Source organism: Cibotium barometz, chromosome 17 (assembly GCF_041138505.1).
Source record: "Cibotium barometz isolate CiBa-2024 chromosome 17, ASM4113850v1, whole genome shotgun sequence".
Classification (NCBI taxonomy): domain Eukaryota; kingdom Viridiplantae; phylum Streptophyta; class Polypodiopsida; order Cyatheales; family Cibotiaceae; genus Cibotium; species Cibotium barometz.
The window spans coordinates 39,037,199-39,109,287 of NC_141062.1; the positions used below are offsets into that span (position 1 = coordinate 39,037,199).

The window sequence follows — 72,089 nt, forward strand, 5'->3', positions numbered from 1 at the left end:
ACTTACCCATTGGCAATTAAGCTCAAGGTAAGGCCTCTTTATATATCACAGTTCCATCTTACAGAAAATAAGCATAAGATTACAAAAGAATGGCATGAGTGTCTTACACGACAACACATCGGGGACACAATTCAATGTTTTTTAGCAACATTTCTATAGCATTTTTGAAAGAAAAATGTTGAGGATTTTATGCTACTGCGCAACAAAAAAACATTGCTACACTGTTAAAAAACCGTTGCTCATGCCGCGTGGCCTGCAAAAAGTAATCCTACTTCTTTTGCCACCACATCAATTTTATCTTTTGAATGTCCAACTTGATACTTTGGGTTTATTACAAGTTTATGTCTAATCACTTCTACCTCTCCTACCCTATCCTCCTTAGGATCAAGCAAGGTATGTCTTCTCTTTTCCTTCATCTCTTATGCAAACAAGCTTTCTTGTGAATATTTCCCTTCTCTTTCCTCTCTTTTAAGTTTTCCTTTTCTTCTTTTTTCCTTCTCATTGAAGCTTAACCCTAACCCTAGATTCTACATAGAAACCCTAATAAAGAGTTTTTACGAAGAGCTCTGTATCAAAGCTCTTTATTAGGGTTTTTATGTAGAATCTAGGGTTAGGGTTAAGCTTCAATGAGAAGGGAAAAAAAGATTCAATAATTTTTCTATGTTATGCAAAAGCTTTCATTAAGATTTCTATTAAGATTAGGGTTTTGTATGTACTTTTTTGTAATAGGACTAGGATTAGGGTTACTAGTACTTTTTTCCCTTTATTTGGTTTTATTTTGTAGGTTATTGACACATACAAGCCTCATAAGGTAAGATATCTCTTTCTTTTATGTTTCCTCTTATGCTTTTACATGTTATAGTGTTTGTAAGTTTTAGGGCTTTCTCACAGTGATAATGCTCCTCAATGTGCTTCATTCTAGCATGATATACTGGGTTACTGGCCAAATGTACGCTGCTCATGTTGTCACAATATATGACAATTTCCCTATCCATGGGCTCTCCCATGTGACCAAGTAGCTTCTAAAACTAAACATTGCCCCATAGCAGTACCCCTGTACTCTGCCTTTGTACTAAAACAAGGCAACTATTAATAACGACCCTCTTTTATTTGGCTATAAACCCTCAAGCCAAGTGAAAGGCTTGTTTAAATAAAAAACATGTTAATCACTATAAGTGGCATTTTGTTTTCTTGTTATGTGTTAGTATTGTTTTATACTAACTAGTTAATATGGAAGAACACTCAACATGAATGTTTTCATGATGTCGTGAAACTACAATGCGTGTCAAAAGTACATGCGCTATATGTGCTATGTTTCAATAATAAGGCACTACAATCAAGAATATGTATTTGCTTGCATGTGAAGGACTAATGATACTCCATATGTATGTGATGGAGGAGTATATACGTCCACATTGATTTTAGAACTAGGAAGGGGTGTGTCTGTTAGTGAAAAAACCATCCTTCAATGTAAATTTCACATCTAAATTTAATAAAATCTGGTTGTATTTTTGTATAGCCTTGAATTCAAAGATTCAAAATTTTGTTGTAAAACTGATTAACCTATGCATTTTTTCAATAAAAACGGTTTAACTTGAAGCTAGTCATCCTTTTTTTCATTGGTTAAAAAAAATGTTTATTTTTGACATTGATGTGTGTGTGTGTGTGTGTGTGTGTGTGTGTGTGTGTGAGAGAGAGAGAGAGAGAGAGAGAAAGTGAGTGTGAGAGTGTGTGAAAGATAGAGAGAGAGAGAGAGAGAGAGAGACAATGTGAAAAACAGAGAAAGTGAGTGTGAGAGTGTGTGAAAGATAGGGAACGAGTGTGACATAGAGAGAGTGTGTGTGAGGAAAACACATGAGAGCTACCGTGTAATCCCAGTAACTTCATGGAATGATGGCACCATTAAGTCGCTCATATTGTGAATGGTTGGAAGTGGTGGCAATGTCTAAACCGTGCTAGTACTTGGGATGAGAATCACCAATGAGATTTCAATGAAGGCCAAAAAAAAAGTCCTCGAGAAGAGCTCCGTGAGGTGGCGGAATCACGTGAGCGAAGGTGGTGACGGTGAGGAGAAGGCCACATGATCTCACGTGGGCGATTGTCCGGCCGGCCACCAAACCACGCTAAGTGTGAGAATTAAAAAAGAATCGTACTTGGCTGATTTCCTTGTTACATGCATTTTGCAGGGACAGGATTTTGGTTGGCGGAGCTGCAGGCGAGAGGCGCAAGGGGCGAACTACCTGAGAAACCATAGCTGCTCCAGGCGCAGAAAACAATGGCCGAGCTTTCAGGTTGGCGAGCGAATTGGTGCAACTCGATTTGATTGCAAACGTTACGACGTAAGAATACTGTCCTCAGCTTTAGCAAGAAATGTTTTCTATTCCAATATCTGCCTGCACTCTCAAAATATATATATATATATTTTTCCGTGATTTTGTTAATTCATTTCACCCTCCCTCCTGTAGCCATTTTTATCTATTTTTAATGACTCTTTGTTGGCCGTTTTGCAACACAACATATATTTCTTCTCTTCACAAGATCTGATCTGCTCCCCCCCCCTTGGTCAACGTGTTGTTAGTTGAGCATGCAGCTGCACATAAGAGTTACAAATGGAGTAGTCTTATCACTCGCATGTGGACGACACACGTGCAACATGTATTCGTATACACACTCAAAGAAAATATGGCTCTCTTGGTGTGTCCTCCCCAACATTAAATTCACGGTTGACAATAGTAAAATGTGATGTGTATTTAATACTATCATGAACAAGCATGTGACCACTAACCTCCACCTACTCCTCAGTCCTACCTAGTTATGCTTACCTCTCACTAGCATCAACATAGCACTGCTCGCATCCTCCCACATTCATACACACCAGTCACACTGCTCTACAGTTGCATGCGAGAGACATCAATGACACTAATTACATTGGGTAAGGCCAAGAAAAATTCAAAGTCTGCATGAGAGAGAGACAAAGACAGAGAGATCAATTTTCAGGGTTTGGTGCCTCCCTGTGCAATTACCACAAATGTCAATTTTATCAACAAAGAGAACATAAAGAGAGAGAGAGAGAGAGAAACAAATTTTACATGAGGAGATGGGATGAGTCTTTTGACGTCATAGCTAAGCCAACATACACACACACCATGTGATCCATATATAACGGCACGGCACCAAAGAACAAGGAATGGGACTTGCACCTGGGATATCGCAGCCTATGTAAACTATTATGTCAATATGTGAGAGAGAGAGAGATGTGAGGAGATGCGATTTTTAATATCATAGCTAAGCCAACAAACCAACATGATACATATAATAGCACCAAAGTGCAAGGAATGGGACTTGAACCTATGATTTCTTACTCAACTTCCTATGCAAACCATTACAACTTAGAGAGAGAGAGAGAGAGAGAGAGAGAGAGAGAGAGAGAGAGAGAGAAGGGAAGGGAAGGGAAGGGAAGGGAAGGGGGGGCTGTAAGGAAGATACACATTAACCAAACTTGAATAATACTTAAATAAGTCCCTTGAACCACCTACACATGGTGTTCCATTCTCCAAGAAATGCATCTAATAGCATATACATGCATGATTAAAGTAAAATAAAAATAAATAGTGGGTCTTGGTGTTCCATGCTTCAAGAAACCCATCTAATAGCATATTCATTCACGCTTAAAGTAAAATCAAAATCAATAGTAAATCAAGAAATGTTTTAGTGAGATGATGTAGCTATGACCATTCTCCTTGATTTTTAGCACAAATTGGTGTCAAATGCCTAATGTAACTCACTTTCAAAGCTCCCATTTCAAAGCTCCCATTTTTAAGGAAAAAAGAATTGAAGCTTTTGATGATTGGTATGATGCACTGAAGTACTATGACAACTTTAGGCAAAACTGCCTTTCATAGAAAAAAGAAGTTTTATAATGTTTCAAGCATGAATTTTAATGATTTGAAAGTGGATTTCAAGGCCAAACTTGTAATAATATCCTCTTGATTATTTGTGTAAGAATATCCCCACGATTTTAGTTTAAACTTAAGGGTTGTTTGTGTAATATATCCTCTTGATTTTATTGATGGTTTATTAGGCCTATTGAATAAATTTGGGGGTATATTTTAATTCTTTAGCTTAAAGAAGATGATTTAAACTCTAACAATCTCATATTCTTGATTCAATTGGATGCATGTTTGTGTAATAATATCCTCTTGACTTATCCTCTTGAGTTTATTGATAGTGTAATATTAGGCATCTTGAATGCTTTAAGTTATCATTGCAAGTACACAATGGTGGACACCACATCTTTGTAGTTGTAGCACTTGGTGGTGAAATACAGACACTGTGATGTGTTACTTAAACGACATTATTATGATGGGATTCAAAATGTGTAATTTGTAGTGGTTTCTCTTGAACCCATTTACTATGTAAAATTTTAAGCCATCTTGAAATTCAATAATTTTATAAAAGGTCTTACTGTTCTTAGCTTGTTTGTTTTGAGGATGCATGCAAAATATTTATAAATAACATTAAGGCCCCCTATTGTACCAATGAAAACAAGACATATGCTTATTTGCTTTGAGGAACAAAGTTGAACTTGAAGGACTTCATAAGTTTGTGACATGTGTTTGACCTACATGTAAAAGTAAGTAGATATGGTTAGCTTTTATGACTTGCTTGGAGAAAAACCCACTTAAAAGACTTAATTATAGGTATAAAAATATACTTATACTCATAAGTTAGCAAAGTTCGTACAATATTAGTCATCTATACATCTAAAAAAATTGTATACTTTGGTATGTCACCAAAAACATGGTTTGGCGTTAAAATTACTATGTGGTAGTAGTGAACCCTAGGCAACCAGCTATCATTTTGTTAGAAATTTAGAGGCTAACCAAGATTAAACATCATGAAGCAATCCATGGATTGAAGAATTATCCAATAATTAAAAAGGAGATTATGTTAATTACTCGCTTAGTATATCAATTAGTATATCAAAAGGACATGTGCAAGTGCCAACAAAAGAGATAGTGCTCATTATGGTAGGGAAAACCCCTTTATTTACAAAGATCAAGACATAATTGGCTAAGTCATGCAAAAATTATAACTCTAATTTTTCCTTGCCTTGAGTGTCAAACTATTGTAACTATAACTTATTCTTTTTTTGTATACCCTATCCTAATGCCTCAAGCTTTGAACCTAACCTCTATAATATCCAGCAAACCTCCCCTCAAATCAAAGAGGTGCTACAAATATTTTCCTCCTACTTTGGTAGGGAATTACAACATGACTATCACTATCCAAGACACCATCATTACACTTGAGCAAAAAGAGGATATTTAGTTTTATTACAAAAGAAAGATGTTATTATCCAAGCCACCATCGTTACATTGGAGCAAAAAAATGATATTACCAAGTAAGTTACAAAAACTTTATGGTGCCGCTCATATGACATAGTTGGTGTCAATGACATAGTTGGTGTCAATGCCATTAATATATTTGGAGTAAATACATGATCCCACAAATAATCCTCCCATGAAACATCACTCTCATAAGTGAGTGGCGCTGGTGCTAATTAATTTCCAAGCTCCCATTTAAGTGATGCATGTAAAATAGTCACAAAATAATCCTCCCATGAAACATCACTCTCATAAGTGGCTGGCGGTGGTGCTGATTAATTTCCAAGCCCCCATTGAAGTGATGCATGTAAAATAGCCACAAAATAAAAGCTCTACATATGACCTGCCTCAAGTTTTTAAAATAATGTTAAAGCTCCCGAAAGCCCAACCTTTGTTTCTCCATATGACTCACCCCTTAACAAAGTATATGTTTGAAAGGGCTTTCAGTATAAACCTTAGATTCAAGGCCCTAGGGTAACGAATATCTTCAAATGATGTTGTGGAAGGAAGCTAAAAAAGTACAAAATCTATGGGCATGCGAAAGACCTTTGAAGCCAAATCTGAGCAAAAAAGTTGTATCGACAATTAAAATGGATGTCACCTTATGCACTAACGAATAGATTTGTTTTAAATCCCTTGTTAGTACAAGTTTTAAGCATAAAATGATCAGTATACTTACAATGTGGATCCATTATAAAAACCCCTTATGTAAGTACTACATTTTTTTAAATTCATCCAAAAATAAAATTAGTAAGTTTTAAGTATAAAATGACCCCATATACCATACAAATTGGTATACTTACAATGTCAATCCATTATAAAAACCCTTATGTCAGTACTACATTCCTGTAAATTCATCCAAAAATAAAATTTTAAAAAACCATTAGTTTGAACTCACATGATACTTCAAGTAAACCCCTCCAGCTTTTATGCAACTTTTTTGTGTCAAGAAAAATGTCCTTCTTGTGTGCTATTTTCAACAATCACATATAGAACCCTAAGGGTGGAGACATAAACCTTCTTATCCTCTTTGACAAACTGGCATTCAATGCTTGATGCAAATCACTTCCAAAGCTCTCATTTCTTTTGAGAGAAAATTAATTTAAGCTTTTGATGATTGGTACATTTTAGTGAAAAAAGGCAAACTTTAGGCAAAAATGCCCCTCATAGAAAGTAGAAGTTTCAAGCATGAGTTTTAATGATTTGTAAGTGCATTTATTTCAAGGCCAAACTTGTAAAGGGTTGTTGTTAGTTTCAAATAGTAGCAAGTGATACCTCTATTACTACGATGTAGAACATGAAAAATTGTGTGAAATCAAGATACGACGGTTGAGGTGTGTCTAGAAGTTCTAGTACACATTAACCAAAGTGAGTAAGACTTTAATAAGTACCTTACACTACCTACACATGGGTCTTGGTGTTTCATGCTCTAAGAAACCCTATAAATTAGTAAATACATTCATGATTCAAGTAAAATCAAAATAAATCAAGAGATGTTTTAAGTGAGTTAATGTAAATATCAACATTCTCCTCTAGAGATGTTTACCACAAATTGATTTTAAATGTATAATGCATTCTAAAGCTCCCATTTTTTGATACTATTTGATGATTGGTATGATTCATTGAAAAATACTATAGGTAAACTTGCCTAAAGAAGTTTCATTGTGTTCCAAGCATGAATTTGAATGATTTGAAAGTGTGATTTCAAGGTCAAATTTGTAAAGGGTTGTATTAAGCTTTGAACTTAGCAAATGATACCTTTGTTAATGGACGTAGAGGAGTTATGTTGTGTAAAAGCACATAATGAGGGGGTTGAGACCTCAAATATTTCTTTATTACAATTAATGTGTATAGCTAGAACCTATATGACATTGGTGTTTATAGATGTGCACATTAATGAAAGATGAATAAGGCATCAATAGACCTTGCACTACTTGCACATGGGCACTTGCAGTACTTGCAAATGGGCACTTGGTGTTGCATGCTCAAGTGAGTTAATTTTCCTTGTAAATATCACCATTCTCTTTTATTTTTATTATCACGGGACCCTTTAATCTTCTTGAAGAAAATAATTAAAAACTCATGAATTATATCAAAATTAAAACAAAGACTTTGAATTGAATGGAAAATCAAATCACATAGAATAACATAAGGTAAAAGATAAAGAATAACATCACCATCAACACAAGATTGGGTGCAATCTCCCCCCGATGTGTGTGGCTCCACTCCCACACACGCGGTACTTAAATCATATTCATAAATTTAGCCCTTGGAGCCATTAATAGCATAGCTTTTCCAAAATTGGGCTTTTTACAAAATTAAACCTTAGTCCAATGCTTTTATAACATCTCATAAAAAATAAACCTTGCCCAAATGAAATGGCTAGTGGGCCTTATTACATGAAATGACTATGTGCAAATTTACACCTATACATTAATCTCGTGCCCATTCGCATATTCCATTAAATTGAATCCTGCATAAATTCAATTAAACATATTTTGCATAATTATTAATTCATCATATATTTTATCAAGAATCAAGAAGATCCTTTTAATCTTCTTGAAGAAAATAATTAAAAAATCATGAATTATATCAAAATTAAAACAAAGACTTTGAATTGAATGGAAAATCAAATCACATAGAATAACATAAGGAAAAAGATAAAGAATAACATCACCATCAATACAATATTGGGTGTAATCCCCCCCCACCACCCCCACCCCCCCGACGTGTGTGGCTCCACTCCCACACAAGCGATATTTAAATCATATTCATAAATTGAGCCCTTGGAGCCATTAATAGCATAGCTTTTCCAAAATTGGGCTTTTTACAAAATTGAACCGTAGTCCAATGCTTTTATAGCATCTCATAAAAAATAAACCTTGCCCAAATGAAAGGGCTAGTGGGCCTTATTACATGAAATGACTATGTGCGAATTTACACCTATACATTAATATCGTGCCCATTTGCATATTCCATTAAATTGAATCCTGCATAAATTAAATTAAACATATTTTGCATAATTATTAATTCATCAAAAATATGATAAAATATATACCTGTAACATTTATCTTACTAAATTAATGTCTTTAAAATTTTTTTAATAATAAACTTTATCTCATAAGAACAAATTTAGGGTGCATATTTTATCACAAGAACAAATTTGGGGGCATATTTCAATCCTTTAACTTAAAGAACATAACTCTAGCAATATCATATTCTTGATTTAATTAGATGCATGTTTGCATAATAATATCATCTTGATTTTATTGATAGTGTAATATTAGGCAAGTCATGTAAGTAGCCAATATAGTACACCACATCTTTGTAGCTCTTAGTGGCGAAGAATAGAAATTATGATGTGTTATATCTTAACTTAAAATTATTGTCATGGGATTCCAAATGTGTGATTTGTAGTGGTGTGTTAGAACCCATTTACTAAGTGAAATTATAAGGCATTTTGAAATTCAATAATTTCAAGACGTTTTGAAATTCAATAATTTTAAGACCTCTTGAAATCCAACAATTTTTGTAAAAGTTTCTATGGTTCCTAGAGATGCATGCAAAATATTTATAAATAACATTAAGGCCCATGAATAACATTAAGGTTCACTGTTGTACCAAGAAAAAGAAGAAATACTTTTCTACTTTGTGGGGAATGTACAAGTTTAGCTTGTAACTCTTAGTGGTGAAAGATAGACATCATGATCTGTTATCTCTTAGCTTAAATTATTATGACGGTATTCAAAATGTGTAATTTTGTTGTCATTTTTCTAGAACACATTTACTAAGTGAAATTTTAAGAAGTTTTAACACGCCTTGAAATTAAATATTTTATAAAAGTTTTTATGGTTCTTAGAGATGCATGAAAAATATTAATGAACAACAATAAGGTCCATGAATAACATTAAGGTTCACTACTGTACCAAGGAAAAGAAGGCATGCTTATCTACTTTGAGGAATGCAAGTTCAACTTAAAGGACTTCATAAGGTCAGTCTCTAATTTCAATTTCTAATTTCAATCTAAAGTGGACTTGGACCAAAAGTTGCCTTTGTAGAATCAATCTCACATTCCATGTTTAAATCTAGCTACAATTAAATTTGAGAAGACTATTTTGAGAAACTAGAACTGAGTCTATATGCTGGCATTGATGTTCATTTAAAATCTATCCTTTTTTAAAGTCTAAATATGTGGATGATTGGTATAAGATTCCCTTTCTTTATACTATATCATAATATCATAGCTAGTCCCAATCGTCCACATGAAGTAGGCACTTAAACTCCTACCGTTGGTGACCCACCCTCAAATGTGATAACATAAATATGAAAGCCTCCCAAACAGATAGAGCAACTCCCCATTAAATAAAGCTCCCCGCCCTCTCTCTCTCTCTCTCTCTCTCTCTCTCTCTCTCTCTCTCTCTCTCTCTCTATAATGAAGAGAGTGCAAAAGCAACCACATTTCTAGCCTTAAGCCTTATATAAATAGATAAGTGTTTATCACATGGATCTAGAAACAAAATAATATTTAATATAAAATTCAAGACAAAAATATACAAAAACATTTACATAACAAATATCCTCATACATGTCGGGAAGTGAAAATTCACCCTAAGGGTTGCATTTATTTAAACTACAAGCCAAATTATGGACTATTGGGCTCAAACAACCCATAGGATGTTGCATGATTTTTTGTGAAGCAATAAATGAGGTGCAAAATAATGTAATCAAAATGTGTGCTATATGCTAAATCGTGATAAGTATGAAAATTTACGACCTTTAGTATGAGCCATACAAAGAAGCTCTAAAAGTTTTTAATGAAAGATATTAAAATAGGAATTTACAATGTTTAAAATTCATGTAATTTTTTATCTTCTACGTTCTAAGTAGGATTGGTAATTTTTTTTTCATCTTGGCCATGGACCAAGACATTGCATTGTTCTAACTAAAAAATGCAAGAGATAAGATGAGACCACACTAAGAGATTACATAATTCCAAGAGGTCATTTTTAAAGAAAAGTAAAACCCACACACACCAATATCACCCTTCATAGTACATGCTAGTTAAGGTGGCATGTGAACTCTTAACCTTGCACATGCCAAAAGAAACATGGATTTCCCCCCCCCCCCAAAAAAATATTGTAATTGAGGATTAGCGACAACGTCCTTTTCTTCTTCAAAAAATATATTGCATTGACGTCTAACTTAGACTTTGAAGTGGTATTGTAATCATGCAGAGGTGTCATGTTTTCTCACATATGTGAGCTCCATTGTAAGTGACACTACATGTTTATGATACTTTAGTCACCTTGAGTAACACAAAAGGCTATAAAACATACACAATTTATGTAGGATTGGGAGTGTTGATACACTACTTCATTGCCCACTAAATGGTGAAAAAGGGGGAAAAACAAAGTCTTTGTTTGTCCAACTGAATTAAATTTTGTCATTTCCAAATAAGTAGTCGAACAAGTCCTATGGTGGCCAAAGAGTCTACATATAACATGGCTCTTGATAGTAAGGATCTTCCAAGTCCACATTGTGCCATGTTAAGCACAACTTTGCAATTCTCCTACTTGAAATGTCTATCATAGGAAAATATTAATTTTGTTCTTGTTTTTGACATGAATTGAATAAGGTTTTTTCACTCATGTAATGCGTATGTAGTACATTACATGTAATTGAATAAGGTTTTTTCACTCATGTAATGCGTATGTAGTACATTACATGTAATTGAATAAGGTTTTTTCACTCATGTAATGTGTATGTAGCACATGGGTGTAAAATATGCACTTTTGGAGCTCTAACAAAAGGTATATATACAATTGGTATAAAGGTATTTACATGTGAAAACTTGTGCATATATGCAATAAATAAGGGTAGGTCTGTTTCACATAAGAAGGTAAAGTTACTCCACAATTCTTGTGCATGTATGTGTATTTTTAAATGGGTCATACACAACTTTTTTATCACCTCGTATAAGAATGTTGTCAACTTGGTTCTCCATTTTTTCAAGTCCAGGACATTGTATAACAAACACAAAAAGTAAATAGCTTTTGTGACTTTATAGGAAAAAACCATCAAAGAGAAAATCATAATACCATATATCATTTTTTTAAGTGATTTGGAGGCTAACTAAGATTAAACATTAGGAAGGAAGCTATGGATTGAAAAAGCACGCAATAACAAAAAACAAGATTAGGTTAATTACTAGCTTAGTATACCAACAGGACTCACACAAGTATCAAGAAAAGAGAGAGTGCTCGTTATGATAGGGAAGACCCCTTTGTTTACAAAAATCAAGCTAAAATTAGCTAATCCATACACAAATGTCTAGCATTATGACCGGATCAAAGATCCCTTTGTTTACAAAAATCAAGCCAAAATTGTCTAAGACATGCTTAATTCTCTAGCTCTCATTTTGCCTTGCCTTATGTATCAACAAAGTGCTTTATCTATAACTCATCTATAACTATTATTTTTTATATCTTTGTTCTACCCTATCCTTACCCCTTGACCTTTGCACCTAACCTCTACAATATCCAACAAACCCCCCTGAGGTGATTCAAGAACTACAAAGTGATCAATGGTTGCACTGCTCCTAGTTTGTCACCAAGTTTGCTAGGGCTTACAAAATGACTTAGTCTACCACTACCCAAGCCACCATCAGTATCGTGGGGGAAACAAAATGGTGCCTTTCAAGGCTCATATGATATGGTTGGTGTCGATGTTGTTGACAAATTTGGAGTACTTATGATCCCACAAAAAATCCTTGCATCACGAAACATTGTGATCAATGTCCAAGCTCACGTTGAAGTGTTGTGCATAAAATTTCTTGAAAATAGCAAGAACATATAAGCTTTACATATGCCCTTCCTCAAGTGTTTGAAACAATGTAAAAGGTCTCAAAAGCCAAATCATTGTTCATGCATGTGACTCACCACTTTGCAAATGATATATCTAGAAGGTCTTTGAGTATAAACCTTATAGTCGAGTTACTAATTTCTTTAAATAACATCATGGAAGAAATCTACAAAAGATAAAAAAATCCGTAAGCATGCCGGAGAAAAACTTTCAAACCCAATATGAGTAGAAAAATATTTAAAATGGATGTTACCTTACACACTACTAAGGGAAAACCTATATAAAAATAAAACAGACTATTCAAATACCATACAAACGGACCATACTTCAATGTTCTTTTCAACATCCATTTAAAAAACCCCTTACGTAAGTACATTTTTGTAAATTCATCTAAAAAGGAGATTAAAAAACTCCTTTTTGGTGGACTCAAATTATACTTCAAGACTTAGTGAACCCCTTGAACTTTTATGCTACATTTTTGTGTCAAGAAAAAGGTCCTTCTTATGTGTTATCTTAACAAGTCATATATGGACCCCCAAGCGAGGACAGATTAACCTTCTTGCCCTCATGCCTAATGCACTTCACTTCCAAAGCTCTTAGTTTTTTTGAGGCAAAAGGAATTTAAGCTTTTGATGATTGGTATTATTTAGTGAAAAAGCAAAACTTTAAGCAAAAAATTACCTCCCATAGAAAGTAGAAAGTAGAAGATTAAAGCATGGCATTCAATGATTTGAAATTGGAAGATTAAAGCATGACTTTCAATGATTTGAAAGTTGATTTCAATGCCAAACTTGTAAAGGGTCATATTTAGCTTTGAGCCTTACAAAATGATACATTTTTTACTATAGTGTAGGATATGAAGAATTCATGTTGTGCGAAATCAAGATAATTATTTATAAAGGGGGTGTTAAGGTGTGTCTATACAAGTTCTAGTACACATCAACCAAATATGAACAAAATACCCTTGCACCACCTACACATGGGTCTTGGTGTTCCAAGAAACCTTGTGTATTACCATATGCATGCATGATTAATTTAAAGTTAAAATAAATTAAGGAATTTTTACGAGGGAGTTGATGTAAATATCATCATTGTCCTAGATTTTTATCTCAAATTGATGTCAAATGCCTTCAATTTTCTTCCAAATATTTCTTTTTTTTTTTGAAATAAAAATAATTGAAGATTTTAATGATTGCTATGATTCACTAAAAAGGCCAACTTAAGATAAAATTGACTCTCATAGAAAGAAGAAGTTGCATAATGTTCCAAGCATGAACTTTTATGATTTGAACGTGGATTTCAAGGCCAAACTTGTGAAGAGGTTGAGACAGGGTTGAGACCTGAACCCCCTCTTTACAACTAATGTGTGCACCTAGAACCTACATACACACTTGTACACACTAACCAATGATGAACAAGACAACAGAGCCTTGCACCACCTACACATGGGTCTTAGTGTTGCATGCTCAAGAAAATTAATGCACCTTGTAAATACCACCATTATCTTTGATTTTTATCATGATCAATGTCTTGGTATTTCTTATACAATAAAATTTATCTCACAAGAACAAATTTAGGGTCATATTTCAATCCTTTAACTTTAAGAAGATGATTCAATAATTTTCTAAAAGTTTTTATGGTTCTTAGTGATGCACACAAAATATTTTTGAATAACATTAAGGCCAATGAATACCATTAAGGCTCACTACTGCACCAAGGAAAACAAGGCATGCTTATCTACTTTAAGGAATTTAAGTTCAACATAGAGGATGATAAGGTAAATGTATAATTTCAATCTAGCATGGACTTGAACCAAGAGGTGCCTTTGTAGAATGAATCTCAAATTCAATGTCTCTAGTTATAAACCTCTTAAATTTGAGAAGACTATTTTAACAAAACTAGAACTAAGTCTCTATAGTGGCACTACGAATGGTGTTCACTTAAATTTCAAGTCTCTTTTTTTTAAGTCTAACTATGTGGATGAACTATGTTGTTTTCTATAATCTACTATATTATAAACTCATGGTCCATGTGAATCTGTGATGTAGGCACTTTAAAGGGTAATTCAACTCCTACCCTTAACTACCCACCCTCAAATGTCATAAAATAAATATCAAAGTCTCCGAAAAATCGTATCCCCACCAAATATCATCTCCTCACCAAAATAAATATCAAAGCCTCCAAAGATAACTTCCCTGCCAACAAATAGGTAGAGCAAGAGGTCATCTCACCACCAAATGGAGTCCCCCCGTCCTCTATCTTGGAAAATGGAATCCCAACTCATGATTAGTTACAACACAATTTTCTACTTTATAAAAAAGAGTTGCATTGATATCTATCTTGGACTTTAAGTGGCCTTATATATTTCATGCAAAGGTGTCATGTTTCCTCACATATGTGCTCCAATATAAGTGACACTACATTTTTATGATACTTTATTCACTTGTTGTAAGCACACAAAGATTATTAATCTTGCATAGACAATTCATATAGGATTGGGGGTGTTGATACACTATTGAATGGTGAAAAATATGGAAGAAACAAAGGTGTTTCTTGGTCAAAACAATCAAATTTTATCATTTACAAATAAGTAGGCAAGCAATATGGTGTCCAAAGAGTCTACAATTAACATGTCTATTGATAGTAAGCATCTTGCTATGCAAGTCAAGTTTTGCTTTGATGTGCCATGTTAAGCACAACTTTGCAATTCTCTTACTTTTGAAATGTCTATCATAAGGTAAGATTATTATTTTTCTTGTTTCTAACATGAATTGAATAAGGGTTTTTCACTCATATAATGTGTATGTTACATATGGGTGTAAAATATGGGTTTTTTGGGGCTCTAACAAAAGATGTTTATACAATTGGTATAAAGGTATTTGCATGTGAAAACTTGTGCATGTATGGAATAATTAGGGTAGGTTTCTTCCACATAAGAAAGTAAAGTTACTTCACAATTCTTGTGTATATGTGTATTTTTAAAGGGATTATGTAGAATGTTTTTTTTATCACCCTGTAGAAAAATGATAGCCTCCATTTTTTGAGGCCTAAGACGTCGTATAACAAACACAAAATGTAAATAGCTTTGCTTAGCTTTGGTGACTTTCTTGGAGAGAGAGAGATACTCATAATTCTTAATTAGGGGTATAAAAATATACTTTACTCATACATTAGTAATTTTTATACACTATTTAGTCATCCTTATTCCTAGAAAAATGTATTCTTTGATATGCCCCCCCAAAAACAAGATTTGGTGACCCATATGGTTAAAATTACTATATGATAGAGACCCTAGGTGACTAGATACTAGTTTGTGAAATTTGGGAGATTTTGAGGGTAACCAAAAAAAAAAATCATGAAGCAAGCCATGCGTTGAAAAATTATGTAATAATTAAAAAGGATATTATGTTAATTACTAGCTTACATGAAAGTACCAAGAAAAGAGAGAGTGCTTCATTATGGTAGGGAAGACCCCTTTATTTACCAAGATTAAGCCAAAATTGACTGATGCATGCACATCTCTCTAATTCTATTTTTACCTTACCTTAGGTATCAAACTACCCTTTTTATTTCCTTTTTTTATTCTAGCCTATCCTTATGCCTCAAGATTTTTACCTAACCTCTATAATACCCAACAAACCCCCCCAAAGCGAAGAGGTGCTTCAAGAATTACAAATGAGCAATGGTTGCACTACCTCCTAGTTTGCTAGGGGCTTACAAAATGACTTGGCCTATCACTATCCAAGCCACCATCATTACACTTGAGCAATAAAAACAAGATACAACTAATAAATAAGTTACAAAAGATGTATGTTACCTTTCTAGGCTCATATGGTATAGTTGGTGTCGATGTCAGTGTATCCATAATTGATCAAAAAATGGCGTTTTGTTGTGTAGAGAGACATTGTGAACATAAAGTTGGGAAAAAAAATAATTGGACCCCTAGGGGCACTTTATAATTGAGGTATAACCTTAAAAAACCACACTCTAAGTAGTCAAGGCACTTCATAATTAGAAATACCCTTAAAATCAACACTCCAGGTCGTCAAGGCACTTCATAATTGAGGTATACCCTTTTAAAAAACACTCTAAGGAGTCAAGGTGCTTATGGTCTATAGTCTTGGGTAGGTCCAAATTGAAACCCTAGCATTTATAGTTTGTAGGCCATACATTGGCATGAAACATGGACCCTTAGTGTACCTAATCGATCAAACACCAATTTATAACAAATTAACATTTCCCATATAGTAATCAAAAGGTGGTGATTACACACTTTTAAAATCCTCCCTTACACTTGTAGGGATCTTTTCAAAAGCTAATTGGAGGGTGGGTTTTTGTAAACATTGTCATACATGCTACATGCTAGGGTACCTCTTTCTAAATGAAAGACAAATGGATATGCATGTGCATACATGTGACACATAAGGGTAGATTTTTATCACATAAAGAGGTGAAGTTACTCCATAATTCTTATGCATATATGGGTGATTTTCAACATGTCATACACGCAAAGGGTCTTGTGAGAAATTGAAAAAGACCTCTTTTTGGGGAAAGCATTTAGTATCACAAAGAGTTATAAAGAACAAGACCACAATTGGAAAGGCTTTATAGTGATATATTACTTGGCCTCTTAGCTCCGTGCTTCATAATTGAGGTTTCGTGCATTGAAGCAGAGCCTAAAAATTAACACTCCAAGTAGTAATTTTCCTCTCCTACTATTATGTCAATCTCAAAGATTGGACAATCACAAAGTGTTCGTGGGCCAGAATCTTGTCTTGATATGTTTGACCTTAAAAGCCTAGCATTTACACTTTTTATGCCATATGTAGCTAGGCATGAACTCTAAGCCTGTAGTGTACTTGATCAAACTACATAACAAATCATCATTTACCATGTAAACAGGGGTTGTTCAATATAATTTATGAATCCCCCCTTACCCTAAGGCTTGTCAGGCTCTTTTCAAAAGCTTGGAGGGTGGGTTCTTATGAACATACATGCCACATGCTAGGAGACCTCTTTCTTGTAAAAAGGCAAATGACAATGTTTGACTTTGTTCAGCAAGTACTAACACATGGTCCATAAAGGCCAACAAAGGTTCTTACTAGCCTTTGGTTGCTTTTGTCATGGCAAGACTGATTCTCCATTTTCTAGGCCCTCAATTCTCACACAAATGGCTTGATGAGATATAAGATGATTTGAACAACTAGATTTTTTTAAAGAAAAGAAGGTAGACAACATTTCATCTAATGATTTTTAATTATCATTCTTGTATGCACTCCCTTACCTTATCATATCTACTTTCTAGGAGAAATCAAGGCATAAAACATTTCATCAATGAATTTTTAGGATTTTTAATTATGAGTCTTGTATACTCCCTTAGTGTAGGGTTTGTTTTCTCTAGGCTAGATGTTTTTTGAAATTAGGTCCTAGACAAGTCCTTTAAAAAATCATTATTTTATACGAGGTGAAATTAAGATAATCCTCATATATTCTAGATTATTATTAATGAAAAAGAAAGCAAAAAGAAATTAAGACAATCCCATATATTCTAGATTATTATTAATAAAATTAAGACAATCCTCATATATTCTAGATTATTATTAATGAAAAAGTGAGTAAAAAGCTATTATGGAATTAGAAATAAATCTATCCTTACAAAAGAAGAGGTAAAAGTTAAGGCAATCCTCATATATTCTAGATTTTTATGTTTGCAAAACAAGTAAAAACACTTGGGTTATAACTAAATCTATAAAGAAGTTGGCATGCAGTATGGTCATGCCAAGTTTCTATTGAAGTAACATGATGCTTTAAAATGGTGTACCCTTTAAAAGTAATGTAAGCCCAAAATAAACCACGAGACTTTATTTATTTATGAAGTCTATGGTGCATTAATTAATTGTCTGTTTAATGTGAGTGATTAATTTTTCCAAGACTCGTAAGGTTACTAAACCCATGCCTAAGTTTACTAAACTCATGCGCAAGGTTACTAAACTCATGCCCCATCTCCTTACTGCAAACCCTCCCTCCCTCTAGTCACTACAAGTATAAGGGCCCTAGTTATGCTCATATGTAAAGAGTACGCCAACAACTTGCCAAGGCACCCCTCTCTCTCTTTCTCTCTCTCTCTCTCTCTCTCTCACACACACACACACACACACACACACACAACACACACACACATGCACATGCACATGCACATGCGCACACATACACATAGACACTCATGCATGCATGTACACACGTGCGCGTGCACACACACACACACACGTGTACATGCACACATCAAATCTAAAGACACACGAAACGAAAGATAGACATGCATCAACACCCTTACACACATAATCATAAACATAGTTAGGGCGGCCCATGCCATTCGGAATAGAGACACACTTATAAACTCTCATAAGATCAAAACATTGAAGAATAGTGGGCATGAGGGACAAATACACATAGCATGCATGCACCAATGATTTACATGGGTGATGGGTGCAACAAACTAGAGTTGTCACCTTGGCATAAAAAACAACCAGCTTGAGAACCGCCCTTAATGTCTTGCCTCATTCAACGGCTTCCCAATTCACATATGCTGGAGTTCTCCTTGAGTATGTCCTCCATGAGCCACATGCATCTCCTCTTGGTTAATACCGAACTTGTTGTTTGCATGCATGTAAGAAACACACATCAATAAAGTATCATCATGGCTATGTTTTCTTGAACACACCCTTTGTTGAGTGTGACAAAAGTGTTTGGCCTTGCGAGTTTAACAAGGAACATAGTGCCAAGTTGACCTGGGCAAAACAAAAAAACCAAAAAACCTGGCTGACTATTGACAAATTTCTTCTGGCTATTGATGAAGATCTTGAAACTGTTGAACAAACCCACCACCAAGGTAATTGGAGGGCCATTGTTACCTGTCTGGATTGTCCTATTATGTTTGCGATGATGAGGGTTTAAGCTCCTCGATCGACCACTACTTTGTGGTTTGCAAGCCATGGTGCTCCTAGGATAACATCTGATGTTGCCAAGTTGAGGACTTCTTGGCCATATCAACAAGGTGCATCTCGACATTTGAGACCATCTTGGTGATAATTAGAGACATAGAGAGCATCAACACGGATGTGTTTCCAAAATCCTCAATACAAGGATCTCTTCTTGCAACACCCGAGCTTTGTAAGAGCTTTAATCACTTGATAGAAAGATCCTCCACGAAAGTAGACTAGGAACTCAATAGTGCTCGTCGACATCCTCAATATGAGGATCTCTTGCAACAGCTGTAATCACTTGATAGAAGATGGCAAGATCTGCATCAAGAATGTAGACTAGGAACTCAATAGTGCTCATCGACATCCTCAATATGAGGATCTCTTGCAACAGCTGTAATCACTTGATAGAAGATGGCAAGATCTGCATCAAGAATGTAGACTAGGAACTCAATAGTGCTTGTCGACATCCTCAATATGAGGATCTCTTGCAACATCTGTAATCACTTGATAGAAGATGGCAAGATCTGCATCAAGAATGTAGACTAGGGACTCTGGCAATGCTTGCCGAGATCTTCATTGCATGATTCACTTCTAGATTTTAGAAGAATCTGCCCATTGAATGAAATGCATGGGTCCACACATTTGACATTCATACACCAGCAACATAATCCAAAAACTCCATAATATTAACCCTTCAAAGGTGTAAAAATAAAATTGACACATTGAACAATTGGGGTGTGACCACCAAAAAGCCCTTAAGGACCGATATATTTTAATTTTAATAGGGAAGAATACACTAGTTATCTAGACTAGATAGACATGCAAGGATTGAACCATGTACTTTATGGAGTCAAATACCAATTTATATCTAATTGGGCGGTCGTGTCCGACGCGATGTTCTTACCCTTCTTTTGAAAAGGTGGTGGTATGGGCATGCATACTTCGAGATGCGAATGGCGATGTCACAGGTGTGAAGTTTTTGTGAACTTTGTTGAAGTGGAACTGGGTTAGAAAGGGACAGTGGGCATGTGGCCATGTGAGACTTGACGAAGTCGAAGAGGCGGGCGCCGAGAGGGCAGGGGCGGTTGTCACAATGTCACATCCGCGGACGGCCGGGAGGTGCAGCGCGCAGCTGCGGTGTTGTGCGAGAAGGCCTGGCGGGGCCAGGCGCGTCAGGGCCCAGGACCGGCCGGGCAGGGCAGGGCCGGGCAGGGAGGAGGCTCTAGTCGGGTAGCCTGCTCCGCATTGTAGGCCAGGTTGGGCGCGTCAGGTTGGCGGCGGGCCGTGGCGGACGGAAAACTCAGAGCTCTCTGACTAGCTGGGACCACATACGAGGGGGACCGCCCAGCGCCCACGCCTTCCGGGCGGCGCCCAAGTGGGGACATGAGGCGGGCATTTGGGGGACCCCTAAAAATGGCTTGCATGTCGGCCGGGGGGGGACCCGGTTCTTTGACCGTCCGCCCGGGATACATGGCAAAAGGATGTAGTGCTAATACCCTACGAACGTACGCAGTACATAATACGGTTGGGCAGGGTAGACTACGACTAGTGTGGACTGTGTGTACTCGTGACCGAGTCTTTATAATTGCATTCTGGCAGCCGGCTTTCCCGAGGTATAAGTTTATAACCCGGATTAAGAGTCGTACGGCACGCGGACTTGAGGCATTAATTTTGAGCTTAACCGCGCACTTAATTTGCCAATGTGGCCGCTAGATTTTGCTGGCTGTCCCGTGTCGCTGTCGCACGGATTATTCAATTTTACCATGATCGTTAGTAAATAGCGCTTTGTGTATTTCGACAAGCAAAAAAATAAAAATAAATAAATCAATTAAGTTGAAAGTGCGCCCGCGGTTGTGTGCGCACTGCGCATTAGCGGCGGAAAAGACCAACTTTTCTTCTCCCCAGCTTTTTCGTTTTTTTAATATCTTTTATTTTTCATCTTTAAAAAACAGCTTCAAATATATTATATCTATCTTTATTAAATGATTTTCTCCCCCAAAATCAAAATACATATTTACATACATACATTCCTTCATATTTTAAATCCTCCTTTAATCAATTAAAGAGAGATATATATATAGAAGAACTAATTAAAATCTGCCAACAAGTTTGGGGATTATTTTAAGAGCTAATTCCTTTTTGCATGTTTTAAATATACATTAGCTTAAAATTTAAAAAGCTATTTTTCTATTTTGTCCTTTAACTTGTAAAAACTTTATTATATGTTGTATACGTTTTTTCTGGAAAAAGTCTCTTAAAGAAATTTATTTTCGAAACAAAAAAGCTGAAATTGCAGTGCGACAGAGGTCTTTTTTTTCTCGCACACTTCTTCTCTTTAACAGTGCGCTGCCTTCTTTTCAAAGCTTTCTTTTCCTTGTGTCGAAGAGTCAATCAAGGGCCCTTTCAATACAATCAGCAAGTAATCCATCTGATGCCATTATCTACAAGATCATCTGACTGCTCCCTTCAACCCTAACAGTGTCTCTGTGTGTGTGTGTGTGAGTGTGTGTGTGTGTGTGTCTGGATGGGTGTTGTAAGGGTGTGGGCCTCTCTCTCTCTCTCTCTCTCTCTCTCTCTCTCTCTCACACCTTGGACACAAGATGATACCTACCTATAAACCCTTGATTATCATAGCAGACTCTTGCTTTGCATTACCTTATCCAAGATTAATCCTTCTCATCAGCGCCGATCCTACTGTGTTTATTACTCTAAATTTCCTCTATTAGAGTAGTAGGGGTAGTTCTTTGCACATGAGGAAGACAGCAACACATTTCTCTGCTTTTTTGCAATAGAAGTTTAGGTTTTCCTAACCCCCCCACCCCCCCCCTCTTTTGCAACCATATTGCCATCATCGCCACCTTGCCGGCTAACAGTGAATTTCATATAATTTTGGGGTATCAACTTGCACTAGCAAGGGGATCAAAAACAAAAATGAGGTCGACCATGCACAGCAACTGGCTGGCTTTTTCGTTAACTCCGCATTTGGCTATGCAGGAGTTGAGCCAAGATAATCGCAATTCCACCGCTAATCCTCACCATAACTCTCCATTGAACCATAGTAGTTATGGAGTTAACCCCCACCATAATCTGTCTTCTAATCACCATCACCTTGCCTTGTATAATCCACCTCAGGATCATGGCTACGATCTCTCCGCCGAAAACACTTCTTTTACCTCGCAAATGCTAGCTGACACTTCCATGTCCATAATGGATGCTCTCACTCGTTCAAACAGTGGAGGTAATATCATACTAAACCTCTACTTTTAATTAAAACTTGTTAATCTTTTCTAACATCCTTGTTCAGCTCGTCAATCTGCATGCTTCCCTGTTTAACATGTATTTTAGTCGTTTCTTTAACATTCTGCTCATAACATAGTTCATCTGAGTTTCGTGTCCCTTGCTCTTTTTCAAAACAATATCGCTTGATGGTCAAAAGGCGTTTCTATGATTAGTGCTTTAATCTTGTAACAGTAATTATTGCTAACCATAATTAGTAATTGGTTCTTTTCATGGTTCCATGAAATTCCATCGCAGATTGGCACTACAAAACACTCGACCCTCTTTCAAGTATTCGAGCTATGCAAGCAGCTAATGAGTCCACCGTGCAGCCTCAATACCTACTAAACACAGATATTTGCAATTATGTGAACCCTAATGGAGCTCAGGAACATAGCTATGGAAATCATAACGGAGCTCATGATCATAGTTATAGAAACCCTAATGGAGCTCATGATCATGATTATGGAAACTCGAACGGAGCTTGTGAGCATAATTATAGAAACCCTAATGGAATCCATGAGCATAATTATGGAAGCATACACAGGCCCAAATCAGAGGATGGACCAAAACTAGAGGATTTTCTCAGTGGTGCAACTCTGGGAGGACACTACCATGCAGGAGAAAACCATGAAACCATATATAATTTTCATGGCAATGGAAGCTTTGAGAGAGAGAACCTCAGTATTAATGTTAATCTGCCATTATTACCCAGAGACAGTTCTAGGGCTAGAGAGGTGCCTCCGTCTTTCCATGCTTCTTACAGTAATAATGCTCCCACAACTACAGAAACAACACCGTCAGAATCACCCTCACAAAATTATCATGATCAGCAAAAGATTAACTGCAGTGATTATCAAGGCCATAACTTGATTAGCCTCCCTAATCTCGATCAAGCACCTCATAACAACCATGTATTTTCCGATAACTTCTCATTGCAGTTGCCTCATCAAGGTGCAGGCGCAGCTCATGCAGCAATGGTGGCGAATGGGGGCTGTAACAATTTTATGGGTGTTTCCGCGCTTAAGACTTGGCTTAGGCAGAACCCGGATCAGATCAACATTGATCAAAGAGAGATTATGAGCTCTAATTCTAAACCCAATGTTAGTCATGATAATACTAATTTGCAGTCACTCTCTCTATCTGTGAACCCAGGCTTGCAGCATCCAAATATAAGCACTGCTGTTGTTGTTAATCAACAAAATATGGATATTGTTAATCCTATAATCAATGCAGTGGAGACCAACAAGAAGAGAGGATTAAGCAAATCCGGTAGCAAAGAGCATGCTCCGCGCAAATCAATCGACACTTTTGGCCAACGCACATCACAATATAGGGGTGTCACAAGGTATTTAAGCTAACGTTAACCATAGGTTAATTTTCGTTGCTGCTAAGCTCACTTTCTTTAGGCTCTACTACGCTCATTTTTAAGGTTTAAAAACTTCAATGATGCTTTGCCCTATTCTCAATGCAGATAGCCTTTAGGTTTTGACCATTCATAATGATGCTTATAATTTGCAATGTCAACTATAGGTTAATCTGTTAAAAGGTACATGTTCAGATTTATCAGTCATTAGGTATTCAAGTAAGGTTAATTTTGAAAGCGTACGGGCTAATCACTAATTAGCTCATTTTCAACCGTGAAAAATAAACCATTATTAAAAATTTAAAGGTCATTTTCAAAGTGTTTAACCCTAATTTTACCACTGAGCCATCAGAAAAATCAAAACAATGCCGATCATTATGCTTATTAAAATATGTTTTTTTAATTAAATTGCAAGGGTAAGAATGTGGCTCCATGTAATTATATTGATGTATTTTTAATATTAAATTTGGCTCTAGTTAGTGATAAGAGAAGATATATTGCTGGTCTTTTGCCATAAGAAGTTTTTTTTTTGGTTTTCAATGCACCAGACATAGGTGGACTGGAAGATACGAAGCTCACCTATGGGATAATAGCTGCAGAAAAGAGGGCCAAACTCGCAAGGGCAGACAAGGTTTGATAGCAGAGTTGAAAAAATTTTCAATTAACTTAATTTCTGAACCTTAGTTAATCTTATATTCTAAAATTCAATTAACTTAATTTCTGAACCTTAGTTAATCTTATATTCTATCAGAATTGTTGTTGTTGCCTCACAAGATTTAGTTTCTCTCATGTTTTCTTCCCCTTGCATGGATGGTGATTCGCCGCGTTCTTCAGTATATTTGGGTACGAATTTCGTTCTATAAAAAATGTGCAAAGAAAAAATCAGAATTTGTGCTATGTTCTTAGCACCCAAATAAATCAAATTAATAGTGTAATAGTATCTGTTTCTAATCCTCCAGGAGGTTATGATAAAGAAGAGAAAGCCGCAAGAGCTTATGATCTAGCAGCTCTCAAGTATTGGGGACCCTCGACCCATATAAATTTCCCGGTATTTTTTGTAATAATTGTTTCAAGCAGAATATATTCAAGTTTGTTTTTGTTTTTTTGGTTCAATCTCTTAATTCCGGTTTGTTTTTCTAATTAATTCCGGTTTGTTTTTCCAATTAACTTCGTCCTAGCATTTTAAAAAAACAATTTTGTTTTCACCAGAAGACCTTCTAGTGTGGAACTCTCATACAATTTTCAATATTGTATAAGGAAAATATTTCAATTTGTTGAAATAGTCAACATCTGCTAAAGTAGGTGAATAAAAACAAGGATGCATTTTTCAATTAATTTTGTAGGATAGGTAGTTTTTTATATCAACATTTTTGTGATTTTTGAGTTTTTCGAATTTATTTTTGCATGCAGGTGAGCACGTATGATAAAGAACTGGAGGAGATGAAGAACATGACAAGGCAAGAGTACGTAGCATCTTTACGAAGGTATAAACGTCACCTGCAGCCCAAGATTTTCTTTCAGAAATCGAAATATAATTTTTAAATTAACTCATCCCAATATATAATAATTCTATATTTTTTCATGCTCCTTTTTTATTCTCAACATTTTCTCTTTGTCGTTCTTCGTTTTGTCCTGACGTTCTTCTTTTATATTCGAAATAAAATTTCTAATTACTCATATGAATCTAATTTTTTCGATGCTCTTTTTTTTTAATTTTTTTTTTCTCTTTCTCCTGCTAAGTGTTGTCCTCTACGGTTTGGCCAACCTTAACATTAATTAATTTTTCAATGCAGAAAAAGCAGCGGTTTTTCTAGGGGAGCCTCAGTATACCGCGGGGTGACAAGGTGGCCGTTTTCTAAAAGTTGCCATTAAAAGATTTCATAATTGTATTGTCATAACAATATGGTCTGGCATTTTCCTTAATCTTCCATGTTTGATTAATATTAACAGGCATCATCAACATGGTAGATGGCAAGCTCGTATAGGCAGGGTGGCTGGAAACAAAGACTTGTATCTCGGGACTTTCAGTAAGTATTTTGCAAAGTTAGCATGCCTTCAAAATTGCCCTAATCTTTTGTGTAAGCAACATATTTAATACGCTAATTAGTGAGCAATGGCTAGTGTTAATGCTAAGTTCAAATATGGCTAGTGTTAATGTTAAGTTCTATGAGAATATTACGAGCATAAGTTGTTTAATACGTAGCTTATACTAAATTAATTGATTATTAAGTGAATCATTTAAACCAGCATAGTTTTGTGCATGGTTAATACGTTGTTGGTTAATAATTAAACTGCTATTATTTTTTCTATTTTTCCATCCTTAATACGTTATATTGATTAATAATTAAACTGCTATTGTATTTTCTATTCATTTCCTATTAGTTAATTAGTGCGCAATGAGTGCTTATTGCTGTTTAATTCGTTTGGATTATGCTAATGATTAAACTATGACTTTTATGCATGATTAATAAATCATTACAGGTACTCAAGAAGAGGCGGCCGAGGCTTATGATATTGCAGCGATAAAATTCCGAGGCGTAAATGCAGTCACCAACTTCGACACTAGCCGTTACGACATCAAACGAATATGCTCAAGCAGCACGCTTTTGATCGGCGAGCAAGCCAAACGCAACATCACTAGTAACAAAGACGACGCCGGAATTGCAGACACTGACAATGATAATATCATCATTCACGATAATGATGGCAGATTTAGCCCCCTTAATGCAGAGAGCAGCAACAATAACATCAGTATTAATGCTAATCCAGAGGCCCCTGGCAGTAGATTAGAGTGGTCCATGCCGCAGCAATATAGTGGGCAAGCAGAGGACGGTGGTGATCATCACAACAAAGAAGAGCAGGATAATCTAGAGATTAATGAAAATGAGAGAAAACCTAATGCATCATTAGATGCTAGTTACCAATACTATCAATCAGGTGCAGCCGGAATTGTTTTGCAAGATTTGATTGGATTAGAGAACTCGAGTAATCATAATGCCAAGGGTATCATTAACGGGTCAGTAAGGCTCACTAATGATGATCATGGTGAAGGTGGGATTAATTATCATGCTAATCACATGGAAGCTTCTAGAAGCCCACCTTCATTAGTGAGCAATTCTGCCAACCCATCAGCATGTTCGAGTGGTGCAGCAGAGAGCCCGGGCAATGTGAGTGAGATTGACAACGGCAGCCCTAAGGCTTTGGAAATTGCTTTTCCGAGGCAATTCACCAAAGCATTAGAATTAGCCATTGATCATCAGCAACAAATCAACCCACTAAAATCTACCAGAACCTCAGCAGGCTTCCATGTTGCAGAAAGTGGGAGCACTGTTGTGCCTTGGATGATGAGCCCTACTGATCCCGTTCACACTAGTGTAGTGCCTGGCCGCCTGCCTAACAACATTGGTGGGCACTTGCCAGTCTTTGCAGTGTGGAATGAGACTTGAGAAGATAGAGAAGGGGCTAATCATAGCCAATATATCTCCCGCAAGCTCCAAAGAGAAAAGGATCACAGCATATTATTGCTTCTTTCTCCTTTTATGCAAGGTATTAAAGGTTGATACTACATGCAAAAGGGCCATACTGTGCATAAGGAGAGGAATCAAGCTAAAACTACACTGGTTTGCAAACATTGGTGGTTATCATGCAATATGCTGTGAAAAGGAAGGACAACAACAAGACCAGAAGTGATGCAAGTCACATACAGGACCACCACCTTTACTCACACATTGGGGGCTCCCCTTTTCCAAATGAATAAGAGAGGGCCCTTGAGTGCTGCTCATTTTGCATTCTTTGAACCTCAAGAGTTCTCATTTACCCCTTCCCAAATATACTGCTCATGCGTTGGCCCTAGGCCTTTGTATCTTAATCAATCGAAGTGTAGGTCATCGGCGACCCTCTTTTATCACTCTTTTTGCAGGCATTCACCCCTTCCCACCTTTCCTTGACTTCAACTTTTTTTAGGTAATGACACATGTAACTACTTACCATGACATGTTTGAAGATTGACATCCATTACGTACTAAAAAAAGTAATCGAAATTTTCATCCCACTCATGGTGTTAACACATGAACTACATTGCTTTTCAAAGATTGCTTTCACGATTTATTAAGTCATCTCAATAAAGTTTGATGTTAGAAAGATTTTGGGTAAGTGTAGATGCTTTTGGTAAATTAGCATATCTTTTTAGGTGATAAGGAATTCGGAAACGATATAAAGGTTCCACAAGGTGTGTGTGTGTGTGTGTGAGAGAGAGAGAGAGAGAGAGAGAGAGAGAGAGAGATCTTTTCTTTTAATCCCTCATTGTTAAATTGGAAATTATTTAACATACGGTGCTACAAATTCCAAGTTACTCTACTTCCACCTTGAGTGCTTGTCCAATTTTGCTTTTGAGAGAATGAATTAAGGAATGCTTGACACATTGAAATAATCCACACAAAAAAGAGCTTTGAGATTTTTGGTCTTTAAACTTCTTAAGTGAGTTCAAGCTTCAAAATGCACTACAAGTAGTCTTTGAAATTGATTTAAACTATTGCATTGGGTCTTGAGAAAGTAGATGTATTTGCATTATTATATCATAAGTATGCTCCATTTGGGATCGTAGATGTTAGCTCCATTTGTGAATAGTATACTTAACAAAATCAAAACCCTAAATCAACAACAATTTTTCTTGGAACAGTCTATTTTAGTGTGACATCTAAGACGAGGATAACAATTTTTCTTTGTTTAAATATATAGCTTGATGAGAACTTAAACCCTAAGAGTACTAGGGCTGTGCTTTTGCTTATTCTTCTTTACCTCATTGTTTGCTATCTTTTTATTCTTGTTTGAGAGCACAACCACATCCAAAGCCACACAAATTTATAAGAATCCATTTACCTAGCCAAAGAATGCCTTGACCTAGCCACAAAACGAAAAATATATGCCTTGACGAGGCCCGGACCTAGCCGCAAAATGGAAAAGATAAGTAAAGTTTTTATTTAAATAACTATTAATACACTCGTTAAGCACGCAAGCATATAAGAGAGAAAGCAAGCAATACATTTGAGGTAAGTCTCAAACCCTAGCAATTAGTTCACTTTAAAAAAAAAAAGAATATAGAAAACAAAGAAGATAAGGATATGGTACATACCTTGATATTGCCTTGCTTGTGATGCTTGTGGAGGGAAGCCTTTCTTCCTTATGAATGGTAAAGAGGATTTACATGTGAAGAGAGAAGAGGGTTTTCTTCTGAAGGGAGAAGAGCTTGTGAGAAGGGCTTGTGAAGGTGAGAAGGGGGTTTGCTTGTAAAGGGAAGGGAGGGCTTGTGAAGGGAGAAGAGGAGAAGGGCTTGTGAAGGGCAAGGGAGGGCTTGTGAAGGGAGAAGAGGAGAAAGGCTTGTGAAGGGCAAGGGAAAGCAAGAGAGGAGCTTAGGGAGCCATAGCCTACATAGGGTCGACTTGTAAACGCATGCGAGGAGAGGACTGAAGAAAGCGAAAGCACACAGCGTAGTGCACAGAAGGGAGGTATCCAATTTTTTTTGTCCTAGTACGTGGCTATGGGCACAGATATAGCTGCACCCATAGCCACGTACTAGGTTAAAATTTCAAAGAGCTAACTTTATAGATTCAAGAGAGCTAATTTTTTGTTTGATAAAATGGAATGGAGTGTTCATATACTTTTGTATTCTTGATGTTGATAACTAGGTTCCCACCATGCATAGATGCCCGTCAATGCCTTCTTCTCTGATGATGACACGACACCTATGCAAAGTCTGCACGAGCACCCAACTGCACACACACGCACGCACGCAGACACACACACACACACACACATAGAGAGAGAGATTGTGTTATGTCTCTTTCTATCAAGCTAATTGGTAGATCATGACGAGAACAAAGGCCACTACAAGGAGACAGGGTAAGGGGCCTGGATTAGCCGCAAAGGTTGCCTCTCAGAAGAAGAAGCCAAGGAAAGGAAAACCTATCCATATTCTGAAGCAGGCCAGAACAAGGAGATTTTCACAGGACTTCTACATTTTGAGGGAGATCAGGAAAGTGCAAAATTGTGTGGAGTTATGTGTTCCCAAGCTCCCTTTCCAGAGGGTGTGCAGGTCTATATGTGAGAACTGGAGCCTATCCGTAAGGTGGAAGAGGACAGCCTTGCTCTGTCTACATGAGGGTGCTGAAGACTTTCTCATAGAGTACTTCAATGACATGTGTGTTGTGTGTGCCCACGCACATAGGATGACTATAATGCCCAAGGGTAGTGAGACACTGAAGAGGCTTAGGTGGAGGTATGAGAAGCTTCTACACCCTACAGAGCTTATAGACCAAAAGATGAGAAACTGTGAGAAAGAAGAGATGAGAGAAGAGACAATGTACTCAAGAACTCATCAATGAACCACTAGCCAACTTGATTAGAAATGAACTACAATGCCTCATATATATAGGAAAGTTCCTCCACCCAAAAATGTGTGTAAATAGGAAAAAATGGAAATGAATGCTATAAATCCCAAAAATGCCTAGAGGCTAAAGAGTGTGCCACTAGCGTGACACCATCTGGAGATGACACCTATCCAACACCTCCTCTTCAGGTCCAGATGGGAGGACCAACGCCAATGCGCTGAAGAAGATAATCCAAGGTAGGTCGAGAAGGAGGCTTAGTAAACAAATCAGCAACATTATCTTTGGCAGGACAATACTCAAGCTGAATGCGACCTTCAGAAATCCAATCACGAACAAAATGAAAATGAACATCAATGTGTTTGGATCGTCCTCGAATAACTGGATTTTTGGCTAAAGCAATAGCACTCTGTGAATCTGAGTAGATGAGTGTCGGAGTAGATGAACATCCAAGGTGATTCAGAATTTGAGAAAGAGCATCAGACTTCTTAGTCATCCACAAGAAGCATATAATACTTGGATCCACCAAGCGATTGTACTTCCATAGGTCCTGCAAGATCAGCATGAATAAGCTCAAGTATGCGTGTGGCCCTATGAGTAGCCTCCTCTGGAAAAGAAGCCCGATGTTGCTTTCCTTGAGCACAAGAAGAACAAATATGATGGTGAGGTTTCTGAAGCTTTGGTAGACCTGTAACCATGTCATGTGAGACAAGATGTTGCAAAGTAGCAAGAGGAACATGGCCAAAGTAGAAATGCCATAGATCACTATCTTCATTAGAAACAAGTGCTTTAGGAGAAGCAAATAATTGATAAAGATGAGACTCATGTGGTGGCAACTGTGCTGTAAAAGAGCTTATATGATAAAGCCCAGCATTTTGATAACCATGTGCCACACAAGAAAGTGACTATCTATCAATGATTTCAATCACTTCATCATCAAAGTAAACCCCAAGACCTTTAGAAGTAGCCTTAGAGATAGAAAATAATTTGCAGACATCTTAGGCACATGCAAAACATCATGTAAGATAGCATCTCCAAAAGAAACATCACCAATACCAATCATAGGGAGAGACGAAGCATCACCAATGTGTACTGATGAAGAGATAGACTTATAGTTTTCCAATAAGGAAGAACTATTCGTCATGTGAGAGGTAGCACCACTATCGGCAATCCACTCATCTGCAGTATGCGTATCAAGATCTTTGATTACCACAAGTGATGTGTCACATGAAGAAGTAGAAGACATAGCAACATATGCAATCTTGGCGTTACCGTCTTCCTTCTTGTCTTTTTTTTTGTATGGAGAAGATGTTGATGTAGAAGAACCCTTAGATTTGGATTCAAGATCAGCTTTTACCTTCTTGGATGCCACCTTCTTAGTAAAACAACGATCCACGTATGGCCACCTACGACCACAGAAAGTGCACTCCTTGGAAAAATCCTTTGATTTGTCCTTGTCGCCTTTGGTTGAAGAATCTTTAGCATTGGAATTAGAGCCTTTGCGTTGATCATTCCCCTTGCCTTTGCCTTTGCCTTTGCCCTTGCCTTGGCTTAGAAAAGCCGAGTCCTTTTTGTTTTGCTTGCGAGAGTAAGGCACTTATCATGAAGAAGACCCATAGTCTCTTCAAAGGAAGGGAAAGAAACTCGAAGAAAGATGTTATCTTTGAACTATTCAAAAGAAGAAGGCAATTTACCAAGTAGCTTGTGGACCGGATTGCTTACCAATGTACCAAACTCTTCAAGTTGCCGCTTGATTCGATTGAATTCTCCAAGCATCTCCACTATGTTGTCAGATTCGAAGATAGAAAGCTTATCCAAATCTTCTTCCAACTTAGCCATGATGTGCAGGTGTTATGTAAGCCAAATGATTGTGATGAGATTGATCCAGAGCTGAAGGCTATTCTCGATGATGCCTTGTTGGACTTTGTATGTGTTGATGGTGTAGATGCTTTGCATACTTTGCAACGGCCTAAAGAAGAGGTATATAATAGCATAGAGGAAGCCAATGAAGACCATGCTTTTCCGTCTTTGGATGAGAAGAATGAATGTTTGTCAGTGGGTGAGCTGGATCTGGGCAAGGTAGATTTGGATGGGATGTTACCAAGTGTGTGTTCCATGTTGTTAATGCAGTTGTTACTTGGTGTGGCCATACAATATGTGGTGCAAAGGCTTCAAACATGGCCTGAGGAAAATTTTGAAGGAAATTGAAGAGCATCCCACTTTGAATGATGAGGGTAATTATGCATATGCAGGGAATCTAAGTGAGGATAGGGCTTCATATGAGCAAAGGATATGGCACATATGCCAAAAGCAGTTGGTATTTGATCCAGGTGGGAAAGCAGAACCATTCAGATGTGATTGCTAAGATATAAATATCTTGCAGACTAGGGGGGTAGGTTAAGATGTCATGCTATGTTTCAACAAAGGATAACCCCTTGTGAGTGGCACTATGTATATTCTTCTACTGTTTCATGTTTACTAGGGTGATACCAACTGGGTCAGGTTTGACAGGGTTTAAGATGCCTAGTTGGATGCTTGTACATATACCAATGTTGGTGTGCAAATATTGCATGGACACTGAATTCCAGGACCTGTGTGGCACATACCGGAGGATGTGCAGGTTGAGAGGGGGTGGATGTCGTGCCACGGCACGTCTATGGTGTGAAACCATGCATGTGAGGCCATTAAATGCAAATCCAGATGCATGGGATTAAGTGCCTGTGTACATATGGGATGTATGGCGTGTGGAGAGTTTTGCTTTGGAATGCATTGCCGCGGCCGCTTGATATGTGTGGGGCACGTCAAAATACAATGGGCACTAAGTTACATTTGAAGATGTGGAAAGCGTGGGAAGCAACTATTGATGTGGCCAAGGTAGCAAAGGACATGGTGGTCATCTTTTAGGTAAAATGAAAATGATACATTAACATGGCCAATAAAGCATAGCCACATGGATGTTTGCGCTGCAGCCAGCGTGGAGGCTTTATATGTTAGCCAGCGCATCATCGAAGGCTGGCGAATATTGGAGAAGAGTGGGAGCCGCTCCTGGAAAGGAAAGCCGGGGGTCCAAAAGTGGAATGGCCTGGAAGGCGCTGGAGGAGACAGCGTAAAAGAGAAAAGGAGAGACCACCTCGTAAAAAAAAGGAAGGCTTTTCCAGGGGGTTCTAGGGACGGCGCGCTGCAGAAGAAAAGAGGTGTAGCCACCGTGAAGTTGCCGGGCTGGGTATTTGTATAGGAGGGCAGAGACGAGGAAGGGTGGTCTGGTAGCTCGAAAGGGATCCTGTGGTGACCCTCCAACCAGTGATGAGAGAGAGGCTGCAGGCAGCCATACGCAGAGGAGGAGCTGGAGCAGTCACAGTGGACTGGCTGAAGGAGCCGACGTGTGGGCTTGTGAGGGGGAAGCGCAAGCCAATATGGGGTGTGTGTTTGGGTGGCTAGCTGCAGCCACAGGCGCAGAGTTGTGGGAGACCTTGTGAAGTGCAGCGAAGAGGCTAGAGGGTGCCAGCTGTGGACGCCGACGTGTGGGCGAAGGCGTGACGGGATTGCTGTTGCTGCTGGCGATGACAAGCGTATAGCTAGTGACAGGCGGGTGTGAGCTACCTCAGGCAACTGAAAAGGGCTGTAGGTTGGTGGTAAGGTGGCGCTCAGGGGCTGAACAAAAAGCCTTTATCTCCTTGCAATAGGCCGGCTGCAGCGACAACGTGATAGAGCTCTTACTCACTCTCTCTCTCCTATTATTGACAGGCTGGCAGTAGGATTGCAGGGGGGCTGGTAATACTGCGGGGAGCAGCAGCCACAAGGGCTGGGGGGGGGGGGAAATTAAGTAGAGACAGACGAGAAGAGTGAGGGGTGTGTCGCTTTGTATGGAAGATGTAGTATTGACTCCAGCGTGTGCAGAGGAGAGTGACTGGGGAGTAGCAGCCACAAGGGCTGGGGGGGGGAAATTAAGCAGAGACAGACGAGAGGAGTGAGGGGTGTGTCGCTTTGTATGGAAGATGTAGTATTGACTCCACCATGTGCAGAGGAGAGTGACTGGGGAGCAGCAGCCACAAGGGCTGGGAGTTTGTTACAGTGCATAGGCGAGCACAGAGTGCTGCAAGGCTGCTGGATCGCACCGAAATGGTCCATAAGCAGAGCCATGCTGCTGCTGTCGTGAAGATGTGGAGAGAAAGCCTGGGCTACATTAAGCTGCTGTTTTTTGTATGAGGAGGATGTATCTCTTTCTTGTGGAAGATATCAAGTTGTGCTGAAGCTATGTTATGGGCTGCCGGCATATGTATATGCTGAAGATACGTTTACCTTTGTATTTGATGATGTCTTGTGAGTTTTATTTGTTTTGTCTCATGAGTATTGTTGCATGACAAACATATTGTACAAACATATAGCATATGTTATGAGAAGATCTTTCATGATGATGAAGCTTTGATGGTGTGTCTTGTATGAGTTGTGGAGACAATCCCATAGAATGCATGCCTGAGACAAGAGATTGAGATAATACCATGCTATACCTTGTTCTATGACAAGCTGAGAAGACATTTAATGCTTGGAATTTGAAGCTACTCTCACAGCCAGAAGTCTCGCACTTTCCCAGCGACACCGCCCACGTCACGACACCGTACATCCATATAGGTTTGATATTGAGAAGGCACCATATGAGGAGAAGTGATTATTGACCACACCCCGACGCTTTCCAAAAGAAGTTGCATAAATAAGGAACAAGTGTGGTAGTTGTTTGGGGTAAGCTTTTGTGAATCGGAAAGACTTGGAAGGCTCAAAGATTGAGTGAATGGGTTAAAGGGCTAATATGATTGAGTGGGGAGAGGAGTAGGAGTGGAAGTAGTAGAAGAAGGAATCATAGTAGATGAAGTTGCCATAAAAGACATAGATGATGATATACCATAGAGGGCATAGTAGTATGTGGATAGGAAGGCATAAAGGACAAAGAAGAAAGAGTGAAAGAATCCGTAGAAGGTAATGGATACGACGGAAAAGAGAAAGTAGAAGCACCTACCGAAGAAGGAATTGCACCAACTTCCGTTGTAGTTGCCGGTTCAACCATCGTAGCAGATGTAGGATCCATAGTATCTTCAAGTTTTCCTTTGTCTTTTGGATTAGAGGACTTCCGAGATCCCATAGGGAGTGGAGGGTGAGAAAACACAAGGAAAGAAGTGTCGTACCTCCAAAAACGCAGCCAATAGATGGGCTGTCCACCAAGGAAGTATCTCCAAAATATGCACAAAGATAGTGCAAAACCGCAGCCACAAAACGCAGCCGATACCAATAGACTCCGTAGAAACCACCAAAAGAGGGTTGAGAATGTAGCCTTAGGTAGAAGGAGTATGGAGGAGGTGATTGTCCACAAAAACGCAAACACAAAGTGTGTAGCAAAGTGGAATTTTCAGCCGATAGAAAGGTGTAGAAAAGAGGATGAATATGTACCTCAAAACCCCATAAAGAGGGCTGAAGTTGATGATGAAAACGCAGCCAAGAAATCTCTCCACAAGAAGCCTCCAAAAAACACTACCGCATGTAGGGAAAACTAGTTGGCAATGTTTTCACCGCCGCAAGTAGAATAGTAGGACTCGAATTGAAGTGCTTTAAAAACACACTTGTAGAGGATGGTAAGGGGCTGGTTTGAAGCCTCTTGCATCATTGAATGTGTGCAAGGATGATGAGTAAGGGCTTCTGCAAAAAACGCAAGCAGAAATTCTGCATGTAGCCAGTCTACGAAGAATAACTCAAAAACAATGAGAAATTTGCGAAAACTTTCTTCTGCAAAGTTGTAGACCACAATGATTCCAGTAGGTGCAAAGGGCACAATCCTCAAAAACGCATTCGTTTAGCTGATAATCAAAGAATGAAAAAATGCAATTGAAAGCAGGGTTGTTGAAGAGGACTAGAGGTAGAGAGGAAGAAGGATAAGGAGGCTCTATGTGCGCCACCACCTTGCTCTGATACCATGTGAGAAAGAAGATATGAGAGAAGAGACAATGTACTCAAGAACTCATCAATGAGCCACTAGCCAACTTGATTAGAAATGAACTACAATGCCTCATATATATAGGAAAGTTCCTCCACCCTTTCCTCCACCCAAAAATGTGTGTAAATAGGAAAAAATGGAAATGAATGCTATAAATCCCAAAAATTCCTAGAGGCTAAAGAGTGTGCCACTAGCGTGACACCATCTGGACATGACTTTCTTTAAGAATTTGGGCTCGAAAGTCACCAATAGTTGGTACACATATTCTACCCTTGTAGAGTGAGTACCCATCATCAATGGAATAATTATCATATTTCTCCCACCGACGAAGTTTAGCATCATCCTTTGAAACCGTGTAGGAAAACAAAGGTGATGAAGGGCCTACGTCTGAGCTCTCCGGCTCAAAACTATACCCCAAAGACTTGGCTAGCCTCTCCGGACTAACTCTCGCCTCGCTACCCACCGCACCTACGGCCAGTCTCTCCAAACTAGCATTACGTGCCGACGAGGAAGGTGGGCGCGGCTGTGACAAAGTGCGTACGCGTACAGCGCGCCAGACCTCTGTAAAGACAGGATCATGCTCACACAAGCCATGATTTGGTATTTCAACCAAAACCTTAAGGCAAATTTCATACCTTGATTTTGCATCATGTCATTAGCACAAAAGCTAATGTATTGGAGAGCACTCTAGTAGCGCAAGTTCTTAGACTATGCTACTAGATATTTGTAGACTTCGCTACCATGTTGCATCACCAACTTGTTAAAACTTCTCCTTGGAAAGCTCCACGGCCATAGGAGAAATAAACTAGAGCCAATCTAATCATGAATCACAAGGATTAGTTCCAAAGTTGAGAGATACTTTCTCTCTTAGAGTAACATCTTGGCACAAGCATATGCTCTAGAATTTTGTTGAGTTTCTAACTACCATCAATCTACGGATGGTTAAACTCCACTCTAACTCAGAGTAAATGTAACTTTTTGAAGATTTCCCTTCAAATATAACAATCAAACTTCCTATCTCTTATGCCATACTATATATGTGAGCAGACCATATAGTATGTGGAGATGTTTGATAAAGATTCTTGCACCACTACGGGTGTCTAGAGTTACATCCAATCACTTACAACTCTTTGTTGCTATTACCAGACACATCTCTTCAAGTATTGTCTGGACTCACACAACTATTCGAGTTTATGTGATATTTGAGGATATCCCTCCTTTCCTTCAAGAAAGGTTTTTGTCCTCAAAAACTCTACTCTCAAGCGGACTACGCGCTAGTGTCATAGGTCCAAGAACAAATCTAGACCGTGTTTAATATCATATGTTATATTCTTGAGTCCTTCCAAGAAACTTTTAAACATCTTGCAACGAAGATGTGGTATAGTGTCTACGCACATATGGTGGTACTATTGATAAACTGCTTTGCAACAGATCAATGGTTTCACACTTGTAACAAAGTGCTTCATTGTTGCATATTATTACCCTTCATAAGCGGTTACACACTTATGAATCATTTGGGTGGGTTGTACCATCTATCAAGAAAATTCCAAACTACTAATAACCACATTATCAATCCACAGATAATGACTGAGCTTGCTGCGAAGCCATAGGTTGCTAGATAATTGATGGTAATTACACAAGCCCAATGTCTCATTACATCATGCATTCAATATAAATGCAAACATCACAGTACTTCGTGATGATAAACTTAGGAATTTCATCCTATTCCTGTTTGGTGTTGGTATGAAGTATAACTATGAGAACATTATTTGCTCCCTCCTCATTATAGCGGCAAAGCTACCTACCCATCACAGGTAGCAATCTCTACCAAGCTATAACCAATGACAAGCAAATAAACGAGTACTCTTGTAAGAACTTCATAACCATATCTCACACCAAACTCATAATCACTACGGATTAAATGCCAGGGCTTGCAAAATTGAATGTTATCTAATAGGTAGAGGGGATCATCAAACTACGGATGACCTCGACAACTCACTAGGACTAGTGATGTGTAACTTTTAAGTTACTCCACTCTCCTTGCTTATTCCATACCATCGAACAAATCGGTCCCTCGATTTGAGCAACGTCAACATATTTATGAGTACCTCGATACTCATGGATTGTGGTTCGGTAATTTAAAATGTTGATCTAGAGTAGCTTTCACTCGAGGATCTTAATGTTATTAGCAGTTATGTATTAGTAGTGAGTAACTACGTACCCACTATCATCACACTAGTAGCTCCATACTAGTCTGTGAGTAACTCCGTACCCATGGCGTACCTCCCTCGAGTGGGAGTACCATATACAACCATCTATAACAAGATGATTAAGTCACTTGCTGCTAAGAAGTGACTACACAAATTGACCCCTCCATTGCACATTGCAGTACAATTTCTGGTATTACAACACGAATTTTTGGATGTCCTTATCATAGAGGTCAACTTAAAAACTAGTGCATAGGTCTTGTGGAGTCTCGGCTGACCTAACCACACCACTGGTGACTTCCTACAAAAAATGTGCCGCCGAAGTCACCACCTATGTACTTTAACTCCGTAAAGTACATGGTCTTTATCTATCATCTATGGAAAGTTGTAAAACATTCCTGCGATGGATTTTTATCACCCTAAAATTATTGTGCACTATTTTAGTGTGAAGAGCTTTTTTCCTGGGTACCATGGTTCACCCCAAGCTCATCTGTTGCTAAATTCTCCGATTTAACAAAAGATATGTCTGCCTCCGAACACTCCAGTTCAGCCCTAGACTTTGAGTTTACTTCTTAACACTCCGATTAAGTCAAAACTCACCAGATACAGTAGGATTTACCACTAAGCTCTCCGGCTTAGCCTCCTATCCTAACTCAGCCAGAGTTTATGTACACTACATATGTCGGATCCGATTAACAACAACCAGGCTCATCTGGAGTGAGATACTACTCACTATTGCCATGTAAAACCTTATTAAATCCTAGAAATGCTCCACTCATTTCCCAGGGGTCATACGACTTATAGGGTTTACACGAACATGAACTTTGTAAGCAAAATAGCCTGTCATGCAATATTACAATTGCTTATGTAGGAAAGTAATATATTTCCCAAATTTCTTATGTAGAAAAGTAATATATTTCCCAAATTCATATGGTAGCAACTAAAATGTGCTCACAATCACACACTTATGTTGAACATAGGCAAGACTACGCTTGCAAAATGCTATAGGGCGTCCCCCATGCATGAAACTGTCCAACCAAACTAGTCTTACTGCTAACCTCTAGATTTAGATCACTCCGAAACTAAATCACTCTGTTAGCACTAGTACACCATCATGGTCTTGCTACCTAGAGCTTCTCCGAACTCTGTAACTGGGTTTTATCCCATCTTATGGCTATATTTGGTAATTTTCAAAGTTTAAATTTTATCTTGCACACTTTATCACTACAGACAAGTGTACATACAGACCTGCCAAAGAGTCAAGTTACATGCACAAGCCTTGGCGTCCCATTCCACCAAGACTACAATCGATTCCGTGAGAATTTGATGTCCCATACCATCAAATTACCACCAAACCAATTGATGTGACATATAAAAAGGCTCTTTCCCCCCTCGAAAGATCACCACAAACTCTCGAGCAGTGGGATGTCGACGCATGGCAATAAAAAGAAGAGAAAACCATGCTAGTAAGTTTAAGAACAGTTCTCTTCGTCGATCAACTTCTATAAGGGCATTGAGCATTACATCTCAAGACTATACCCCTTCAGATTTACCTTTGATTTTTACAAATCAATCCTAAATCTGCTATTATTATCTAGGCGTATGCTAATCCCTCAGATTAGTACTCCTAGATAAACCATTCAATTGAGTACTGCTAGCAGCACTGCTAGCCCTTTTATCCCAAGTAATACACACCTTAGGGATTACTTTTACAAGGCAATCTACGTGACTAAATCAAACTAGTCACTACTCTATAGGCCCAAGTAGTGACACTCTTTTGTTATTACTACCAACAAAGGCCAGCTTGCCTCTACGGGCCAAGGCTCTCTTGTTGCTGCAAACAGTAAGCAACTTGTTTGGACACAAGGCATAACCACATCAAGACTACGCTTGTACATGATTCTCATTTGCCAAAGTTTATCACAATCTTCTAGCAACTGTTAAAAGATTGTGAAGGGTTATGAGCACTACGGCTCAATTAGGCTTACCTTGATTTCTCGTGATAAGCACTTCGTCTAATTTGGGCACAACTGACGCCATTGCCAGTCCTCTTAGCCCAAGTAAAACACACCGCAGTTTTAAACTTACACTAGCCAAACTACGTGACTTTGATGGTCAATACTAAGTCTATGCTCAGCTTAAATTTAGTCTCTCTGAACCAAATGTGTGATCACCACATGTGCTACTTTCGAGGCGTTACGGCCATAGACGTGTTCACTAGGCACAACGGCCATAGAATGGCTCTCTCTCAAAGGACTCGGCACTACGGCCGTGGGTTTTGTCTCTCTCTTAGCACGTGGCGCTACAGCCATGTGCGATGGGTCTCTTTCGTGGAAAACGGGCACTACGGCCACACGGCACGACAGCCGTGTTGGGTTTGTTTCGTGGGGTGTACCGTTGTTTTGTGTGTTTTGTTTTTTTTTTCTTTTTTTGAAAAAAATAAAATAAAAAAATAACGGGCCGGGCCGACCCTCACCGCTTCGGGCGTGGCCGCCCGCCCGTGGGGAGTGTCCTTAGGGTCGAGTCTGGCCACCGCCTCTGGCTGGCCGCCTGCTGGGCTGGCCGTGTGGGCTGGCCGTCCGCTTCATTTTTAACAAATTAAAAATGAATAATTAAAATATATGGTTTTTTTTTTGCTGTTCGCTGGTGCCTGCAGCGCTGGTGGTTGGCCGTTTGTCGCCGGCTGTCCGGTGGTCGTCGCCTGGCCTGGCTGGCCGTCGCCGCTAGCTAGCCGCCCATGGCTGGCCGCCTAGCTGGCTGCCTAGGCCTGGCTGGCTTGGCCGGCCACGCAGGCCGTTTAACGCAAGCCATTGTCACGCAAGGCTCAGACGGTGACCTGGGCTCTTCGCCCCACCTCAAACGCACCTGGGCTGTTCGTTCCACCTCAACAGTCATTTTCATGAGACCGTTTAACGCAGCTTCTTTAACGCAAGTCGTGAGTAAAAGCGTGGGGCTGATTTCGCAGTGGGGCTGCTCTTCACTCCCCCCACTCAACGCAAGTCGCCCTCCCCAGGCTCTTCAACGTGGCCGTGGGCTGGTGGGGCTGATCTTCGCAGTGGGGGCATGCTGTTCTTCGCCCCCCCACAGGTTCTTCATTTGTTTCAAAGCTTGCGCCCCCCCTTCCACACAGATTGAGATTCCTTCGTAGCCATTCAACGCAGAAAAAAAAACAAACAAAATTGCTTTGCTTACCTGCGATGCTGCTTGCTGTGTGTGACGGGGAGAGAGAGTGAGAGAGAGAGAGAAAGAGTTCTTCCCTTCCATTCTTCCTTGGCCACCTCCCTCCACACCCTCCATTCGAGATAAGGGTGAGAAGATTGTGGATGAAAACCATCGAGTGGGCTCCGGTGCCCCGTTCACGCGCGGACTCTCACGATCCCCTCAAACCATGCTCTGATACTAGTGTTACATATCCGTAATGCCGCTACGGGCGTTACCACAAGAGGGGACGGCCTCTGGCTCACCACCCAGCCATAGAGGAAGAATGAGGATTGCCCCTCATCCCCCAGGCTATATAGTGTGTGGCCTGCCGTCCACACTAGCCTGGCCGCCCATGACTCCGCATGGGCGTCCTCTCCCACTGAACCCCGGACATGGCCATCCGGTCTACCGTCGGACAGGCATTACAGCCTACGTGACACTAACACACCAAAAATCTATCCCCTATGGGACCCCTAAAGATCCAAACCCCTAGAGGGAGTGAATGAGTTCAATGATGAGCACACTAGCTTTTTATATGTGTCTTAGACACTTGGTATGCTGGCCGACTGTTGGTCGGCCAGCCATAAATGCAATAAATGCGTTTTAATACAGCCGACTGGTTTTTCCTTCTAGCTGACTGGTCCTCCTTTTTGCGCTTGCTGCTGCCCCTATCCTCTAGTTCAGTCGACCACCTCAGTGAGCAGCCGACAGCCTTGTGTGCAGCCATCCTCTAGTTCAGTCGACCACCTCAGTGAGCAGCCGACAGCCTTGTGTGCAGCCAGCAACCCTTTTCCTGTAGAGCCGACAGCCATCTGACCTTCAACTTGCTCTCCATGCCTGTCTCCAGTCTACACTGCCTAAAGTGCTGTGTGCTCCATCATCCTGGTTCTACCTGGTTCATACTCTTTATTTGGCTGCCACTTCTGGATTTAGTCTTGAGAATGTCCATGGCATCTATGATGCACATGACATCATTATGGTGGAGAATATCTTGGAAAGAGCTACTAAGATTCAACCACTAATGTTGATGGACATTTGCACGAATATAGTTTTTTAGGCATACATGTTTAATGTCACATTTGAGAATATTGTTGCTAGCTGTAGGGGGACGCACACTTGAGAAGGGAGTAGCCAGGTATATAGAGGTAAACTTGGGAAGGCTTGCATATCATAGTGCTTGGAGGATGGTTGGTATAACCCTTATTATAGCTTTGTGTGGGACCAAGGTCCAAGCTCATTAATTTTTTTTTAAAAAAAATTCTTGGACCTTTGATAAAAAAAAGGGATGACCAAATGCCATCAGCCCTTGCACGAACAGCTGCCACACGCACACACGATGAAGAAAGAGGAAGAGTATGTGTGTGTTTTTATACTACAGACCAAGAAAGGAGGAGGAGCTTGTATGGCCTCTAATTAACTTTCGTCACCCATGGGCGATCGACAAGGTGCACTACTACAATCACTACAGTGGCAAAGGGTGATAGTGTGAGAGGGAGAGAGGAAGGAACTCCAAGAAAGGAGGAGGAGCTTGTATGGCCTCTAATTAACTTTCGTCACCCATGGGCGATCGACAAGGTGCACTACTACAGTCACTACAGTGGCAAAGGGTGATAGTGTGAGGGAGAGAGGAAGGAACTCCAAACACTGCTAGCTAACCATCACCATTCTAGAGCATAGGTGGAGAGAGGAAGATCATGGGCTGATAGGGGATAGAGAGATAGAGAGAAAGGGTGCTACTAGCCACATTGCGAGGTAGTCAGATAGAGAGGTTATAATTCATGGAGAAGCTCTGATGCTTGGGTCTTAAGTAATGTCTCTTAATGTTTTGAGGGTTGCAAACTTGGGTAGCTACTAGTAGAAATAATGTTCTTGAACATAGATGCCATTGCTATGGGCCAAATTATGGGATCCTATATATGAGTCTTCGACGTTCTTTGCAACAGTCCATATATGACTCTTGCAAACTTTGAGATGTGGACGCATCCTACTTGGAGTTATTTAGTCAATGTTTCTGATTAGATAGATTGAGCTCTCCTCTAACAATGTATCTCTAGTCTGACATATAGTTGTTTTAAATATATAGATACAATGAGTGACCACACCCGTAAAGTGAAGCTGGTGATCATCAAGACTTTGCTACGAGGCACTGGACTTTCTAGAGATACAGTGTCAGAGGCCATGGCAGATTATGTGGAGATGGATGATGCGGGTTTAGATGACACCATCGAGATTCTTGGGAGATTCAGTATGCCCATACGACCTAGAGAGGGTACATCCTCCCAGCCACATGTAGGAGTGGAGACTTCTTCTTATGCACACACTACAGCGCATCGGTAAGCTTCTCGATTGATAAAATAGTAATGTCATCCTTATAGAATTCTTAATATATATATCCTTTTGATGTCTTTGTTTGCTTAGGACTCCTATCCCAGGTACATCACATCACGAGAGTTAGCGGCTTACTCCTGATGTACCTCCTGTAACTCAGGGGACACCTGATTCACAGGCTAGTGGCCGTTCGTCCCGTAGGTATATCTTTTATGGCGATTGTGGATTAAATATCTATGGTAATCTTCCCAAGGCTATGCTATGCCATAATAACAATAAAGACTTTGCTACAACACATCATGAAGTGTTCCAAAGTTGAAACATGTCCTTCTCTTAAATTGTATTAAGCAACTATCACTTCTTTGGTTGTGGCAGCTTCAAGAATCTATCATCAACCTCCTGCCATGTGCGTGGTGGCAAGGGATTCTCAAACAGCTCCCGCAGAATGTCTCGTCCCCCCTCAGGTGTCTACCAATCCTTTACTTCAAAGACATCTTCTTTTTTCAACATTATGCACGGACCAGAACAAGTAATTGCCTCCATAGCTTGAGCACAATTGTATCTCTCTAAACACTTTGGAATAGTCCTAGTATGAGTGGAAAACACCCTCGAGTGGAAACACACATTTCATGAACTCATTATCATCAACCTGTCCTTAGAGATATACAATTATGTTTTGGATTGAGCAAGCACTACTTTTTGAGCAACAAAGTGTGCCTTGGATAAAAAGCAATATGAAACTCAGCATGCACTGTAAATGGCTTCAAGAAAAGTAGGTCTGAAGGATGACTCTGATGTGTGTGACCTTTCATCTTCCCCTACAATGCCCTTGCGAAAAAATAAACTTGAAGTAGACATTGCCAAGCCCTTGCAAATTGTACTCCTTTTTTATAAGTTTGACAAGAGGCCACAAGTTAACATCTCTCATAGAGGACCAGATTGCAACCTCAAAGGTCTTCAACAATTCTGAAAGAAACTACATTAGCCTTGGTCTAAAAGACATCGCATGCCTTCCACATTTATAGACATGCTCTCTGTAACCATCTGGTGCTCCACTGTACCAACGCTTTATAAGCACACCATTACATCAAAAATCAACAACTTTCTTGGCATTACCATGTTTGGTGATTGACCTCTACAAAGACCATTTATACAAAACACAAAGAAAAGTTTTATAAAATGAAGTTTTTAATTAGTGCACCATGATGAGAAAAACTAACGCTTGATTAAGGGGGCAAAAGAGTTACAGACTAGGAAGCATCCTACATGACACTTGTCATCAATCCACATGGGTAGCAGACATGCCCGTAGACTTTACAAAACATGTCGTGAATGAGACCTAGTCTTTAAAATATTAGGACATTCAAGAGGTCATTTGTAGGGCCTTTTAGTACAGAGAGAAAAAGGAGCACATCCAATAAGAAAGAAGGCAATGTTACATTGAAAAATAGGTTATTTCTTTTTTCTAAATCCAAAAACTTTTCTTTTTCACCTCAAAATGTACTCTACTTACACTTGATAGTCACTTTTCACACACCCGATTGCATTAAACACACCTACAATTTTGTAGGGAGGGAAACTTCTATTCGAATCCATGTATTAAATACACATCTTTGCAAAGGAGGGAAAATTCCCTCCCTCTCAAACTTCCTCTTGGGCTTAAACAATATCTCACGCTCTTTTCATTTCCTCTACATTCTGCTGCACTCCATTTTCTAAAGCTTCAGGCTTTTGTACTCCATTTCTTCTTGAAAAGATGGGTAGCAAATCTCGTTTCATATCATCTCGATTTTACCCCACTAATGCCATAATAGATGATTCAATCCTAGGGCAAGGAGACCAAGATCATCAGTGTTTGTTATACTTGTATCCAACTCTCTCAAGATGCAAAATCAGTGGTGGACAATGAAGTGCTAATCACCAAGGGCACATGGGTCCTTATGCAGTCAAGGAAGAGAAGAAAGACAAGCAACAAGAATACATTTAGGGCGTCATGGAAAGGAAGAGTAAAAGACTTCAAGATAGAGGCTGGAGAAGGAAAACCATCAAGGAAGTCCTAGTGCAGCATATATATATGCATAATGAGCTTGTGCTTGAGGATCCAGATGACATAAAATTTCCCTCGCATAGACCAAACTGTAAGTTAATCTATCACTTGTCAATCTTTCATTTTCTCATAATGGTCTAACGCACTATGTAAACTGTTCACGTCTATGGTTGTGCAAATGTGTACATATGAGGAGTGGGCGCCAGTTCAGTGTATCATTGGAATTACGAATGTGGTTCACGCACACATTGGTCGGCTACAATATGAGGGCTCCTCTGGGCTAGTGTGTTGAGATGATCGCTTAGGAAAGTATATATAGCCAAAATTATATGGATTAGCAAGTTGAAATGCATCCAAGACACATTACTTGAGTGAGAATAGAATAGTTGAAGACATTACATTACAAAAAAGGATATCTCATTACATAATCTTGTACAAAGTCTTTTGATTTGTACAATCTATCTAAATATGGAATCAATTGTTCTTACAAATAAACATCATCTGCATTACCTTTGAAAGGAAGGGGTGATATTCATGTTTCAATGGGATTGTACATAGCCTTCTTAGGGGGTATCATCAATTAATAATGTATTTGTGGGATTATATGTTGGATATCCACATAGCGCTTCATAAGTAAGGGCACACTAGGTTTGTTAGGATGAAAAACATCTGGGTTAATGTAATAGTGCCTTTGGTCATATATAAAATACAATTCTGTTTCCTCAATCTTAGATTCTCTCAAAACTAGCGTGACAAGAGGCCTCAAATTATGCGTCATCATTGAGGACCAGATGGCCAATCTAAAGTGCTTAGTTACAAGGTTGATAAATTGATACAGTTTGGGCCTTAGCATGACATGCATTTCCTCGACTTTGTAATTCCCTATAGCACTTGTTGGTCCAAAGCTCTTGGGCTATCTTTTGAGGAGCAATCCATTAGCAACCAAGATGATAAGCCTCCTCAGTGTCTAGAACCATTATTGACATGATTCTAACCAGTCTAAGTATGATTGAAACTTATAATCATTGTTAAGGGACAAAAACAACTCAATTCTTAAAATTGAGTTGGTTACATTGAAAAGATGCAGGGGGGAAGAGAGCTTGAGCTCTTGCAAGCACACACACACACTCACAAAACCCTAATAGAGAACACACAAGGTGAGAGGCTGAAAATCTTCTTCTTCTCTACTCAACACTCAACACACCATATACAAGATAAGAGTACACAATAATATGAAAGGTACTCAACCAATACATACACGGGTTCTCTATAGTGTGAACCCGACTAAATGAGCTGGCGCTATAACTATGCCAGTCTCTAGAGTGGCTGTCACACAGCCTGTCATCCCACTGGCCGCATATCACCCAAGATCTCACCAACCATGCCAGTGGTGTAAGTGCGGGGCCTATCCCCCAGGCGGGTCATCAGTGTCCACCGCCTCACTAGAGCTCGATATCTCAACACTCCCCCTCGAGCTCAACTCCATCTCATGTACACCAAGCGAAGCCCTGAATCTGCGGAGCTTCTCTGTACCCAATGCTTTGGTGAAGATGTCAGCTACCTGATCCTCTGTGCTGACATAAACAAGGTCAAGGTCTCCTGCCAAGACCTTCTCTCTGACGAAGTGGTAGTGGACCTCTATGTGCTTCGTACGAGCATGAAAGACTGGGTTCCTGGCCAACTGTATACTGCTAATGTTGTCACAGAAAATGACAACCTGTCTATCCACTGATAGACCCAAATCTGCAAGTAGCTTTCTCAACCAAGCTACCTCACATGCTGCCATAGCAGCTCCTCTGTACTCGGCCTCTGTACTCGATAGAGCAACCGTAGGCTGCTTCTTGCTGCTCCAAGTCACAGCAGCACTCCCCAAAGAAAACATGAATCCACTGGTAGATCTTCTGTCTGAGATACTACCAGCCTAATCAGCATCCGTGTACCCATGTACACATATCTCTATCCCAGTCTCATAGAATAGTCCACAATGCAAAGTAGACTTTACATACCTCAGTATGCGTCTCACTGCATCCAAATGCGGTTTCCGTGGAACCTGCATAAACTGACTCACCAACCCAACAGCATAGCTCAAATCTGGTCTGGTGATCGTCATGTAGATCAAACTTCCTACTATGCGTCTGTACATAGTAGGATCCTCCAAGATCTCTCCTGAATCTGCACTCAACTTGCCATTCTGATCCAATGGCACAGAAATAGGCTTACAGCCTGTCATACCATACTTGGACAACATGTCCAAGCCATACTGTCTCTGAAGTAATCCAATACCATGTGGTGACCTAATCACCTCAATGCCCAAGAAATATCTGAGCTCCCCCAGATCCTTCATCTCGAACTTCTGTCTAAGCAAGATCTTTACATCAAAGATCTCTGCATCATGGTCCCCCGTAATGATCAAGTCATCTACATAGATGACAACAAGCACAACTCCTCTATCACCATCTCTCACATACAATGAGAAATCTGCATTGGCTACATGAAAGCCAATAGTGACAAGATATTCAGAAATCTTGTCAGACCATGCTCTTGGTGCTTGTCTTAAGCCATACAAGGCTTTCTTCAACCTGCAAACATGCTCGGGGTGACCCACATCCTCATAACCAGGTGGCTGCAACATATACACCTCTTCTTGCAAATCCCCATGCAAGAATGCATTCTTTACATCCATTTGATGTAAAGACCATTGCTTTGACGCAGCCACTGCTATCACAACTCTCACCGTTGCCATCTTGGCAACTGGACTGAAAGTTTCCTCATAATCAATCCCATATGTCTGCGCATATCCTTTGGCTACCAATCTAGCCTTGTACCTGTTTATGCTTCCATCACTGTTATGTTTAACTTTGTACACCCACTTGCATCCAATGGCTTTCTTGCCTTCAGGCAATTGCACTAAATCCCAAGTTTCATTTCCATATAGTGCATCCATCTCCTCATCCATAGCTTTCTCCCAACACACATTTCCAACAGCCTCATCAATGCATGTGGGCTCTACAACCTGCACAACCTTTGCCATATATGCATAGTGATGTGCTACATAACCATCATATGTAAATCTCTGCACAGGGTTCTTCACTCTCCCTAATCTTCGCAGCTTTTCATTCATGGCTTCCATAGCCTTCTTTACACCAGGTGTTCTCATAGCTGGGATCCCAAGCTCCTCATCAAGGCTCATATCTGAGCCACTAGACTCTCCATCAACATGAGAATGCCCTGCAGAAATGTCAGGCATACCAAGGGGCTCAACCACTTTCTCTTTTCCTTTACGTGATGTACTAATCACATTTGCAGGACTGGTATTATGACGCAGCCTGCCACTCCATGGTCTATCGATAGACCCACTAGATGAGGACTCTCCTGGTCCACTCAAAGACTGTGATTGCTGACCTGCATTATGTGCAACCACACTTCCACTCAAATCATCCCCAACAGCTTCTTTTTCAGCAGCATACCAGCTGCTCATCTCATCAAAGACAACATCCCTGCTTACCCTCAACTCACGTGTAGCAGGGTTATAACACCTGTATCCCTTTTGCTCAAGGGAATATCCAATAAACACACATTTTTCAGCTTTCAGATCCAGCTTGGTTCTCAGCTCATCTGGCACATGCACATATGCAATGCATCCAAAGACTTTCAGATGAGACAAATCTGGTTTTCTGCCAGTAAACCTCTCCTCTGGAGTTACATCATGTATGGCTGCAGTTGGAGTCCTGTTCATGATGTATACTGCTGTAGAAACAGCCTCAGCCCAATAGCTATGCGGCATATTTTTCTCTTCCATCAATGCCCGCGCAATCTCAGCAATGTGCCTGTTTTTTCGCTCAGCAACTCCATTTTGCTGCGGAGTGTATCTACATGTATACCGTCTCCGAATTCCATTCTTCTTCAAAAATTCAGAGAACTCATTGGAGAAGTATTCTCCCCCTCCATCTGACCTTAGGCACTTGACATTTTTTCCTGTTTGCTTTTCAACCAAAAACCTGAAATTCTGAAAGTGAGTGAACACCTCACTCTTCTCCTTCATGAAATATACCCACACTTTTCTTGTGTGGTCATCAATGAAAGTGACATAGTACCTGCAGCCTCCCATAGACACGGTCTTTGTAGGACCCCATACATCTGAATGCACAACATCTAGTGCATTTCTGCTCACATATCTGTTACGTGGAAACACATGCTTTGTTTGCTTCCCAAATTGGCATGCTTCACATATTTTGTGCATACCTTCCACTTTAAATTTTGGCAGCCCTGTCACAATTCCTTTTGTCTGCATAGACTTCAATCTCTGCACATTTACATGTCCAATTCTTTTATGCCATATGTCTGTGTCTGCAACAACTCCTGAACCATTTGCAAACATCGCAGCACTCATTTCAGGCATGTCTACATCTAACGTAAACATTCTGTCCACTCTGTTGCCTTTTGCAACCAACCTGCACTTGTCTTTGAAATCTTCAACAGTACATGAAGTACATCTGCAAGGTACTTCACTTTGCCATCCTGCATAGATAATGGCACATCTCCAACGTGGGCAATTGGATGAGCAGTGTCATCCCCTGTTTCCACAAAACCTGGTCTTTCCGGGTTTTTCATCTCCTTGAACCACTCCCCATGACTCGTCATGTGGTTCGAAGCGCCTGAATCCACATACCATACATTATCTTTTTGTGAATAAAAAAAGAGTCGTTTTTTATATTCACAAACCCCACGTGTCAATAGTCAACATCACACGTGTCCATTTTATTACTACACATGTGGGCTCGTTTAAAGTTATTTAATCCTCATGCCACTATTAACGGTTCTCATATTTGAGAGAGAGAGAGAGAGAGAGAGAGAGAGAGAGAGAGAGAGAGAGAGAGAGAGAGATTCCAATGACAAACAGAAAGAGAATGCAACATCCACGCCCACGTAACCAAAAAGTAATGGCAACAACAGGTAAGTTTTCTTGCTCCTCTCTCTCTCTCTCTCTCTCTCTCACACACACACACACACACACACACATGGACACACAGACATGTAGGAACAGACGGACACAATCTATTTCTCTCTCTCTCTCTCTCACACACACACACACACACACACACACACACACACACATAGAGAGAATCGTATACAACACAGACACACACATACACAGTACACTCACAAAGAAAGAGAGAGAGAGAGAGAGAGAGAGAGAGAGAGAGAGAGAGAGAAGTTTGTGTAGTTGGGCGCGATATGGCTCTTGTAAGGGTAATGGAGGTACTTTATCGTGCCAAATTATACACACATACAAACACATACATATACACTTATATCACATCCATACACACACACACACACACACAATCATATACAACACAGACACACGCATACAATACACCCACAACGAGAGAGAGAGAGAGAGAGAGAGAGAGAGAGAGAGAGAGAGAGAGAGAGGGAGAGAAGTTTGTGCATTTTGGTGCGATATGGCTCTTGTAAGGGTAATGGAGGTGCTTTATCGTGCCAAATTGCACACACATACACCCACATACATATACACTTATATCACATCCACACACGCACACGCACATGCACACCAACACATAGAGAACCATATAAAACACAGACACACACATACAGGACACCCACAAAGAGAGAGAGAGAGAGAGAGAGAGAGAGAGAGAGAGAGAGAAATTTGTACAATTTGGCATGATATGGGTCTTGTAGGGATAATGGAGTTGCTTTATCACGCCAAATTGCACAAATACAATAAGGGGTTTCTCTCCTTTTCTAATTCATGCCAGTGTCTTACTTCTCAAAAAAAAGAAAGCTTATGCGGGGAGTCATTGCGCTAAATCCTGAGTTTAGTGCTGGGGGTAGGAGCAACATGCGAATGAAGTCTGCAAAGCTGTTGATGAGCACAAAGAAAAGATCTATTGCTTCAATGTACTGACGACCCTGCAAAGGTTATGGCAAGGATAGATGAGCCATAGCTTGTGAGAGGAGAGACATAAGATCAAGGGTTTCCAATTGTGGAGCCAGGAGAATCAAGTTACCCCCTTTACTTTGTAAATGATCATAGTGATGAGGAACCCCATTCAGAAGACCAGGATGATGTGGAGGTAGATGAACAGGAGAAAGCAGGTGTTCTTAGTCTGGTGTCCCTTTTTAAGTGACCTACTTGCCAGAGTCTCTCTATTAAGAGGGATTTCGATTTCTCAATGGAGACTAAGGAAGAGATGCCAAAGAGGAAGAAGCAGAAGAAAAAGGAGCAACATCTTAGCACTGGCATGAAGGAAAAGAAGGAGGAAATTTTTGAGAGCAATGATCTAGCTCTAATTGATGAGAAACTCTTCAATTTTGTCTATAGCACGGGAGCTACTGAAGACTTTTACATCATTGCTAAGTTGTTTAATAAGCCTTTGCAAGTGGAGTCAATTTTGGATCAACATGCAAAGTACCTATCGAAACACAGGGAGACGATTTCAAAAAAATTAGTATCCAAAGGAAGGTTGTTGCTAAACAATCAGGCTTATGTGCACTTGCTGGACACTAAGCAAGAAGGGAAACAGTTTTCTATACAAGAAGTACCAAGAACTCCCATCTTCCTACAAGCCTTCTTGGAGTACCTTGCACTTAAGTTGATGTAGGCTGTTATATGAGCCATTTGGATTCCTCTACTACATGCAGTGCCTCTATAAAGAGCTTCCTGAAAGGGGTGAAGAACTACTGTATGAAGGTACTATTCAAGATGAAATTCCCCCAGAAGATAGGTTACCCTCCGAGGAGGCAAAACTTGAGGAAGAGATTGAGTTAGTATACTAGGAGGAAGAGGAGGCAAAGTCGATGTATATTGTTGCTCTTAAGACGTCAACAATACAGAGACCTCTAGATGTAGATCTCTTCAAAGTGGACCAATGTGGTCTAGTATTGCCAGTGTTGCCAGAATTTGTTGTTGATAACAAACGTTATGTACTGTTGGGGCTGACATTCAGAATATTTTCAGCCTTACGGAAGATTTTGCTTTATGTGCTATTCCCAATTTTCAGGAAGAGGGTAGTGGTTTTATCTTAGAAGATGATCCAGATGACTTCACATTGCAGGAAAATTATAAAGTAAAGAGTGTCTCAGTATTTGTTTGGGCAAAGCACAGAAATTCAAAGAGGATGAATTTGTGCTAGATGATAAAGCCTTCATGGAGCTGCAGGCCAAATATGCCTTTGATAAGTTGAATGACTCCACAAAGGAGTGGATGAACAGAGTAGGAGAAGATACTAAAATTTCTATTAACCTTTGGCGCAAGACCAACTGTTCATGACAGATGAGACTCATTTACTCTCTCTCTCTCTCTCTCTCTCTCTCTCTCTCTCTCTCTCTCTCTCTTTGTGTATGTGTGTGTGTTGTGTGTGTGTGTGTGAATGTGATATGTAGACTTATGTTTCCTTAATTATTTTGTTTTGCAGAGTATATTTGAAGTCAAAGACAAATTCTTGCAGCATAATAAAAGGGAGTATTTGTGGCCGAGATGCAACTCTCTCTCACTACCTAAGCAAATTGTCTAAGGTAAACATTATAGTCTACCACAATGCCATGAGCCAGGAAGGGAAAGTTGCAAATTTTGTATTCAAGACATTGTCCCTATTCCTAGATGCAATGATTATTCCTAAAAGTTATGGGAAGATTATTTTGATAGAAGAGAAGTCTACTACCTTAGAAATTTTTGGATGCTACCCTGGTTATGCTGGCAATCGAAGGGGTTACTTTCATACATATGCTGCAGTAGCATTGTCTCTAGGCATAGAGAACGCAGAGGAAGTAGAAGAGTATGGCAAACACTGTTTGCTAAGGTATAAATGAAAGCCAGATTCACTAGAATTGCCAAAGTCATTAGAATGGAAAGATACATTGTAAAAGACTTATGTGTTACATCTATTTGTCCAACAATGATTAATAAAAATCTTTTGTTCTCTCCATTTGTTTTGTGCTTCTATGGCATCTCAGTTTTTAAATGCTTTGGGACGCTTCAATCTCTTCCTTTCCATATGTCTGAGTGTCTGCATCAGCTTGCATGACCTCAAGGCTTCTTTTTTATGTAGTTGTAGTATCCTTCTATAGAACCATTGGAACACTTCTTGTAGGTTGTTTGCCTTACTTTTTCCACCACCATGTTGTGTGTGCCTGAAATATGCATTTCAAGCCATATAGTGTGATTTCTTGAGTCCTTGTGTGTTCCAAATGCTAGGATCTCCGTACTTCTTCATAAAGTAAGGCATGTGGTTGTAGAGAATATGCTTCATAAGAAAACATACAATGTAAGTTAGTATCGAGAGCTAGGAAACAACAATAAGCTAGAAACGTACCATGCAGTGTGTAATGTTGGTGTCAGTTCAAGCAGCTCTGAATGCTTTTTTGAACACTTGTAAGTTGTCTTGAAAGCTCTTTTTGTCTTGCTGGGAGTAGTTGACTTTCTCACACATTTGGAACAGAGTATCAATTGAATGCCAAACATCTGCTTTGACATTCCTTAAAGCACCTTCATGGTCTTTCACTGCATTATGAAGCTTTTTCCACTGTTGGTATTCGATTCGACTTGTGTAGGTTGTTGTATATTGCTTTCCTAACTTTGTAGTTTTGTGTTGCTGGTTATTCATTGGCTTGGAAAGAAATCTTCTTTCCTTAACACCTTCGATGGAGGGCTTCATTGGAACTTCCTTTTCATTTCATAACTTTTTAGTGTCCTTCAGAATCTGGACATTACCTCCAAGTAGTCCAATTTCTGATAGCACCTTCTCTAATGCACGAGATGGCTTCTTTCCTCTCTGTTACATTCTTGATCTTCCAAGCAAAGCCAATGTGTAGATATACCAGTTTCTCTATCATACGACACAAAGCATGAAGCGTGCATATATGCACATTGGAAAGAGGAATCTCAAACACTGGTTTAAAGTTTTCATCCAAAATTTGTCTGTTCGGTGGCTGTCTCCACCACTTAGAGTCCATCACCCTTGCGGGGTCTATGCAATAAAGGCATGGAGAATTTACATTGGCCCCTTTGCTACAATTAAATAAGCACTTGAGAGTCTTCAAGTCACCCGCAAAAGATGCCATTGGACTTGAAATTCCCCCCTTTTCTCTACATGGAGCATCCTGGTTGCATTCATCTATTCTTTGATGTGATTAGGGATATGTGTCTAATGAAATACCCAAAACAAGGATTCATGGTCCTCTTTCTTGACCTCAAATGAAACTAGCCACCAGATGTTCATCTCGGATTGCACACTAAAATACTTTGGATCATCCCTACTGCAGTTATACAAAGAGCCCTATTCATCTCGGACTGCACACTAAAATACTTTGGACCATCCCTACTGCAGTTATACAAAGAGCCCTATTCATAAGTGTTATTGTGACCCTTTCCATCTTTGTCTCCTTGATAATCTTGCACTCATCAAGCTTGATGACAAACTAAAGTACACCTCCTATCTCCTCAAATGTAATATCATAGAACTCCACCATTCTCTTTTGCAAGAGCTCCAAGTCCATGAATATATTGTTGTGTTCATTATAGAATATGCTGCCACCTTCTCCCTTAAACTCTCCTACAATGTGGTATGAGTGCCATAGTGAAGCTGCTCTGTGTTTAATTCTTCCCTATGTTTCCAAACTTTTGTAGGTGTTGGAAGTAGCTTTGCTTTAATGGCCTCAAGGAGGGATGACATTGACTTCTGGATGGCACTATGACCCTTACGACTGACTCCACTTGAATCCATGGTGGATTGAATATTCGTAGCTGAAACTGTATTGTTGGTTACAAATTCATCCACTATATCTCATTGAACCACCTTGAACTTCTTCTCTTTTATCATTTCTCTTGCCATTCTTGATGGCACGAATGGTTTTAGTTGCTTTGCTGGATTAAGATTGGGATTGATATTCTCTTTGTCAGGATGTATGACAACCCTACAAATACAGCACTACTCATTACTAACGTAGAGAACATGTAAATCCCAAAGAAGCCCAGCAAATAAAATAACATTAACTGCTAACACAAAAGACATGTGAATGGGAATGTATTCAGTGCAATCTTACCTTATGCCTTGGATTCTCTTCTTCAGGCCTCCAGAACCGAGCCTCAAGTTCTCGATGTTTTTGAGCTTTCTTTTCCGTATGCACCATCCAATTATTGTGTCTTTTTCTCTATATTTACAGAGGTCACTTCTTAATTTATTGATTTGACATGCTTTTTCTTCCAATCTAACTTTCTGTGTCTTACATTCACCAGACAAGCCAAGAAGCTCATTTGCTAAGTGTTGTGAATAATGCCTTTCTCTTTCTTGCATGTAAGAAATTGACTTGCAATATCCTAGTAAGCTTGTGGTGCCATCACCTACAAAACGTAAGAGAGTTGTGGGATTTGAAAAGGGAGGATGTGAAGCAATACAGGGGTCAATAGGATAGATGGAGCCATCACACCAACAAAGGTCTATGTGTTGCTTCCCTGACAACCTCATATGATCTTTAACATCTGATAAGAGCAATAGTTGTCCAGTTCTGCGTTTTTGAATGGGGGCGCATACGCACTATCTAGATCAATGTGCAAATGGTACTTTCTCTTAATGCTTTCATGATTGGACTCTTCAATAAAATGAGTGTGTACATGGTTGTTCTCCATTGGAGTGTTCTAGGAATGAGTAAGTATACTACATGATGTAGAGTGAAAGAATATGACTGGCTATGGTGAGAGAAGGCTTATATTTGTCTTTAGAAATTGGAGATGAAGGTTTTAATTCCCTTCAAAATATCTTCCATGCAATAATGTCCTCCTGAACTAAATTTATTCTCAGTTTTGAATGTATCATTTCAAAGAAGGTTCCAATGAACTTTAAGACGGCCGCCTGGGAGAAAATTTACCTCTCTAGCTCAGAGACTACACTTTTATAAATTTTACATTATCTTTATTTTAATATTTCAAGATTTTTTCTACAGAGAAAATAAGAATTGACCATTTTCTTACAAGGCCCTACGAATGACCTCCAAAACGTCCTAATGTGGGCTTGCGGTGGTTGCAAGCATAGGTTTAACTATTTTGAGTCCAAAGGTAGTGGACCTTGTGGTGGATTTTTTGAAGTGTAACACTAGGGTCTCTCCAAATAAGAAAGTTAGTTGGAGAAATTGGGTTGGTTGCAAATAGTATGAAGTTCCATCCTATCCATTTTTTGGAGGTGACATCGGTACATATCTCCAACTTCATGCATGGTTTGCCTTGATGTTACAATTTTTATCTTTTTTCACATGTCTGAATCCTTTCTTTCTTTTTTTGTTGTCTTTTGCACATGCCATAGTAGCATCTCATTATCACATATTAGTATAGTAGAAGTGGATGGGACAGAGTATAATTTCATGTTTGTTTAGTAGCGTAGAGTACTTTACATTTTGATACTTATCCCAAGTCTTTTATTACTATTGCTCTCTTGCAAGTCATAGTAAAAAAGTAGTACAAATGTGGAGGATGTAGTTGTACATAGTTCTCTACATGTACATACTAGATCTTTAATAGTTCAACACATGTATGACTCACATGTGTGTAGTACTCTGTTAATAAAATGTATAGTACTCTATCAGTACATAATAGCAATTTTTCTCTTTTTTCACATGTTTGAATCCTTTATATTTTTTTTGTTCTCTTTTCACATGCCATAGTAGCATCTCATTATCGTTTGCGTATAGTAGAAGTGAATGGGATAAAGTATAATTTCATGTTTGTTTAGTAGCCTAGAGTACTGTACATTTTGATGCTTATCCCCAATATTGTATTACTATTGCTCTCTTGCAATTCATAGTTTAAAAAATAGTACAAATGTGGAGGATGTAGTTGAACATAGTACTCTACCTGTACATACTACATCTTTACACATGTATGACTCAATTGTGTGTGGTACTCTGTTAGTACCTGTTAGTACAATGTATAAAGCTCTTTTAGTACATAGTACATAGTGCATAGTACTATATTAGTACACGGTTCTATATTAGTATTTAGTATATATACAATGCCAATGCAAGACACGGATGTGACATTTTTCCATACATCTTTACACATGTGTGACTCAATTGTGTGTAGTAATTACTCTATTAGGACATAGTACTATAATAGTACATGGTTCTATATTAGTGTTCACTATACAATACAATGCTAGTGCAAAACTTAGATATTGCAAGACATGGATGAGACATTTGTCCATACATCTTTACACATGTGTGACTCAATTGTGTTTAATATTCTATTAGTACATAGTACATAGTACATAGTACCATAATAGTACATGGTTCTATATTAGTATTCACTATATAAAACAATGTTACATAGTACCATAATAGTACATGGTTCTATATTAGTATTCACTATATAAAACAATGTCAGTGCAAAACTTAGCTAGTGCAAGACATGGATGACACATTTGTCCATAATATTGTATCACTTTTGATATAGTACAATAAGCAATTGTGCTTAGTACTATGTTTATACTCTATTAGTACTTAGAACCATTTAGATGGAATAAGACATATGAGGCATTCATACATAGTTCTTCATTAGTACATTAGTACAGTTTAGATATATGTAATACATTGATAGGCATCAATACATTACATATAGTTCAATACATGGATGAGGTACTTGTTCAAAAGACTTCAGAGTATATTTAAGATAGTACCAAAGTACTATATTAGTACATAATACATGCTACTATCTCAAAAGAAAGTATTGTATAATCAAAGTACTTTGTTAGTACATAGTACTTTATGTACATAGTGCCCAACACTCTAATTGATAGTACACAACACTTTTCAAATACTATAGTGGGTAGTTGACGTAATACATTCTAGTTTTGAGATATATTGAGGCAACATTATAGTGTAATTGGTGGCATGAGACAAGTTTGTATTTCCTTTCTTTGCACTTTTAAACTCATTGATATGATCTTTAATGCAGGCTGAGTTCTTTCTAAACTTTAAAGAGCGACATCCCGTCTCGAAATTGGCTTCTCTGCCTTTCACAACTTGAAGCCATACTGCATCAAAAAGCTCAACGAGAGGAACACTTGCTGTTGTGTGTATCATGCTCACATGGATCTCCCCTGTCAAGCAGTTAACTCCATGCGGTCTAATGTTGTGAACCTACCATGGGGTCACTTGTAACTATGAATGCATGTTGTGCAGGTCTATGGAAAAATGGCAAGTAGAGTGCTCATCAAACACCACCACTTACCAGCCACTCATGCAATTTTAGAGATCTGTGGTGTTTCCAAAGGAGTCATCATCAGTACGTCACTGAACAAAATAAGTGAGGTGACAGCAAGAAGAGAATCAAGATGGTGTACAAGGAGACTATTCCATCAGCAAGCAGTTCATAGACCATTTGAAGATCTTCATCACCCACAATTTTCATAGTCATTGGCAGCATGCACACTTTAAAGAGAGCATCCACCACTTCCTTGATGATGTAGTGGTTTCTATTATTGATTTTTCTGAGAATTACACCTTCAAGATTCAGAATGAAATTTAGTCAATGCCCCGGGGGGTGCACTACTAAGAAACCCTATGTATCACGTGCGTTCAAGGAGTATTTAAAAATTCCCTTACTACGTATGATTTTTCATTAATAAAATGACCCCTTTTCTTTATGGCTTATGGGTTTTTTTCAAAATCGATTTAAAAAACACCTTCTGTAAATGTATTTATGTAAGCTTGCCTTAGAATTTTGAATTAAGTAACCCCTCATTTGAACTCACGTGATATAATTACATATTTGTAGGTGAACCCCCCGAGGTCAATGCATTGGTCTAGCCAGATCAGTGCACCATTCTCCTTCATATATGGTACTAGAAGGAAAATGGTGAAATAAAGAAGAAATCCATCTTCTATATCTCCGATGACAAGTAGCACGACAATTAATTTGTGTAGCATTGTCTCCTAGTACATCACAAGTGGTTAACTGAAAAAGGCTTCTCCTTCAAACGTCATTGGGTTTGGTCGGATGGTGTAGTGTCCCAATTCAAAGCAGCTCGGCCTTTCTACTTCATAGGCAGGTAACACCCTCTACATGCCATCATGTATCTTCAACACTTTAGTTGCTTTCTCAGTAATGAATCACAGAATTCATTGTTTTAAAACCATGATATGAACTTGCTACATTTACGGGTACTTGTCTTTGACAAGTGTTTGCATGTCTTGGAACTACTTTGGGAGCGGGCATGGTAAGGGCTAACATGATGGGGTAGGAGTAGTCATAAAGCGTGCACTTACTACAGAATAGATCGCCACCAATGGTGCAAAGTTACAGAATGCACATGATGTTGTTGAGTGGCTCATGTGGAAGATGGGGCGCCAATGAGAAAGTGTAAAGATGGTTTGATGAAGTCAAGTTGGGTGATGTGGACTGTAGCAACGCATGGTCTTGCGACACAATCAAGGGGACACATAGCACACATAATGTACTCGGTTTTAGCATGAAGGATCGTACCCAAGTTTTTTCAGGCGTCTCTCATGCTTTTGTTTGTCTTGCATCATGGACAATGAATGGGACAAGTGTGTAGCATTGACAAATGCAGGATCATGGACACTAAAGAAGCTAGAGCCCATAAAAGCACTTACTATTCCCTCACAGAAGATGATGTCTTGTACTGTCATATGATGGAGTGCTTGGCAGATATGGTGGAGATGGGTGACAATTTTACAGTGCTCTTTGCACCTACGAATGCAGAGAACAAGGACTACTACATTATCCTTTAGAAGACACCAAAGATGGTACTAAACAAGAAGGTGATGATGGCTGAGGGAATGTCTTCAACCCTGGTGACGAAGTTATCCACGACATTTACTACCAAAAACTACTTTCACACCATAGGAGTTATGTTCTATGAAAAAATGATCCAACAACAATTGTACATGCTAATCCTATTGTGCTTTTGCAATCAAGTTCTCTATGATGTGAGAGCAGCACAAAGTTAAGGGTCATAAAGTGATTTACCATTTCACCCCTTGACATGCATGGCACTACTTGGTTGTCGATGTAACATGCCTTTCTAATGCATGTAACGTTTGTTGTCACTTGTAAACTAGTTTTCCACTCTTGTAAACTGGGTAGATCATAATAAAAACTAAACTTTTTTCCCTTGCACCATACCATTCCTTAAATCCACTTGTAACTAATACAAACCCGCTTTTGAATCAGTACTTACATCCACTTGAAAAGCTCTACTTTCATCCTCTTGTACACCATACAGGACAAAAATTACTTGTAAAATAATACTTAAATCCACTTCAAAAGCACTACTTGTACACCATACAGGACACAAAAATATGTCATAATCATGGTGTTTGTACTACTATATGATTGGATTACATCACTCTTTGTACATATATATAATTGTAAAACAAGCAGTAAATCATGGGTTATATTGCTAGCTTGTAAAAAGACTTTGCACCAAAATACTATGCTTTATCTTCCCAAGGCTATGCTATGCCATAATAACAATAAAGACTCTGCTACAACACATCATGGAGTGTTCCAAAGTTGAAACATGTTCTTCTCTTAAATTGTATTAAGCAACTATCACTTCTTTGGTTGTGGCAGCTTCAAGAGTCTATCATCAACCTCCTCCCATGTGTGTGGCAAGGGATTCTCAAACCGCAGAATGTCTTGTCCCTCAAGGGTCTGCTAGTCCTTTACTTCAAAGACATCTTCCTTCAACATTATGCACGGACCAGAACGAGTAATTGACTCCATAGCTTGAGCATAATTTTATCTCTCTACAAACTCTGGAATAGTCCTAGTATGAGTGGAAAACACCCTCGAGTACAGAAACACACATTTCATGAACTCATTATCATCAACCTGTCCTTCATAACTGCTTGGAGATATACAAGTATGTTTTGGATTGAGCGCTACTTTTTGAGAAACAAATTATGCCTTGGATGAAAAGCAATATGAATTTCAGCCTGCACTGTAAATGGCTTCAAGAAAAGTAGGTATGAAGGATGACTCTGATGTGTGTGGCCTTTCATCTTCCCCTGCAGTGCCCTTGCGAAAAAATAAACTTAAAGTCGACATTGCCAAATGTCAGGCAAAAATCTGAAAGGTGTTTTGGGCTTGTGTACATATGGATGCATGGCATGCGATAAAGCTTCACCCTGGAATGCCTTGGTAGATGTACAGGGTGGATGGTTTGGTAGTAGGCTTGTACAGGCTTGTCCGGAGTGTGGTCCGCTGGAGGTGGTATCAGCCATTCGGTAGCTTGAATGTGTACGCGTCCCAAAATGAGTGGGCACTTGTAAGCTGTATTCGAAGGTGTGGAAGCATGAAGGGCAATTTATTATTGAGGAGGCCAATTTAATGTGTGCTTAAACTTAATCTGGAAGGTCTTGGAAGAGAAGGATGGATGTGTGCACGGCAGCGATGGAGATGGCAAAAAGGATTGGACGGAGAAAAGATGCCAAGCTGGGCAGGTCGTGGTGGGTTCTTCCAGAAAAGGCCAACTGTGGGCTCGAATGAAGTGCACCGGTATTACCAGAAAGAAAGAGTGGTGAGCTGGGGACATAAAAAGCAGGTGATGTGGCGTTGGCTATTGGCGACAACTGGAGGAGGCTGGCAGGTTCTTCGAGAATATGTTTAGAAAGAAGGTGGTGGCTGGCGGGGCGCAAAGAAGAAGAGGGGAGAGGGAGTAGGGTCCCTGGTTTTGGATGGGCTAGCAGTGGCTAGCGACGTGGAGAGAGGCTGGCTGTGACGGCCTCTGGTGTGCGCAGGCGAGGCTGGAAGGTGGCCTTGGTTTGTTTTACAGGCGAGAGAGGCTGATAGCGCAGGAGGGCTAGCTGGCACAGGTGGTGAGCACGACGGGCTGGTGAGGGACCGCCGTTGGATGCAAGAGAAGGAAGGCGTGGCGTTGACCAGGTTTGTGGTTAGTAGCTGCTGGTGACAATAGAGGCGACAGGCTGCAGAGGAAGTTGAGGGTTGCTGGTGGGGCGCCCTCTGAAGAGAGAGAAGTGGCCGGTTTTTGTGTGTGGTTGGCGGAGCTGTTGGCAAGGATACAGATGGCTGGCGACTAGTGGAAGCCACCTCCGGCAGTTCACTGTGGAGGTGTAGCTGTGGTTTTGCTTAGCGAACAGGTGTGGTTTTTTTTGGTGTCGCCAGTGGTTAGCGACCAGAGAGAGTGCCTTGGGTGTTGTGTGTTGGCTGCACTAGAGGTGCCGACTTGGTTTTTTGAAGACAGGGAGGTGGTCGCCTACGACACCTGGCTGAGCAGAGCTAGCAAGAGTAGAACAAGTTAAAGTGTTGATGTGTTCGTGGTTGAAGAGGCTTGGTTTTCAGATGCAAGGTTGTAATTCCAGAGGCAGTGAGGCCGTGGTTGAATTCCCTTGGTAGTAAATCCAAGCCAGAGTGTTTGTTTTTGGTGTACTTATTCAGTTTGTTTGAAGTGGTGTGAAGATGGGACAGGATTTTCCTAATGTTTTATGGTGTTGATGGTACTATGTATGTTTACATGGTGGAAGTGTATGTGTTGCTGGATGTTTACTTTGATTATGGTGCCCTTGTTTTGTGCTGTCTTTTTGGTGTGGGTGGTGTGGTGAACCGTGACAGAAGTGTTCCAGCCGGTGGTTGCTAGTGCCCCATTCGTGGTGTTTTTTTCCAAGGGTGTTGGAGGGACAGCTATAGAGGCAGGTGATTCCGTGTCCGAAATTTCCAACAGCTTTCTGGTGCCCCCACTGAGGAGAGCTCTAGGATTGTTATAAGTTTTCATGATGTGGTCTTATCCAGAATTTCATGGCAGGAAGGGTGAGGATGTGCTTGACTTTTTGGAGCAAATGGAGTTGGCATGCATTAGCAATCATGTGACAGATGAAGAGCAGGTTTTGAGGTTAGCAAAGATTTTTTTGAAGGGAGATGCCCGAAGCTGGCTTAAAGATTTTGAAGCACAGGATGCGACATATGAGCTACATGGTGTTTTGACCTTAGACAGGTTGAAAGAAGGCCTTTTGGAGCATTTTTAGCAAGCGGAGGAGCCTAGTGTGCTTTGGCAGGAGTTGAGCATCTTGAAGCAGGTCCATGGGCAATCACTGGATGATTTTGTGAAGGTATTTACATGTCTATGGAGTAAGTGGTGTACGACATTGAAGCAGGAAGTTCCTCCTATGTTTTTGAAGAAGAGCTTATTTATTGATGGTTTGCTACCCCATTTGAAGGTCAGGATTGAGTTGAAGAATCCCAAGTCATTTGATGATGCAGTTAGGGTTGCTAGGGAAAAGGAAGGAAGGAAAGATTTTGAAGCAGATGGATATGGGTATTTATTCGCATGAAGGTGTTGTGTCTGCAAGGGATATGCATGTAAATTTGGTTGAGGTGGATAAGAGTCCTATGCAAAGTTTGATTAGATAGGAGCCTCAAAGGCCTATACAGGTGTAAAGGGGGATGTTCTATATGCCTTCTGATTTTTTTTAAAAGTCTTTAAAGCAGGTGAAGGTGGATGAAAAGCAGGGTGAGGAATCTGGGTCAAGGTTTGAAACTTTTGCAGATGAGGAGTTGCCAATGGATTCTTCTTTGGATTTGGACGTCATGGCTATACATGACAGTGATTTGGAATGCTCTATTGAAGATCATTTACATTTGGATCTGGATGACATGCATGCACAAGGAAGTAAAGGGGATGATGCCTTGGGATTGGCTGAAGGAAGAGGAGTTGGATATAGAATGCTTTGAGGATGATTCTTTGCCAGATTCCACAAGGGAGGAGGATGGGGTAGAGACTTGTGAGGATGAAGTGAAGATGGTTTGCAATGCGGATGTGGAGAGCATGGAGGAAGATCCTATTGTTATGGATTTTCTTGGACAGCTTGATGGTGGTATGGTACCTGCGATGAATGATGTGGATGTTTTTCCATCCGATGCATTATGTGCTAGGGAGTCTTTTGACGATGATACTAGGGGGGTTGGCAACATTCAGGAAGATATGCATGTAGATTGGGCTGATGAAGAGCATTGTGAGGTGAGTATTGTGCTTGAGGATGATATATGGGAAGTTGCTAGCCTTGATGAACAGGAGCCAGAGATGGACATGGATGCAAATATGGTTGAGAGTGTAACAAAGGCTTCTTTGCATGTTGCTGAAATGCTAAAGACAAAGTCCATGGATGACAAGGATTCTAAAACAGCTGAGTCGTATGGTTGTGAAGAGATGCCTAAATTACAAGAGTTGGAAGTGCTTGTGGACACTGCTATTGGAAAAGAAGTGGATTTTTGTGTACATAAAGGTCAAAATGCTAGAACCTGGCCTTCACTCTAGTAATGATGAATTGGATGTTAAATGTTGCAATGCCATAGGTTTTGAAGATAAGGAGGTTTGTTGTGGGTGAAGTGTTCTCTTATGGTTTATTTGAAGAGCAAAGGCTTGAGGGTGATGCTGTGTGGTCAGAGTCTGTGAATGCTTATCAGATGATGGACAAAAATGATTTTGTGGCACATATGGTTGATGTTTTGTATGTAGTGATGCAGCCATTGTTTTTCACAGATGTTGGGAAATGGGATGGTGAGTTACAGCTGTTTCCATTTGATCCTGGTGGATAGCTATTGGACTTTATGCTTTTTGCTATACTGAGCAAAAATGCTCTAGTAGACAGGGGGTTGGCAAAGGATGTCAGGCAAAAATCTGAAAGGTGTTTTGGGCTTGTGTACATATGGATGCATGGCATGTGATAAAGCTTTGCCCTAGAATGCCTTGGCAGATGTATAAGGTGGATGGTTTGGTAGTAGGCTTGTACAAGCTTGTCCAAAGTGTGGTCCACTGGAGGTGGTATCAGCCATTCGGTAGCTTAAATGTGTACGCGTCCCAAAATGAGTGGGCACTCATAAGCTGTATTCGAAGGTGTGGAAGCATGAAGGGCAATTTATTATTGAGGAGGCCAATTTAATGTGTGCATAAACTTAATCTGGAAGGTCCTGGAAGAGAAGGATGGACGTGTGCATGGTAGCGAAGGAGATGGCACAAAAGGATTGGACGGAGAAAAGATGCCAAGTTGGGCAGGTCATGGGTTCTTTCAGAAAAGGCCAACTGTGGGCTGGAATGAAGCGCACCGGTCTTACCAGAAAGAAAGGGTGGTGAGCTGGGGACACAAAAAGCAGGTGATGTGGCATTGGCTACTGGCGACAACTGGAGGAGGCTGGCAGGTTCTTTGAGAATACATTTAGAAAGAAGGCGGTGGGGCTGGCGGGGCGCAAAGAAGAAGAGGGGAGAGGGAGCAGGGTCCCTGGTTTTGGATGGGCTAGCAGTGGCTAGCGATGTGGAGAGAGGCTGGCTGTGACGGCCTCTGGTGTGCGCAGGCGAGGCTGGAAGGTGGCCTTGGTTTGTTTTACAGGCGAGAGAGGCTGATAGCGCAAGAGGGCTAGCTAGCACAGGTGGTGAGCGACGGGCTGGTGAGGGACCACCGTTGGATGCAAGAGAAGGAAGGCGTGGCATTGACCAGGTTTGTGGTTAGTAGCTGCTGGCGACAAGAGAGGCGACGGGCTGCAAAGGAAGTTGAGGGTTGCTGGTGGGGTGCCCTCTGAAGAGAGAGAAGTGGCCGGTTTTTGTGTGTGGTTGGCGGAGCTGCTGGCAAGGATACATATGGCTAGAGGTGTAGCTGTGGTTTTGCTTCGCGAGCAGGTTTGTGTTTTTTTTTGGTGTCGCCGGTGGTTAGCGATCAGAGAGAGTGCCTTGGGTGTTGTGTGTTTGCTACACTAGAGGTGCCGACTTGGTTTTTTGAAGACAAGGAGGTGGTCGCCTACGACACCTAGCTGAGCAGAGCTGGCAAGAGCAGAACAGGTTAAAGTGTTGATGTGTTCGTGGTTGAAGAGGCTTGGTTGTCAAACGCAAGGTTGTAATTCCAGAGGCAGTGAGGCCGTGGTTGAATTTCCTTGGCAGTAAATCCAAGCCAAAGTGTTTGTTTTTGGTGTAGTTATTGAGTTTGTTTGAAGTGGTGTGAAGATGGGACAGGATTTTCCTAAAGTTTTATGGTGCTGATGGTACTGTGTATGTTTACACAGTGGAAGTGTATGTGTTGCTGGATGTTTACTTTGATTATGGTGCCCCTGTTTTGTGCTGTCTTTCTAGTGTGGGTGGTGTGGTGAACCGTGAGAAGTGTTCCAACCGGTGGGCTGGTGGTGTCCCCGTTCGTGGCGTTTTTTCCCAAGATTGTTGGAGGGACAGCTATAGAGGCAGGTGATTCCGTGTCCGGAATTTTCGACAGCAAACCCTTGCAAATTGTACTCTTTTTTTATAAGTTTGACAAGAGGCCACAAGTTAACATCTCTCATAGAGGACCAGATTGCAACCTCAAAGGTCTTCAGTAATTCTGAAAGAAACTACATTAGCCCTGGTCTAAAAGACATCGCATGCCTTCCACATTTATAGACAAAACTGCAGCTTGATTAAGGGGGAAAAAGAGTTACAGACTAGGAAGCATCCTACATGACACTTGTCATGAACCCACATGGGTAAGCGAACATGCCCGCAGACTTTAAAAAGCATGTCATGAATGAGACCTAGTCTTTACTATAGAGGGCCTGGGTGGTTTCTTCTTGGGTGTCATTTGGTTTGGAATTCTACAAACACGTGTCTTTGATGTAGAAAAAGTAGGTGACCTTGTTAACTTAAATGCCACACCACAAAACATGCTTTGGAGAAGCACGTTGTCCTCATCCTGCTTGTCTTGAAGCCCAATTGACACCGCTAGTTACCTAGTTGCATGCCTTCACTTTCTTTTATCTTTATAAAATGCAGTTCTCCATTTGTCTTTGAACTCATTTGCAAGCAAGCTATCTACTAGGGTGTCAATATCTCGGCTGGTGCAAGGTACTCATCCTATTATTCACATGTTACAACATTAGTTTGACAATATATAAATGTTAATCATATATTTCAAGTGTTTGAAGATTGAAGTTTTACATGGAGTACTAAAAGCACATGATGGCCATTGTTCGGTGAAACCTATGGCAGAGAGTCACATGAAGTTTCCTAGAGTAGTACAAAAGAGCTCTTGTGGAGGCTTATTTGAGTGCACTTATGCCTTGTGTGGAAGAAGAACTATGAATGGCACACCAAATATAACATCATGGATTGGTAAGCTTATTATCTTGGCTCAATTTCAGTAAACCTTGATTAATAAGAGTATTTATTGGGACTTTGGAATTTTTTAAATAATAGGCAAGCTCACACAAGGCTTCCCTTGTTGCTGGGCTTAGCAATCGATGGATATGGCTCTCTAGCAGCTTGTTTCTATTGCAAGAACAAACCTATATGCAAAAGAATTTGTGGTGCTACGATGTACTATTGTATGCCTGCTGACCCACATATGACCAGATTGATGATACATCAAGGGGAACATTTGCATGAGGTGCAAAAGGGCACATCAAGGCAAGCGTTGCAAAAGATAAGAGAACTTGTGCAAGAGGTAATTTCAGAGGTGACTACAAGTGGTCCAAGGAAGATACAAATGGATATCACCAGACAACTTGTATTGGATGTCGTTTGTTAGGAAGCATACGAAGGATGGATCAAATATTAGCAACATCTGAGTTATCACTATTATTGGAACAAATGCATCCCCTAATTTAATGTTAACACTAGTTGTGTAATTGGACACTAAAGTGTCCTGAGGACACTTCACTTTAGTGTCTTGTTTCTCGCCAAAACAAAATTCTTCAAAAGTTTGAGATTGTTTTCAACTGTTTTTCAATTGTTATATGATGGCATGAAACTTTCAAGAGCTCATAATAATTGCGACTTGTGAAATTAAAGAGGAGGACATAGTGGCACAAGTTCGTTTCTAGGAAATGATTAACAATGTTGTGGTGCAAAAAGGCTTTTTCAAACCAGATTTTTTTTGGCTTCATGGGGCTGATGAGGCTGGAGCCAACTAAAGGGTAGTTAGGACAGTCTATAATAGAAAACCATAGAATATATTGGTTCATAAAGTGTTTGTGTCTGTTTCATGGGGAACAAAGCTTGAACATCCATACAATATAATATGTAGTTAGGAATTTTCAAGAAGAGCACAAGTGACTATGCCATCAGTGGCATTGTGCATTGAGTGAAGAGAAGGCACTCTTGAAATACAAACACATTAGATCGTGGTGGATGAACACTAAATTCACTGATGCAAACTTACCATCCATGGATTGTTGGCTTAATTAGTGGCATACTAGATATCCCCATTAGAGGAAGCACCTTGTAGGTAGGGGTAAGTATTACTTTCTTGGATTTGAAAACAAATATCTTGGATTTGGAATCTGAATTGTTAAGCTAATTTTTTGTTATGGAATGTGGTTGGAACTTCAATGACGCAACTTTGTTGCATATGTTAACCACCAATCTGTAGAAACAAAACATGCAAGCTGGCTAGCAAGAGAGGGTTTCAAGGGAACCATCTCTTTATATGATGTTGCTATTTCAAATCTCGCTAATGCCCTCTTGCAATCCATAAAGAAGCATACATTCATGCAAGGTAAATATCACGAAGCAGGCCCTATAAGAACAAAGTTGATAGAGAGGACCAGAACATCAAAAGCTCCAAGTCCATCAACCACGTAGATTGGTGGGGAAAGCAGTGAGTGGCACTCCAATGCATGTACAACCAAACTATATTGGTGATAACATTATAGTTAGCCAACATCAAAAACCCATAGAGTTGTAAATCTTGAGGAAGATAACTCATCACATCGTCCAAAGTATGTCATAGAAAACTAACCATGTAAGAAACAATGTGGAAGCTTAAACTTTCCACCCACTACTCCTTTAGCTGGCTGCAAAAGGTGATCACAATGCAGAGGGATTAGCAACTAAATCAGAGGTGTAGGAAATTTTAGAAAATGACATACACGATTCAATGTGGGCTATACGTCGAACACCTCTACACAGCAAGGCTACTTGCCAAGGATGGTTAGGTGGCCAAGATGGCAAGTGTAAGAAGAGCATCAAGAATTGCGGGCAAGGTGTTCCAGCTCCATCTTTTTATGGTATGAGAGAGTGGTCATGGGGGGCAGAGGAATCACCTCATGTGGTTTTGCAATAGCATAGATCATACTTGGAGAGAATGTAATACTATCTGCCAATCACCTACTAGACTCCTAGTTGTATGGCCAGTTGGACGAGGTACAAACCTTACTATGGATGAGATTTAAGCATTGTGGAGGCTGGTGGATTTGTGTTGCAGAAAGGACTACTCCAAGAAGCAAATGATGTAGCCCATCGGTCAAAAAAGTACAGAAGTGGCTCTATACTTTTAGTTTATGATAATTTTGATTTAATCCATTAAGGGTTAATGATCCAATTAGAGATCATTCTAATCATTCTCTTAAAGATAACCTATCTTTTAAAATAATTGAGATTTATTAGTTATAGTAGCGGAGCTATGGCAAAATTTTATAAAAATTTACACGTAAAATAATTTCATTTCAAAGCATGAAAAGAGGATTTCCTACCATATTCTAGGAATTATCATCCTAGATTAATTGAAAGAATTTCATAGTAATCATGGGAAAATTAAATTTTTATATTATGCATAAAAGATAAATATATTATTATAAAAGTGTTACTTTTAGCATAATTGAAATTCATGCATAGAGGTATGCATAAGAGATGAATATTTTATTATAAAAGAGTTACTTTTAGCATAATTGAAATTCATGCATAGAGGTATGCATAAGAGATGAATATTTTATTATAAAAGAGTTACTTTTAGCATAATTGAAATTCATGCATAGAGGTATGCATAAGAGATGAATATTTTATTATAAAAGAGTTACTTTTAGCATAATTGAAATTCATGCATAGAGGTATGCATAAGAGATGAGTTAGGATGTGATAAGATGAGTTAAGAAGTGATAGGATGTGTATGGGATGAGGTAAGAAGTGTATGTGATGGGATAAGATGTATATGGGTTGTGATAGGGTGAGAATATGGATGTAAATGTGGATGTGTATGTATGGATGTATGCATGTAGATGTGAGTGTGAATGTGGATGTATAGATGTAAATGAGGATGTCGATGTAGATGCATGGATGGGATGTGGATGTATGCATGTAGATGTGAATGTAAGCATATAGATGTGGATGAGCATGTAGATGTGGATGTATGGATGAGGATGCATAAATGTGCATGTAGATGTGGATGTGAAAATAGATGCATGGATGTAGATGTGGATGTATGGATGTGGATGTGGATATATGTATGGATGTGAATATATGATATGTGATGTGAAGGAATCTGAAGTGATGAGATGGAAAATGATGTGATGGGATGAGTACACATATAACTGGAATGTGGAATAAGCAATGTGGATTGATGAGGGATAATGTGGAAAAATGAGAGTTAATATAGAAACTGTATTTTGTGACTGTTTGTAAATGCTGTTTGTAAATGACTATTTTATGTCAAGAATGCTGGGAAAGCATTTTGACCATCTTGTGAATAAGGTCGTGGAGACCTAACTGATAAAGTTGCAACTGCTCTGACGGAGAGTCAATGGAGGACGTCTCGCGTAGCAAGTTCGGCCGAGGTCTTGACCAGCCTCGGTGCGATTAAAATGGTGAGCTTACGGTGGATGAGGAGCCAAGGAAGCGGCCTATGAGTGAAGCGCTAGGTCACCTGCGCGAAGGATCCTAGAGGGTGCTGACCATACGGTGCTTGGGCTCTGGGTTGCCCAGGATACCCACGTGTGCGTCGAGGAAGATATTGGAACAAGGAGTAAGAGTTGTTTTCTGAAATCGGGCATGGATCTGGTTGACTGACCTTGCTGGTCCTCAAGTCCATGGCTCTTTATATGGATCTGTTGGTTGATCTTGCTGATCTTCAACGAGAGTCCATCTTGATAAGTGATTATATTGCCGAGTATTATGGGCTAGGAACTATTGAAACGGCCCCTGAGTGGACAGGTGGTGAGCGTTCTAGTTGCCAATGATGCCATAGATACTCTGATGAAGAAATGATGGGAAATTGAATCAACCGGATAATTTGGAAGATGGTGATCAGTGATACTATGGTTTTATTAAAGGATTGTTTTAAAACTAG

At 39.6% G+C, this 72,089-nt stretch overlaps 1 protein-coding gene across 1 annotated transcript; it reads left to right on the plus strand.

Annotated features, from left to right (window-relative positions):
• The first annotated feature begins 21,756 nt into the window (after positions 1 to 21,756).
• On the plus strand, positions 21,757 to 27,885 carry LOC147629983 (uncharacterized). Its single transcript, XM_086811535.1, has 9 exons — positions 21,757 to 22,469; positions 22,766 to 23,855; positions 24,422 to 24,504; positions 24,708 to 24,716; positions 24,833 to 24,921; positions 25,284 to 25,357; positions 25,667 to 25,717; positions 25,824 to 25,900; positions 26,355 to 27,885. The coding sequence occupies exons 1-9, from the start codon at positions 22,163 to 22,165 to the stop codon at positions 27,317 to 27,319; spliced, it is 2,745 nt and encodes a 914-aa protein (XP_086667661.1). The 5' UTR covers positions 21,757 to 22,162; the 3' UTR covers positions 27,320 to 27,885.
• Positions 27,886 to 72,089: the final 44,204 nt, after the last annotated feature.

What these genes read in the sequence shown, in the direction of transcription:
- LOC147629983 (XM_086811535.1), top strand. Translation starts at nt 22,163, where the DNA reads ATGAGGTCGACCATGCACAGCAACTGGCTGGCTTTTTCGTTAACTCCG. An exon ending in CAATATAGGGGTGTCACAAG is followed by an intron (nt 23,856 to 24,421) that starts GTATTTAAGCTA and finishes TCAATGCACCAG; the next exon opens with ACATAGGTGGACTGGAAGAT. An exon ending in GTATACCGCGGGGTGACAAG is followed by an intron (nt 25,718 to 25,823) that starts GTGGCCGTTTTC and finishes TAATATTAACAG; the next exon opens with GCATCATCAACATGGTAGAT.